Source organism: Xyrauchen texanus, chromosome 32 (assembly GCF_025860055.1).
Source record: "Xyrauchen texanus isolate HMW12.3.18 chromosome 32, RBS_HiC_50CHRs, whole genome shotgun sequence".
Lineage (NCBI taxonomy): Eukaryota > Metazoa > Chordata > Actinopteri > Cypriniformes > Catostomidae > Xyrauchen > Xyrauchen texanus.
Window position 1 is genome coordinate 38,846,227 of NC_068307.1, and position 72,089 is coordinate 38,918,315.

Genomic DNA, 72,089 nt, shown 5'->3' on the forward strand with positions numbered 1-72,089 from the left:
GCCACAAAATTGTGCCGCAGTATGCAGAATAGGGCAGCGAAGGACAGTGACAGCCCCCCAAATGTTTAAGCCAAATTTACTCCATTTTAATAAATGTTTTGTCATAAAGTAACATTTTCTTAGTTTTATACCATTAAGATTTACTTTTGAACAAAAATTTGCAAAATAAAAATTAAGTAAATCTTACTAGTAATTTTTTTTCAGTGTAGCCTCAATTTTGTTTGAGTTATTAACACTTAAAATCTTGAGTCTGTGGATCTTTAAGAAAGATGAATTCAAGGAACATAGATATTTAAATTTGCTTAATGTTTAACTAAGAGAAATTGTTTTTTCCATGAATGACAACTATAGGGTTTACAGTGTGCAGTGTGATTTTTAGATTTCGGAAATGCATACTGTATTCCAATATTTACTTATTTTATACTTAATTCTAGTCATTTTACATCTATTTACAGTGTGTCTACTGTTATTGTAGTACACCTGACTTCACCTTTTGAAATCAGTAGTGTTATTATTCTGGTCATATATGATCTGATTATGGATATTATTAACCCAAGATACAGTATCTCACAAAAGTGAGTACACCCCTCACATTTTTGTAAATATTTGATTATATCTTTTCAGATATAAATTACACTTTGCTACAATGTAAAGTAGTGAGTGTACAGCTTGTATAACAGTGTAAATTTGCTGTCCCCTCAAAATAACTCAACACACAGCCATTAATGTCTAAACCGCTGGCAACAAAAGTGAGTACACCCCTAAGTGAAAATGTCCAAATTGGTCCCAATTAGCCATTTACCCTCCCCGGTGTCATGTGACTCGTTAGTGTTACAAGGTCTCTGGTGTGAATGGGGAGCAGGTGTGTTAAATTTGGTGTCATCGCTCTCACGCTCCGTCAAACTGGTCACTGGAAGTTCAACATGGCACCTCATGGCAAAGAACTCTCTGAGGATCTGAAAAAATAATTGTTGCTCTACATAAAGATGGCCTAGGATATAAGAAGTTTGCCAAGCCCCTGACACTGAGCTGCAGCACGTTGGCCAAGATCATACAGCGGTTTAACAGGACAGGTTCCACTCAGAACAGGCCTCGCCATGGTCGACCAAAGAAGTTGAGTGCACGTGCTCAGCATCATATCCAGAGGTTGTCTTTGGGAAATAGACATATGAGTGCTGCCAGCATTGCTGCAGAGGTTGAAGGGGTGGGGGGTCAGCCTGTCAGTGCTGAGACCATACGCCGCACACTGCATCAAATTGGTCTGCATGGCTGTTGTCCCAGAAGGAAGCCTCTTCTAAAGATGATGCACAAGAAAGCCCACAAACAGTTTGCTGAAGACAAGCAGACTAAGGACATGGATTACTGAAACCATGTCCTGTGATCTGATGAGACCAAGATAAACTTATTTGGTTCAGATGATGTCAAGCATGTGTGGCGGAAACCAGGTGAGGAGTACAAAGACAAGTGTGTCTTGTCTACAGTCGAGCATGGTGGTGGGAGTGTCATGGTCTGGGGCTGCATGAGTGCTGCCGGCACTGGGGTGCTACAGTTCATTGAGGGAACCATGAATGCCAACATGTACTGTGACATACTGAAGCAGAGCATGATCCCCTCCCTTCAGAGACTGGGCCGCAGGGCAGTATTCCAGCATGATAACAACCCCAAACACACCACCAAGACGACCACTGCCTTGCTAAAGAAGCTGAGGGTGAAGGTGATGGACTGGCCAAGCATATTTCCAGACCTAAAACCTATTGAGCATCTGTGGGGCATTCTCAAATGGAAGGTGGAGCACAAGGTCTCTAACATCCACCAGCTCCATGGTGTCATCATGGAGGAGTGGAAGAGGACTCCAGTTGCAACCTGTGAAGCTCTGGTGAACTCCATGCCCAAGAGGGTTAAAGAAGTGCTGGAAAATAATGGTGGCCACACAAAATATTGACAATTTGGGCCCAATTTGGAGATTTTCACTTAGGGGTGTACTACCTTTTGTTGCCAGAGGTTTAGACATTAATGGCTGTGTGTTGATTTATTTTGAGGGGACAGCAAATTTACACTGTTATACAGGCTTTACACTCACTACTTTACATTGTAGCGAAGTGTCATTTCTTCAGTGTTGTCACGTGAAAAGATATAATCAAATATTTACAAAAATGTGAGGGGTGTAATCACTTTTGTGAGATACTGTATACTGGACGCAGAGTCTTTTTAAAAAAAAAATGTTTTTAAAGATAACCATTGATTCTCTTTCATTACTCATGATCAGTCATGATTTTGTCCAACTCTGTGCATAATACCCATAACCATAGCGATGCGTCATTATAGAGACTTTTTGCCTGTGCCACTAAAAATATCCTCCTTGGTCTGTTGCCTGCGTCACTTAAATGTTATCCTTTGTCCTTATTTTAAATGTCATTCTGAAGTGGTATTCAACTCATTTAAGATGATTTATATAATTTAGACAAGGCTGCATTTTAAAATGAAATTAATCTTTAAAATGATTTAAGCATTTACTCATTTTTAGATCTGTGTCCAAATGTCAGAGATAGTCAAAAATTTAGAAAAGAAGAATAAAAATAATCTATGCTATTTGTATTTCTTCCGAGGCGGTGTGATGGCTTAGGTGAGGAACAGTTCAAATGTAAAGGAATGTTCCAGGTTCAATACAAGTTAAGCTCAATCGACAGCATTTGTGGCATAATGTTGATTACCACAAAAATTAGTTTCAACTCATCCCTCCTTTTCTTTAAAAAAAAAAATGCAAAAATCTGGGTTTTCTGAGGTACTTACAATGGAATTGAATGGGGGTCAATGAAAGTTAATGTGGCCAATTCTTGGACGGTTTGAACACATAAATGTAAATCTTATTTTATAAAAGCACTTGCAGTAATGCTTCTGTTCAAACTTGTTTATTATTTGAATTGAAAAGTTGTTTAAATTGTAATTTTTACAGTCATGTTAGGGTTTTAGGCTTTCTTGACATTACATCATCATGTTAACAAAGTGGTAAAATTGGCAATAACTTTACACAGAAAAGGTAAGTGATTTTATCACACTAAAATAATTTTTGTAGCTATAGTTTAGAAATGGTGAGTATTTTAATGTAAAAAAATTGGTCCCGCTTTCACATCCATTATAAGTGCCTCACTGGAACAATGACCTTTTAAAGAAAAGGGGGGTTGAGTCAAAATACATTTTTGTGGTAATCAATATTATGCCACAAATGCTGTCAATTGAGTTTAACTTGTATTGAACACGGAACATTCCTTTTCAAGTCTTTACATAACGATCAGCGTTCACATCTACTGTAACGTTCAGATCCCCACCCGCACTCGTTGGTTATAACAGTGTCAGTGATAGGCCTATCACATGCCATTGGCTCTTGCGCTACCAGTTGCGGCATTCTACATTCAGGTACACCACTAAAACAACAACTCTGCTCAAAGAATTGTGTTTCTGCAAGTATAATTGGTAGCAATATATTTCCTTCTTTTACATTGTTTTGCACTTTACCATCATCATGCAGAAACACACTGACATAGTGAATGAAGTATGCCGCCATGAAATATGCCCCCTTTTACTCCTGGCATTAAAGGAATAATTAAACCAAAATTGTTAATTCTGTCATCAATTACTTGGTCTTCTGTGGAACACGAAGGTATTGAGATGGATGTATGTGTTTTTGTCCATACAATTTAAGTAAGTATGGTCCAAAACTTTCATACTCCAAAAAAGATATTAAGCCAGCAAAAAGTAATACATACAGTCAGGTCCATAAATATTGGGACATCGACACAATTCTAATCTTTTTGGCTCTAATCTTTTTGGCTCTAATCTGGGACAGATTAACAATCATAAATCAAACTTTCACTTTTTAATACTTGGTTGCAAATCCTTTGCAGTCAATTACAGCCTGAAGTCTGGAACGCATAGACATCACCAGACGCTGGGTTTCATCCCTGGTGATGCTCTGCCAGGCCTCTACTGCAACTGCCTTCAGTTCCTGCTTGTTCTTGGGGCATTTTCCCTTCAGTTTTGTCTTCAGCAAGTGAAATGCATGCTCAATCAGATTCAGGTCAGGTGATTGACTTAGCCATTGCATAACATTCCACTTCTTTCCCTTAAAAAACTCTTTGGTTGCTTTCGCAGTATGCTTCGGGTCATTGTCCATCTGTACTATGAAGCGCCGTCCAATGAGTTCTGAAGCATTTAGCTGAATATGAGCAGATAATATTGCCCGAAACACTTCAGAATTCATCCTGCTGCTTTTGTCAGCAGTCACATCATCAATAATTACAATTGTGTCGATGTCCCAATATTTATGGACCTGACTGTATGACTCGAGTGGTTTATTCAATGTCTTCTGAAATGATATGATGGCTGTGAGAAAAAAAAAAAAGAAGCCAAAAATCAGTACTTCACCAAAACACACTACATCTGCCAAGCTCTCCTATGCACACGCTCATTCAGGTTTTCTACTGGAATTTTCTCATGTGAACAAGCTTTTACATGAACATGCATAGGAGAGAGGAGCAGAAGAGGTGTTTTGGTGAATGACTGAATTTTTGTTTTGTTTTTCCACCCAAAGCTATCTTATCGCTTCAGAGGATGTGGAATTAAACCACTTGAGTCTGGAAGTATGGATAACTTTTATGCTAGCTTAATGTCCTTTTCAGATCTTAAAGTTTTGTACCCCCATTGACATACACTGTATTGAAAAAAACACTTGATACATCCTTCAGTAAAAATCGTTGTTTTCCACAGGATAAAAGAAAGACCCCGTTTCCACCTAGTATTACAATTCGTAATACCGGGTGATCTGATCACATGTGATCAAGCGAGACGCATTGCTGTTTACACCTGGTCACTTAAATGAATCTCTTGTGATCACTTGTTCGGATTTGGAGGAGTGGGCCACTGTTTCATGATGACATACAACAATCACTATGTCAGCGTGTTACTGCATGATAATAAAGCGCAACAAAGTTAGAAAAGACAACAAAAAAGATAGAAAAAAAGCGTGCTGTTTCTCCCAGATGCGGTTGAAATTTAGCACAAACACAACATGTCAAGCAGAATTATCCATTATTTTAGTGCATAACCTGAAATAATGGAGCTTCAAGTATTCGTGCTTGTCATCTGTGTTGATATCAGACACTACGGAAGATCAGGAGAAGCTCTCGCAATTGTGTATGTATCCGCTTTTTTACATTTTCAGATCAGACGGTTATTTCCTTTTAAAGCCATTAGTAAACGGCAAAGTTTAAACTCTTATTTTAGCGCGATGGTTGATTGACAGGTGAGGGGCAGCACTTAATTGCTGCTGGGACGCATACAGGACAGATTAGCGCAGAGGGGTTACCAGGATATCATGTTTGGGGGGGCATTTGGCTTGTTTGGGGCGGCAACATAAACAATTGAAAAAATCGGCGCAAAATTAAGCTATACTACACACAATCTGTTTTAGTGCATATCTTTTTCTAAGCCAGGAACCCAGAGATAGGCACAGGGCCCCTATTAGACTATAGGGCTATCACATAAAAGTTAGTTAAACCAGGTCAACATTAATAATATGATGATGATGATATTATTATTATTTATTATTATTATTGACAGATTCATATATCCGATCACGGTGATTGCCTGGTGATGAGTGACAGGTGTTTGCTTGTGAGAAGACGTGCTACACGAGTAGGCAACCGAGACGAGAGAGTTTTTTAAATGAATCTGAAGTCACGTTTGTACAGACAAGAGGTAAATTAATTTGTTTCTTCTTCTAAGCTGTTCCAGACTTAGGTGCTACTTTTAGGGCTAAAATACTTAGTCAATTACTCTTAGTAAAAGCTTATAAGTACACACTAGCATTAAATGAGAAAATAACAAAGTTGTGAGCAGTGAGCCTTGTAACACGAGCTGCCAACAGATTAAAAATATATATCGCCTGTGTGCAGATTGACTTGTCTATGACTGTGACTACTGCGCACTCCAGTAGTATCCAGCTGCAGACCCGCAGCACCACCAGTTTCAGAACCCCAGTTTCAGAACCCCAGCGCCAGAACCTGAAGTGAGGGGCGGAGCTTACGTTCTAAACCGAGTAGCGCCACCTAACGTTTTGGAGAGTACTTTGCTTTTATTACAAATGAAACATCATACTTTATACATATGTTATAATGATTCTTTATGGTACAGTACAATAAGCATTTTAAAAATTGATCTTGTGTAATATAATTGTATATAGTTATCCGTTTCATTGTATTATGAGAGTTACTTCCTGATCATGATGGTGAAAAAAAATGCTTGAAACTTGTGGGCATTTTATATAAAATATACTTTATTTCACAAGAACATGTGCAGCATGCATTTTTCTTTATGTAAAATAAAACATGTCAAAAAACTAAAAAAGAGAGAAAATTCAGCATAATTTTAAAAGAAACAAAAATATATACAACAAATGACCAATTCACCCCTAGGCCCATTTTATCATGACAATCCTGTATAAATTAAACTTAAAATGTATCAAATGAGGAATTCACTCTCAGGCCCATTTTGTCCTTACATTCTTGCTAAAATAACTCCATGTCATCCCTGAACACAAAATGAAATAGAAAGGGCTCTCTGGAAGCTTCTGACTGTTCCAGGAGATTGTTGCGGGCCTTTTCCTTGTGGTCTTCATTCATTCGAAATGTCTCTACAAGAGATGAAAGCACCACACAATAATCTCAACGTAAAAAAAAAAAAAAACTCAACTATAAGGTTACATTAACTCACAAACAATGCATATAACAGAGGAACGTGGAACAAACACTTCAACACCTTCACAAGATGTCTTCAAAACGTCACCGCAAGGCTCATTTACAACTTAATATATGCGATAATCTTTCACAAAATGATGTCAAAACTCACCATGCTCTCCGCCATGCTTGTCTCATTGTCAATAACTCCGCCCCTCACTTCAGGTTCTGGTGCTGGGGTTCTGAATCTGGTGGTGCTGCGGGTCTGCAGCTGGATATGTCTCGCGCACTCTGGTTGTTGTTAATGTGATCCGGCAGCAGACTGACACACACCCAATAACGGCCAATAGAAAAGCAATAGGCTACTTTTTTTTTTTTAATGAACGTTCTAGTTAGGACTGTTCGTTTTTTATTTAAGGGGCTACTGGAGGAGTTTTGAGATCTATAGTCAAAATAGACTTAGATAAATGGATTTAATTAAATACTACTATTTTTCACAGTCTCATTTTTACTTTAAGACCGGGGTAAAGCAAGGAAAACTAGAATTTACCTCAACAAGGCGGGATAATGAACGACTCTAGTCTCATTCGTGGAGGTGGAAAAACAAGTTCTTTGTGAAATGCAAGATTTATTGTATTAAAATTTAAATGCAAAAGAAAAGGTATGAGTCTGCTGTTTTTGTCAATTTTAAGTTTTAATTTAAAATGTTTGCGATTTTAATATAAATACATGGTTAAATATTTTTCCACTTAATTGCTCGAGCAAATTAATATATACATCTGTATAGAAGTAATGCACTGAATACGTTGATTAAATTGGGTTTTAACGTGAATACGTCTATTAAAGAGTGTATATGTGTACAAAGGGAATCGCAATGCTGACAAAACCTTTTTTTTTTTTAAATAAAAGTTGCTGATAACTTCTGGATTTGAAATAAAAAAAATAGTGAGTATACCTATGTGTTTCTGGTACAGTACAGCCGCGGATCAGTTAGCCTACAAAGTAACGCAGCATATGTGAAAGCATCTCGCGCTGCTCGTGCACCGCATACAGTGCAATGCACACTGCTTTCTCATCGCTGCACATTCTATCAGCTGCAGTTCTAGCGCCTCGATCAGTCCCCGAAAACTCAACGTACATTCAAATCGTATGTTAATGCAGCGGTAGAGTTACACTCACGGGACACTGCACTTATTCGCAATCACAAAATTTCATTGTTTGCTCCTGCTTTAAAGCTCTGCCTGGTAAACATTTCATTGGCATTCTGTTCTGACATAATGCACTTTTTCTGAGCGCGTACGCCGAGCTCGCGCACTGTGAAACAGCGCCAAAACTGGATTTTTGTTGTGTCAGACCTCACTCATCTGCTAGCGATGGAAAAATATGCACAAAACAATCCACTTTTAAATTGTAATTTATCATCAGATGGACAGATTATTTCTCAAATTCTCAGGGGAGGCATAGCAGAGCTTATCCTGCCTCCCCCCAGCCTCCCCCTAGACACGCCCCTGCGTTTACGCCACATGCGTTTTTTTTTTTACCACATTCGTATGTTTTTTGTGATCCGATCACAAAAATTTTTGACCCAGTTTAGAAATTTTAGGACTGACCACATGTGATCGGATCACCCAAAACACATCTTAATACCAGGTGGAAATGGGGTCAAAATCACGAGTTTAAGATGGCATGTGGGTTAATAAATTATGAGAGAAGTATTATTTTGGGGTGAACTATTCCTTTTCATTAGTTTTTATTAATCGGATTGCAATCAGACCGCACTTGACCACATTATGCCAGGTGTAACTGCACAATTGGAGGTGGTCGTGAACAGATTTTGACCACATTCAAAAGGTATAAATACAAACGCGCTTTCATTGGCCAAATACAGTTACATAAGTATTTAATTATCTAATGAGGTTGCGTTACAGACATCTGTTTTTAAGCGCTGTATTGCAAGTCCTTGGTTTATTCCATTGGAATACACTTATTTTGAGTACACAAATTTTCTAATCTAAAATTAGCTTTCCTGTGGAAATGTTTCTAAAAAGAGATATCTTTTTATTTAACTGTCAAAGTGATGGAAATTTGAATTACCCATCAATGTTTTTAAAACTCGTTAAATGACAAAATATTTAGCTACTGCAACCTCTGATGTAGTGTTTTCATCGGATCTCTATCCGTCAATATTTTTCAAGTTCGGTAAATGTACACTTGTACAGCATTGTAAATGTAAGCTTTCCCGAAATGCCCTGTGAGTCTGGGGCAAGGCAATTTTCCATAGTAGCACATAAGTTATTTAACGTTTAACCATACCTGCTACCTTCACCCAAAAAAGAAAATTCAGTCATAATTAACTCACCATCATGTTGTTTCGCATCCATATAAATCTTTAGTACTCTTCTGTGGAGCACAAAAGGAAAATGCGAGGCAGTACATTAAGGACTGACAGCCTTAATCTCAATTCACTTGGTTGTATGCAAACAAAATCAGAGTGAGTATAATTTGACAGAATATTCATTTTTAAATGAACTTAACCATTTACTATTGCCACCATACAGCATGTCACATGATAGGACAAACACATTTTCACTCGTAGATCTATACTCAAACAAGGGTTGCTTTTACTTTTGAAAATCAAGGCACACAAAACACACTCAAGATAATTTGTTATTTTTTACAATTTGCATGTATAACAAAAACATCTATATATATGTATATATATATATATAAAAAAAAAGATTAGTAAGATGTACAGTATTCTGCTGTGAACACCATTACATCCATCATTTCTTTCCAATGGGAGTTCCTGAGGCGGGACTGCTTATTGGTTGCTGCAAAACAGGGGGAGTGGTCATGAACTGGGAGGAACTGTCATGAGTCCAGGTTATGAGGAGAATGCTCAGCCTTGCATGTGGGAATGAAGGTAAAGGAGGATGAAAGAGAAGCTCAGTTGCTGTAGATCTGTCCCTCAGGCGGCTGAGGCAGTTTCATGTTCTCTTTGCACATCATTAGTCGTCTCAGCTCCTGCAGGACCACACGGATGCTGTAGGAATTCTGCCACTTGGCCAGTGAGGATACAGCTCGCATGTCAACCTGAATTAACCAAATACAATAACAGAATTCATAAGTCTATAAAAAAATATTTTACCTATTAATTTCACTGCACTTCAATAAGATTGTCTGAAAAAGTACATGTATTTATGTATATTTTATACATAGTCGACCAAATGTTAGTCTTGGTAAACAAGTTTTGATTGGTCGGTTGGTCGCAAAAAAAAAACTCCACATACAAACGACAAACATTGGTATTAGCGCTGGTTGGACGCTAGGTAATGGCGTAATTTTTGTTAAGCAAGGTTAGGATTAAGCCTAAATAGCCAATAAAGCAAGACAACTTGATTTCAAATTTAGAACTTTATTTTAACTAAAAATTAAAATGAAACGGGAAAAAAAACAAGTGCAATTAAAATGTTTTTTGCGTGAGCACAAGCTTTCTGAGTCATTCAGATTGAATCACAAAACAAATCAGACCGCTTTCCTATCACGTGTGATCAATTCATTGTAAAGAACCGACTTAAACGAGCGATTCACTTGTGAGCACAAATCTTTAGTTCTGATTCAAAACTGGCATTACAAGGCATGATTTAGCAGCTTTTGTCAACACTATGCAACTACCTTGTCAAAAATATAGCTTTGCTACTGAAAAGCTACTTGATTTAAAAACTAGCTAAGCTATTGTCTCGCTACTCAGAAATGTAGTTAAGCTAATAGCTGCAGGAGAAAAGGCAGAGGTGAATAAATTGTGCACATTGTCTTTGCGTGTATGGTCACTGTTTTTGCTGAATGGGTGAAAGTGATTTGAGAATGGGTCAGTCTTACACGCCCCCTTTACAATACCTTCGTGACTCCCCTACAGGGCACGCCCCACACTTTGAGAAACACTGCCATAATAGATGAAAAGACTTGGGACAAATTGAACATGCATTGGAGAGTTGTGGGGAAGTGAAGATTTTTGGTGAATAAGAACTGAATTTAAGCTTTGGTTCTCAGCCAAAGCTATCATATTGCTTCAGAAGACGCAAATGACTAAACCAGGGTTGTCCAAACTTTTCAGTCGGAGGCCAAAGACAGCATAGCTGTAATAATGAAAAAAAAAGGACTTGATGCTACTAGACTGCCACTATGCATAATCTTTATATTGTACAAGTAATATAATACGTTTTAAATCATAATTTGTGCTCTTCGGTATGCTTGTGTAAATAATTTACTACATCTACATTTAAATAAAGGATAGGCCATTTCACTCACCAAGAACAGTGGTGTGGAACATTATACTCATTCACATTTTTATCTTTTAATGTCCATTCAGTGTCACAGCAAAGCATATATAGAGCTGAAGTAGAGCAGTGTTAGATGCGTTTCATCACAATAATCAGAAGCATCAGATTACATTTTCCTGTCATGATGTGATGCACTTAATTACTCTTTATTTTTCAACTCTTGAATTACTGTTTCGGTTTCATTGTTACTAGGGTTAAAAATAAAAGTTTAATTTGATTTAAGTCATTGCGGTTCATTATATTTTGTAGACGATGCATGTGCAAGCAGAGCGCACGTAACATGCACAGATATTCAAGTGTTTTAAGTGCTCTCTACTACAGTATGTCCTCACACAAATGGCACTGGGAAACCGGTGAATACATTTTCTTGTTTCAACAAAATATCAGAATGAACCAATTAATAATTTCTCGTATACTCAGAGTATGCTCTGTGCACGCTCAAATTCCGTGCAGCAGCTCTACTCAGTTGTATGACGTGAGGTATCGGGACATTTTAACGAGCGCAAATACATGAGTGAAGTATATAACCTTACACCAATCCTTTAATAAATGCAACTGCATGGCACTTCAACCTTGGAAATAAGGAGAAGCTGGTGGCGGCAGCACAGAACCCACTAGTGGAGACGATGCACTGTGAATAGTGGCTGTACGTGACAGAGATATCCAGTGTCTAGAATATTAATTTAATATAAATTCACCATAGTGGGCCAATTTCTATTTTTAAAATCTCCCACTTCAGAGCAGTCGGAGGGCTGCAGATGGCTCTCAGGCCGAACTGTGGACACTCCTTAATTAAACCATTTGAGTCATAAGGATTACTTTCATGCTGCATTTGCATTGATTTTGGAGCTTGAAAGTTTTGGACCCCAATGACTTGCCTTGTATTGGCAAAAACACCTAATATTTCATTCAAAATATTCTTTATTTGTGTTCTGCAGAAGATAGTAAGTCTTGAGATGGTGGTGAGTAAATGATGAGGGAATTTTAAATTTTCAAAGCAGAAAAAAGTTTCAGAATCACTGTTGCAAAGCATTTATTGTGCCTGTTGATCAATGTTGTACATAAATGTAAAAAGGTACTTTGGCCTAAAACACTGATAATTTGGGTTCTCTTGAATAAAGTACAAGTTTCAGGTCATGTCAGATGAATTTCATAGGGTTCAATTGAGGATTTTTACTCGACGTACATTCATTCAGTCGTAGATTTACTACTTTGTATCAGCCCGGTTGTACTTACCACACCATTTGAGCTATGCACTCCATTCAAGTTAATCTTCGTCACAAATCGAACAAAAGGAGGTATATCTGGGTATCTTGGTCCACATTCCACTCGAAGGCTGTACATCCTGTTCTCATAGATGGTCTGCATATGTAAAACAAGGATATCATCAAACCTTAACTGCTGACTGATCACACCAGTGATTAAAAACAAAGTTTCACATGGTGAAAGTAATTATCAGTTTGTAAACTTCCATAGTAATTGCAAAGTGATGAACCCTAAGCATTAAGGCTGAAACAAATTGTTGACATCATCGGCAACATTGACAATGAAAAAAATGGTTGACAAGACATTTTGCAGTTGTCAAAAAGTCATTAGATCTCATTTAACATAAAATGAGATCATGTAAAACTGTAATAATGATGGGCGAGAGTAGTATCCAGCTGCTTAAGTGCCTGATAAAGGCGGGCAGAGAGGACACTGCTCAAGGCCGATTTATATTTCTGCGTCTAACCTACGCAATAAATACGGAGGTAATGGTGTAGCCTACGCTGTAAGCTGGAATGCAACTCTTTAAAAAATTTTTTTACTGCACATTGCATCAACGCAGACAGCTTTGATTGGTGCACTTTTTAACCAGAGATTGCCACCCATGATGATAACAACAATATCTGAGGTAGCATTGTATTTTACCTAGATTATTTTAATATCCATGCATCATATCACATTGTATTTGAACTCATGATCATTAAAGCAATTGTCTCAATTGGGAGCATCAGCTGTTTTTATGTTCCGTTTGTATTTCATGAAGTTACAAGTGAAATGTGACAAAAGACATCTGTTCATAGCTTATAAACTCAAAGTGTTTACTTGATATTAACTTGATTTGTAAGTCAAATAACATGTGTTGTATTCTACTCGTGGACTCCATGCACTACGATTTTACCATATGTTTGACAGTATTGTGCACAGTAAATAATCATATTTCATAAGTTATGAAAGTAGAACACTTCTTATTTGTCAGCAAATTAAAAAGCACACTATAAGAGTTGGTTATATTGCCTATATGCATTGTAAAGTCTTTAAAAAGACACCCATTTAGTGTTCACCAAGCAAAGTATAGTTATTCATTAATTGTATATATTTTTCAACATGGAAAGTCAAAAGTATGCCAGAATATTTATTTACTATTATTTAAGCGAGCATACATTATTTTTGTCATTTATTTCCTTCCTCCAACATGTATTATAAATAATGTAGACTACCTAAAGTTTAACATGTTCACATACTTTGAACTCGTTTTTAATGCTACAATAATTTAATAAATACTTTTGAATCCATGAATTACAATGCTTTTGTTCATTTATGAATGTAGAATTTGGCTGTGTAAATCACAGAAAGATGCAGAAGTCAATGCATAAATATAATGAATAAATAATTATAGCAATGCTATAAATGCAAACTTTATTAAAGTTCAAATAATAAGGATGTGGGAAGTCTAAATAAGCACAAACTCCGAAACAGGCATTTCTCTGTGTGGTCAGAAGTGCTTTTATGAGTCGTGAGAAGTGACGCAAACTGAGTGAGAAAGATTGAAAATGCTCCCGGCTGATGCACTCACAATATATGTGATGCAATGTGTATTGTGAAGATATTGGTAATAAGCAGCTTTATTAAGAGAGAGATAATATTTTTTGTTAAAGATGAATCGAAATCAAGTGAAGTCTTCGCCCATTATCCACTGCAACAAAACAAGCATTAAATTAGCCTTTTTTGGCATGTTTGCAGAATAAATATCGAAAACTAATTTACAACAAGGTACACTTACTTGAGGAGCTATACTGCAGAATATATAAATATTTATTTTTCAGAGAATGTTAATTGAATATAAGTGTATTTTGACTTACTGCACTGACAAGAGTATAAATTAATTTATAATTAATTAATTATAAAACAATTATATACAAAACGCACATATATTCAAGATATATTCTCTGAAAACAAGTAAATTGTATCTTGTTTTGATTTTATTTCTTTAGATATTTTTAATGAGAAAAAGACAATATAACTTGATAAGAATAGGAATGTTTTATACTGGATTAAGCTTAAAAATATATTTTTGGATTAAGCTTTTTAAGCTTAATCCAGTATAAAACATTCCTATTCTTATCAAGTTATATTGTCTTTCTCTCATTAAAAATATATATATATATATATATATATATATATATTGATGAAATAATTATCTTTAAATATATATAAAATATTCAGATAATTCAATATATAGATTGATGAAATAATTATACATAGTTATCTTAAAATATTCAGATAATTCAAATGCATTCCATTCTTTTGGCAGAAGAGTTAATCATTTATAAGACAATACAAAAAGCAGCTTTAGAATACAATGTATTGTTTACTACCATATTATTGAACATAAGCCAATCATTGGCATACTGTTCACAGCAATCCATTTCACAAGTGAATTTGTCAATCAGTTCGAGATTTGTTATGAGGGCTTGTTTAAGGACCTGTCAATGTACACCGGTGTCAGACATACTTATGTAGCGTCTTGGGTGCATTGTGTCATAAACATACATTACGTCACTGTGTCAAGTTAAATACAGTTTAATACTTAGAACACATCTTGAGATCTCCTAGATCGGATTTGCCCTCCATCAAGTGTTTTGAACACAAGAACGTAACGCATGTTTGTGTTGTGCTGCTAATGGATGTTTGTTTTCTTCACTGTATAAACTGCACGTTACCACAGAGCTGAAGTTTCACTTACTGCCCTCTGGATTAACAGGTGGTTCTACAAGCTTGCATTTCTCAGGAATCTTCCTTATTACAGTCCGGGGGCATTGCCATTAATTGCGTTAATTCTTTTAACGACAGCCTTAATTTTTAATTATTTTTTTTTTTTTAAATTAGCCCTACGGAGCATCCATAGATGGTTAAATTAAAAGATTTCCTTGAAGAGTATCTACAAGTCTTAAGAACAGCTGACCCTTGGTGGTCCGATGATCATTCCTCTCCAGCGTGTGAGGGTCATATCTTCATCGTCCTCCAGACCCCAGCTCACTGTCCCATCACCAACACCCTTCTGACCCTCCTCAAGCTCCTCCAGTAGCCGGAAGTTACGGGGGACTTTAATGCCTTTAAAACACAATAAACATGAACATGTAATGTTCATAGTGTCCTTAACAGTCTCAGACAGACAGATGTTTCACAGTGACTATGTATACATGGATACCAGAAATCGTTGAGACAGGCATTTATAGTTCTGCGTTTGTGCGTTCTGTAAGTAAACGGCTAAAATGCTAGTGCATTGAGAGAAAATGTCTTTACTTATGTTCATTTCAGAAATGATGTAATTTGGGGATTCATAAGAATATTATTTTATTGTAGCATTAAACAGAAGTTCATTTAAGTATGTTGTATTAAGGTACATATCATTTATTATACATGAAAATAAATTAGTCATATACTTTATACTTGCTCTATGTCGCTTAAATAATAATACATCTTTCTACATTCTTTGAGGTCTAGAGCAGAACTCAACAAATACTGTGTCACTCATATATGGTTTATCAAAAAAGCATAGAGTTTATAAGTTGTAAACAATTGTCTTTTTGTTGAATTTTCGCTTGTAACTTCGTGAAACATAAACAGAATACAAAAACAGCAGATGCTACCAAAAACAAAACTAATTCAATGCGACACAATCATTGATCAGTTGATACGATGCATAGATCTTAAAATAATCCTGAAGAAAATGCGCTGCTACCTCAGATATATATTTTTTTGTCATCCTGGGGGATGGTTTCTGATTGCAAGGTGGACCAAATCACAGGGTTTGTGGTCTGCATTCTGCATTTGTTAAAATTTGAGAGATGCACATCAGGCTACACCGTAGGCTATGCCTCAACTGTGAGAAAGAGGCATTCCTCTTCACCTGCACTGTATACAGCTGTTCAGGTTGTAGTCCACAAACCCAGAAGATAATTTGCCATGGGTCGTGGGATTTTTCAATTTATAAGTTAAATGATGTCTGTGGTGAATATTACTTGAAAATTAACGTTTGAGGCATGACCGTGTGTAATTTATGTTGTAGAACAAAATGTCCACATATCGCCAAGTAATGTTTACCACAGACCTCATTTAACTTATAAATTAAAAAATCCCATGATAAAAAAAAAACATAGGAAAATCCTGAGGGAACGCATGGCAAATTCGATTTCTGGGTTCGCCTACAAATTGACGTCACAGCTGAACAGCTCTATAAGCAGAGTGCTCTTCACTCCCGTATGTATGCGTCTCACCAGTAAGCAGATTTCACCACAGCAATGTAATTTCCCTGCAACACTTGTGTAAATAACAAACATAGCATCTGAGGAAGACATTGCTATTTTATTCTCTGTTGCTTAACTGTATTTTCAAATATTCCAGAGTTGTTTCTGTGTTTACTACCTTAACTTTCCATTGCGACCAAGTGGGGTTTCCCTCTTACGTAAAATTTCGGGATTACATGAGCACATATACGCAAACATAAGGATATTTTATATTGGTGTATTTGAATAGATATAATATAGGGCTGCATCAAATGATTATTTTGATAATCATTTAATCGAATGATAACTAGAACGATTATTCAATATTCTGCGATTATTGCAGTGATTAATCATTAGCTCTTAAACGCTTATTCTGCTTGTGTTCCAACTTAAAAAGGTTGTATTAAATGTGCTTACTAACAATAGAGGGAAAAAATAATCCTTTTAAAAATACCTCTAAATGACATTCACTGAATTAAAGGGGGGAAAATTATTTTAAACATTTTTCAGTAAAGAAATTTACTGCAAAAAAATCCTATTGTTATCAAGTGTTTTTGTCTTGTGTTCCATTTAAAAATGCCCCAAAATCATTCAAACAAGATACATTTAATTGAGAAGCAACATAAGATATTTAGACTTGCTTTAAGAGAATGTATCTTAAATGTACAGGAAGTATATTTTGTATATTAGTTTATTTTTTACTTGGTTATTCTTCTGCTAGTGCAGTAAAGACAAAGTATACTTATATTCAAGTGTGCCGCACAAGCCCTCAAAAGTGAAGCCAAAACGTCTCGATCGCCCCCCCCGGTGACTGTTCCTAGTATAGGTCATAAACCCCGCCTCCCCATGTTATTCAACGGGACATGAGACCAACTAAACAATTAAATTACACTTCACATATCTTTTTTCCAAAGATAGTTTGTGTCATTTACTGTAGTTTCTATCACGTTGATGTAATTTCAAGTGTTTGTTTTCAAAATAAGTTTGTTTTTAGTTAGTTATTTGATGCTATAAAAACGGTGCTGTGTCATCATGATTGACAGCTGTGATTGACAGGTTCTCTCAGCGAAGTAGTCACTGAAGCACCAACTGACTTTTTTTCAGGATCTTTGGAGGACTGAGGAGATTGGAGCTTTAAATGTAATATAAAAATTTCGATAATTAATTATTTCACACCGTCATAAGTCAAAAGTGCAGGGGCGTGTGCTTGCGATTGATTCAGCGAGAGTGAGGCCTTGATTTCGCAGCTTTACTTCCTGCTCACTACTGCGCAGGTCTGGTCCCAAGATGTCAGCGCCATATCGGGACACTGGCGGCTTCAGTTCTCACCAATGGAAAAGAGCGAAGGGGCATCGTCCATCTTTTTTTACAGTCTATGGTCTTAATTGTGATTCTTTTGTGTTGGCTTGGATGAATGTTGTCATTGATGCTGGTGTATTGAGCTGCATATGTGAGTATATGTTAAGTGTGCCTCTACAGAGAAACAGGTGCAGTAAATTAAAAAAAATGGATAATGAAAACACTAAAACAGAAGTTAGAAAAATCAATCCAAGAATAAGAAATGTTCCAAGATACTGGCTTTGTTGACTATTTGGGCATCAATCAGATTGTAGAAGTTGTGATCCAAATAAAGAAAAACAATTATTGATAAAAAAAAGTAGAAGACACCCATTTCCCTGTCTCTTCTCCATCTCTCTCCGTCTCTCTCTCTCTCTCTCTCTCATAAGCTGACAGGCTTGGCTGCGACTGGAAGGAGAGGGGTAGGGGAGAGTGTCAGAGGCCAGAGGCAGATATAATACCTATTAACTTAGTGCATATCCCATATCTGAGAAGTGAAATTCCTTACTACAGGAACACCTCAGAGAGGCCAGGGCAGAGAGGAGCAACAATCTTGAAGAATGTTGTCTTGAATGTCACTACAGATATACGACCAGTACATTGGGAAATCAAGGTGTTATTCTATAGAGATATTGAAGGAGATTTAATGGCAGTATAAACAGCAAATGGGACAGTAGGAACTTTAGAAGGGGAAATACGACACGTGCGGTGGACGTATATGAAAATTAAGGAAACAGCATGCCTGGTAAAGAAGCTCTTAGAAAACAAGAGAAGATTTAGCAAAGAAACTTCATAATGAATAAGCAAATGAAATAACAAAACTTTGTAATTTTAATAATGTATACAGCATACGAAGCAATATGACTGTAATCTTAAGCAATGTATAAATGCATGAAGTAATACAACTTTGTATTCCTAGAAATATACAAGCATATGTACAATACAATTTTGTAAACTTAGTGATGTATAAGCATGGGTGATAAACCAACTCAAATAAAGCAATGTATAAGCATTAAAAGAATTAAAACACTGTAAACAATAAAATTATATGTAATCAGTTAAACGCTCATAAAATAAAGGGGCAATAATGACATAATAAAAAGATAGTTAGTAACCAAACGTTAAACGGTATATGATATATAAACAGCAAACCCTCATAAATAATTAATGACTTGGACAAAAACAAGAGAGCGGTGGAGAGGAAGGGGTATTCTACACAAGGAAGAAAGAGAATTGCTAATTAGCTTCCTTAACCATTTTTTACTTGGCATACTGTGATAGAAGTTAATATATAAAAAAACTTTATGGAGGATGTCAAGTACAATTAACCCCATTTCTCACTTTAATGCACTGGGCAGGAATGTAATTGCCTCAGGCCGAGGGGTTGCCATAGAGGAGCTGTGGAGCATTGATATAATTACCCTAAGAAGAGACATTATCTGGATGCAGAATAACTTGTACAGACTAGGAACAGAGGAAGAGCCTACAATACCGCCAAGTAGAAAACAAATAAATGCTGTTCTAAAATATCTGAGAAAAAACAAATTTCCTTATGAAAATAGTAAAAGAGCTCAACCCAGCAAAATTCCAGGGGAAGTCAGGGGTCGGATACTTTTAGTGATCCTCATCTGGCCAGCCTGGTAAAGGTTAGATTAACAAAAAACTTGGGTTAAAGAGGTATAACCTAAATGCATACATTTTAGGAACAAGTAGCAATGGAAGCAACACTAGTAGAACAAATGTGCTCGGAGTTCCCAGTATGTAGGGACATAATAAGGCAAGTCTCTAAAAAAAAAAAAAAAAAAAAAGGGAGAAAAGAACAAAAGGGTTGAACACAAAATGGCCAGCAGAGGGGACATTTGATGGGAAAAACAAATGCCTCTCATAAGAGGAAAAATAGATATATCAGTTGAGGTGGAAATAGAAGATGATACAACAAGGAAAGAAGTAAGAAATCCCTCTGCATATAGAAACAGAAGAACAAAGTTATGAAGAATGCGACCTTCTCAGGAGGTATACCAAGCCCTAGCAGAATTAGAGTAGAGACAAAAAGAACATCATAAGACTGATGTAAGAAAGTAAGTTACAACCAAGAAAGATCTGGAAGCAAGGATAGTGGAGCTTGAACAAGAAAAAAAAAAAAAAACGAAGAGCAAATGACAAGGGAAAGAGATGCAGCAAAAAGACAATTAACAAAACAAGAACTTAGAGGAGATCATCAACACCTGAGGGCAAGAATTCTATCAAGCTGTCCAAGTTTCAGGCAGACTACTTCTTAAGGATGTGCCTGAAAGCAAGCCGCAGTGGCGAAGGGCCACGTCAGATTGATAAGAGATACAGAAGACGAGTGGGAATCTAATGAAGGGTTATCTGGGGAGGAAGAAAAGACTGGGAGGATGTGAAGCAACCCAAAGAAAGTCTGCCCCCATTCATTGGATATTCAGTGAGGAAAAAACTATTCTTAAAAAAAGGAAGACAAGAACAATATGCGCCATGGGCCAATCAGGACCTCGATGGATTGATAATTTGCCTTCCAGACATACATGAGGGAGCAGGGAAATGGATCAAAGTGTTAGAAGATCGAATAAATGGGAAATTTCTTATGATTGGTGACATCAAAGCATTATTAGCAAGATGTGTAGGAGGAGCCAAAATGAATGAGATTATTTATGCAGCAGGCCTGAAGACAGCAATAGATGGTACCGGGGTGGATGAGATTACAGTGGATAGGTGCCGCAACAGAATATGGACAGCCTTGAGAAAAGAATATCTGACGCCAATTTACTTATGTCATGTTTAGTCTGTTTTTGTTCATGTGTTGGGGCGTCGGGAGCCATCCCTTAGGAGGGTATATGTCATGTTTATTCTGTTGATATGATGATTCTGATGATTTTTTACATTTGTTCACTTCCTTGTCTAGTCATGTGATTATTCTGTTCCCACCATGTTAATGTGTTTTTTTTCCTCATTGGTACCTTTGTTTATTAGACTTGTCATTGGTTCATGTTTCATTGTCTTGTTATATTGTTTTCAGTCTTGTATTTTCATTCGTTGTCTTGTTAACTTGTTACCCATGTCAATGAATTTTAGCCCTCATGTTTGCCATTGTCCTTTGTTGAGTATTGTTAAATGTAACTTTGTTGTTTTGCTCAAGTCAAGTCAAGTCAAGCCAAGCCAAGATTTAGTCAAGTCATGTTTTGTTTGTGTCAAGTCTAGTTTAGTCATGTTCATGTTTCTAGTTAGGGTTTTTGGACCTCACTTTTGTTTAATAAACTGCACTTGTGTTCGTCTCTCCATAGTCATCGCCTTCGCCAGCAACGTTACACTATTGCCTACTTATTACTTATTTATTGGTTCTTGTAAATTGAAACAGGATTGTAAGTAACTTCATGATAAAAAGGAAATAAATTGATAACACAATTGCAACCATTTACTTAATGAAAATGTTTGCAACTTTTAATTTAAAATGGACATTTTCAAGATATTTTTAACTTGTGCATTATAATTTATTTTTTACACAGCAATAATAATAATAATAATAATAATACTGTCAGCAATAATAATAGTACCAATAATACTAGAATGGTAAAAGCAACATTTTGCCCCCCAAAATAAAACCCAACAAATTAGTTATTTTATAACCCAAAGTTTTGGGTAAAACTTGCTACCCAATGCATTGGGTTAAAATAACCTCACAATGGGTAGGTGCCATATCAACCACCACTGGGCTATGAGTTGGGTAATTTTTAACCCAACAACCAGAATCTAATGCGAAGCCACCAGCTCCGATGATAATCTACATGAAACCAGATCAACCAAATAAGAGAAATTGGAATTGACCACCTCGAGGATGAAGAGGACGACAGAATAATAGCCTGAAAAATTATGGCCCCAAGGAATATGTTGGGGGTGCAACCAACCAGGACACAACAAGAAAGATTGCCCTATAAATCAATGGTTGAATGAATTACCATCAAATACAAGTGTGGCAGCGGGGGCGTGGTCAAGCGCCCGTCCGGGAGAGAAAAGCGGTAAGGGCGCTCACACCTGAGCTAAATTATGTCTAACACCTGTGTCTAATTGCAGTAGCATGAGGAGAGCGTCATAAAGAGCAGCAGCAAGAGAGCCTCGAGAGAGAGAACCCGACACCAAGGCGAAAGAAGAGAAACACAGTGTAGTGACTGTCTATAAAAATTAAAGAAACTTCCCTTTGAAGCCGACGCTGTTTCCCGTGTCTTCTTTAGTGGAAAGCTTCACAACAAGCAACAACCAATGGCAACAAGGATATCAAGCTCAAGCACAAGGTCCCCTCAACACATGGCGGTGTCCACCACAGGGCTACTAGGGCTTCCCAGGTAATCCCATGGGGGGGTTCTTGATCATCTGATGCTGATCAAGAACCTATGCTGCAGGTTAAAATAGAGGGCAAAATAACACCAGTTGTGCTAGACACTAGGGCCAAATTCATGTGTATAAATCCAAATTATGACTAACATCCAAGTATGGAAAATATGTAAAAGACAGTAGGATTCTCGGGACTAACGCAGCTAATTCCATTGACGGCTCCAGTAAGCATAAAAGTAAAAGAAATAAGTGAAAATTCCTATTTTAATATCAGAACAGACACCGATAGGAAGAGATATGGAAGAAATATGGTGCTCTCCAGAGGGAATATACATAGACAATAAAGGAATTAAACAAATGACAGTCACAAAGCCTCAAGAACCCCGAGAGCCACACGCAAATGCATATTGGTTAGGGGATTTAGGGAAAGATGCAATGAGAACAACAAACAAATGGGGAAAATATACTGGAGGTACAACTGGGTAAGTCAAGCATGCTGAAAACTGAATTCCATTGTACCCTAATATATGATCAGAATAGGGATCCAGAGCTTGAAGAGAAATGGTTAAATGACACAAAGGAACAGAAAGTGCTATTAAATTCACAATACATATTGTAAGACCAGAGGGAGCTGCATTACAAATCGAGAAAAATAGTTGTTGAAAAATGGTTCCAAGTGCCCAACTCAATCCCACATATTACCTTATATGTAAGGCAAAAGATCTAGGACTAATGACGAGCAAGACAGAGAAGCAAAAATGGAAAGAAACAGGTAATCCTTTCATTTTTGAGTCGCCAGATAAAACATACCTGAAATACTGTGAGCTACAGCTATGGCAGGTGTTCCACGGGTCGTAATAACCACCAAAGGAAACGAAAAACTTGTCTCAAGAACAGCCTTGTACTTCTGAGAGAGACACAAGGTGAAACTGATAAAAATCTCATCACTAACAGTTGGGCTGCCACTGTGTTACCGGTTTTACTCGGTACAAGGGACAACACCGGTGTGAAATTTTATACCAGTTGAAACATTATGAATGGAACTTCCAACATCAATACAATAGCCAAATAGAATAGCCTTAAATAAAGAATAGTTGCCTAATGAATAGTTTGTGATCCATGATAAATTATACTAAATAACGCATTGAAAGACAGATGTTCTTTACCAACGTATCAAATTACACAGGCAGAAAAGTACACACTGACAGAAGACGTTTAATTGTAGGTAGTGAATACAATGTGCATGGTGGGTAACTGTAAGATGTCTTGGAATGGGAATGACACAAGAAATGGAGTTAGATACACAGACCTTCCGACGCATACTGGATGTTTTTCCCTTTTCACACCATTCTTTGTAAACCCTAGAAATGGTTGTGCATGAATATCCCAGTAACTGAGCAGATTGTGAAATACTCAGACCGGCCCGTCTGGCACCAACAACCATGCCACGCTCAAAATTGCTTAAATCACCTTTCTTTCCCATTCTGACATTCAGTTTGGAGTTCAGGAGATTGTCTTGACCAGGACCACACCCCTAAATGCATTGAAGCAACTGCCATGTGATTAATGCAATTATCTAATCAACCAATGAGAAATTGAACAGGTGTTCCTAATAATCCTTTAGGTGAGTGTAATATATATATATATATATATATATATATATATATATATATATATATATATATATATATATATTACACACATACTAGGGCTGCACGATTTGGGGAAAATTTCATATTGCGATTGAGGCTAATATTGCGATATGCGATATAATAAACAAATAGTAACATGAGTCAACTTGCTTGGTTATCAAGGAAAATGCACAAATAGATCACCGATAATGCTGAAATGTGTATTTCTCAACTCAAAACATACAAACTAGCAACAACAACAACAACTATAAATGCACAGTGTTTTCAAATTAAAATATTTTTACAATTAAATAATAACATCTTTGCATTACGACAAACTTGTTATTTTCTCAATATTACACCTAAATAAAATGGAACAATAAATAAGACTACAAATTTTCATGAAAATAAGATTGTCCAAACAAACAGGGACATTTTATCAGGATGTAACATGTACTTTCTATAAACTCTTTTGAAAAAGGAAACTGAAGATAAAAGTGTGATTCACTCAAACTGTTGTGTTGGTTTTTTTATTTTACCAACTGGTATTTCCAAATCCTCTAAAAAGTTCTACTTATCGCTGGTACCTATTGTCCAGTGTGTGGATCATTTTCTGAAATCCCACTTTGCTAACAGTGCATCATGTCTCTTTGTATCACTGTGAAGACTTGTCATATGGCGTGACACTTGCAAACACATCTGTAATTGTGCTTGGTTTACTGGGCTTTTTAATGCCGTTTTAGTCAATGAAAACTGTTGACATTTTAGTCATATTTTAGTAACATTTAGTCATATTGATATTTTAGCCACTGAATACTGTAAGCATTTTAGCCATAAGAGTATTATTGCTAAGCATGTCAATCTTGTCTTTCCAAAACCAATGAAAAAAAATATATATATATATATATATATATATATATATATATATATATATATATATATATATATATATATATATATATATATAAATAAACACACACACACACTTTATTGTTGTTGTCATTTTAGTGTTATTTTTCACATAAGATTGATCTTATCATGATGATCTCTTCAATGATGCTACACATTGCAAGTTGTAGACAGCTGAGGTGAGAGACGAGCGTCTCAGTGTTAGATTGCATATCACCCGGCAGAACTTTATATCTCTCCCGGTCTGGACTCCCGCTCAGATTGTGTCTCTTCCGTGACTGGTTGAAGCGGGAATGACCGCACCGAGAATGACAGTTTTGGAGTTTGTGTTTATTTACATGGCATGCTCCCGTATTATATGAACTTTAAGGATGAAATTGATATCGCCAAGCTATGATCTGTGTTATTTTTTCTGGCCACCAGTTCAGTGTCGGTCTGCTTGGCATCCGGAAACTCACATGACATGACCACACGTGCCACTCCCTAAACTGAGACTGACTGGTCATCTTTATTAGCGGTGTAGAAAATGGGCAAACAGCTCTCAGAGAGAATGGGCTGTCACGTCCACACATGCACTTATTTTATATAATCGCAGCATTTTGCCGTCATATAATCGCACAGGCTGACATCGCGATATGATTAACTGTGCAGCACTAGGGTTGCAGCGGTATACCGGTTTCACGGTATATACCACGGTTTGAAAATTTACAGTTATCATACCATGTACATTTGCTTATCTACAAGTATTGAGAAAAAAAAAATGCAACTGGACGGAGAATCTCATATGCGCACCTCCTTTCCTCCTTTTCTGCCTGTCAGACTCGTCAACTTGCGACACACACAAACACACACGCACAGCGGAGAAAATTTCTGAGAGAAGCGAGGCGAGGGGGTCTGACAAGAGTGTGTGTGTGAGTTAAAGCAGTGTTTCTCAACTGGTCTATTCGGACTGGGTCGCGGACAGCAGGGAAAGTGCAATGCCATTGTTCTCCCATTGCAGATATTTCGGCGGCCGCCCAAGGTAGGACTGCCAACGTAGATTTAATGATAATCTCGCAAACAGCTAAAGCAGACATGGGCAACATACGGCCCGCGGGCTGGATTAGGCTCATTTAGCGTAAAAGCGTCTTTATTTTTCATTGACATGCGAGCAAAAGCAAGCCAGAGACGAATATGTAAATGTATTTTTTATTTGTGTTAATTAAACTCGCCCGCTTAGCGACAAACATTAAAAGTTCTATACATTTCTTTTTTTTATTATTATTAAAACTGAATAATAAATTAACAGGGAAGTAGAGATGGCAAAATAAATTTATAATCTCTGCCTTTATTCAGTTTTTTAATGCCTGATAGAAAAGTATCTATCTTTGTAGAGCAATAAAATACTTTAGGCAATTGCAGAATAGTCACAGATACACTTCAGAAAATTGAGTACACAACTATTTCTGGGCTTAAAAGATACAGAAACCAAATCACACCATCACCTTTAAAAATTTGTTTCAGGATTTTACATGAGTAAAAGAAACTTGTTATATTTTGACAAAATGTTTCAGTTTCATTTGAAATAATCTAAAGGGAGAATCTATTAGACCTCATTTTATATCAACACTGGCAGTTGTAGTTAAAGTTTCAAGATGTGTTTCAGCTAGTATTTATTTTTCATAAATACATTTATTATTATTATTACTATTAAAGACTAGCACACTGACCATGGTAATGAGCCTTTCCTTCGGTGTAATATGTGTATAAATATGTAATATTAGGTAACAAATGGGATAATAATGGGCTCATACAAGTAAATATGCTCTTCAATTTTTAAAAGGGGGGAGAGAAAAATTCCTGTACATTTTGTTGTTGACATCAACAACAAAAATGTCACTTGATGCATGTCCTTGTACTGGAAATCCATGAACAAAATTATGCAACATAAAAGGAAATGCGACCCAGGATACTTTAAATATAGGTTATGTTTAATCTATAGCAGGTCGACACTTGATGTTCAATGTAAAATTTGTCCTTAAGTAAAACCAGTTGAGAAGCACCGAGTTAAAAGTACAGACAGGAGCAATATATGTTAACTGTTAATAATCATAGGACATTACTTTAAAAGCTCACACAGCTGATGTTATTTTTCATTTAGTAGTTTGTGGCAGCGTGGGTGCGGTCAAGCGCCCGTCCGGGAGAGGAAAGCGGTAAGGGCGCTTACACCTGAGCTAAATTATTCCTAACACCTGTCTCTAATTCCAGTGAGCACGAGAAGAGCGGCATAAAAACAGACACAATGAGCCTCCAAAAAAAAGCCTCCAATGAGGGAGAGCCCCGACAAGCCAACTCAGTGCGCTTGTATTTTATTGTAGTGTATTGTTATAAGAAAGACGGCAATTAAAGCCTTACCTTTGGTTGAAGACTCGTTTCATGTCCTCCTTCCCGTAAGGGTCGTTACACTGGTGCCGAAACCCGGGAATTAAAAAAAAAAAAAAAAATCCAAGCATGGAGAAAGGTCGCTCCATAGAGTCCTCCCAGCTGGTGGAGGTCCTCCAGTCCCTCGCGACGCTACATCAAAGCCACCAGCAATCCCTGCTTGAGCTCCGGCAGGACCAAGATCGCCGGTTTTTTGAAGTCATGCGGGCTCAGGCAGAGGACCGGCACGCCATCCGGAGCCTCCTCAGCCAGGAGACCGCGTCGGCCACAACCGCAACCCCGGACACCCGCGCTACGCTGCCCCCGCCCACGTTACAGAAGATGGGGGCAGCAGATGATCCTGAGGCCTTCCTCGATTTGTTCGAGCGCACGGCAGAAATCTGGGGCTGGCCGCTCGAACAGTGGGCAGCCCGCCTAATCCCCCTCCTGTCCGGGGAAGCTCAACTTGCGGCACAACAACTGCCGGCGACGAACCTCCTGGCCTATCCAGATCTGAAGAAAGCCATTCGGCAACGGGTCGGTCGGAGCCCGGAAGAGAATCGCCAGCTCTTCCGCGGCATGAAGATAGAAATGTCCGATCGCCCGTTTGCGTTTGCGCAACGGCTCCGGGACACCTGTCGGAGGTGGCTGCTCGCGGGGGACCGCGACATCGAGGGAGTGATCGACCAGGTGGTACTGGAGCAATTCGTCCAACGGCTGCCCCGGAAGACGGCGGAGTGGGTCCAGTGCCACCGCCCGGCGTCGCTGGAGGAGGCTGTTCGTCTGGCGGAGGACCATTTGGCAGTGATCCTGAGGGCGGACGAGCCCTCTTCTTCTCTCTCCCCTTCCCCTGTGTCTGCATCCCCCTCCTCCCCCTCCCCTGTGTTCTCTCGCTCCATTCTCTCCCCAGGGCCCGTTCCTGCCCCGTGCAGGTGTGGAGTGTATGTGCGACCAGCTTCCCGGCCTTGGGAGAATGTTCCTTCCCCGTCCTTCAGCCGCTCTCCTCCTCAGGTGGGGGTGTCCGCCAGCACAAGTGCGGGCGTAACGCCTGGGCCGGCCTGTTGGAGGTGCGGGGACCCAGACCACTTCCGGGATCAATGTCCGCTGATGGAGGTGGGGACGGTGGTGCGGGTCTCCGACGTCCCGCAGGCTGCCCCCGATCAGGCTGGAGCATACCGGATTCCGGTAAGGATCAGGGGGGTATTTACCAAGCTTTGCTGGATACCGGCTGCAATCAGACCACCAACGCTTGGTTCAGCCCGGGGCTTTGGGTTTAGCTAAACTGGTGAGGGTGCGGTGTGTGCATGGGGATGTTCACAAGTATCCCATGGTGACTTTGGCGATTAAATTCAGGGGAAGAAACCATAGTGTGGAGGCAGCGGTTAGTTCCCGCCTCACTCATCCGCTAATCTTGGGTACTGATTGGCCTAATTTTAGAGACATTTTGGAGCGGTGTGCGATGCTTTGGCAGGGGAGGCGGAGCCGGGGCCGTCCTCGGCTGCTCTGAATGACGAGGGAAGGGGTGAGGTGGCCACCCCTCTCAGGGAATTCCCTGGGGGGGACTTCCCTCTAGAGCAGTCGCGGGACGAAACCCTTAAACATGCTCTTGACCATGTGAGTGTAATCGATGGTCAACAGCTCCGGCCGGGCATCGCCATTTCATACCCGTATTTTTCCATGATTAAAGATCGGCTATATAGAGTGACGCAGGACGCTCAAACAAAGGAGGAGGTGACACAATTATTGATTCCACGGAGCCGCCGGGAAATGGTTTTCCAGGAGGCTCACTATAATCCTATGGCCGGTCACCTAGGGGAACGAAAAACACTTCATCTAATAGCCCGTTTCTATTGGCCGGGCATTGGCGGTGACGTCCGCAGGTGGTGTGCGGCGTGCCGTGAATGTCAGCTGGTAAACCCACCGGCCACCCCAAAAGTGCCATTGTGCCCTCTACCATTGATCGAGGTCCCCTTCGAAAGAATTGGTATGGACCTCGTCGGGCCATTAGAACAGTCAGCACGCGGACATCGCTTCGTGTTAGTCCTAGTGGATTACGCGACGCGATATCCTGAAGCAGTGCCTCTGAGCAACATCTCCGCACGTAGTGTTGCAGGGGCACTCTTCAAGATAATCTCCCGGGTGGGGATTCCGAAAGAAATCCTCACCAATCAAGGCACGACTTTCATATCACGAACACTCCGCGAACTTTACGAGCTCTTGGGCATTAAGTCGATTCGCACTAGCGTTTACCATCCCCAGACAGATGGCCTAGTGGAACGATTTAATAAAACGCTCAAGAACATGATTCGTAAATTCGTACACGATGACGCTAGAAATTGGGATAAGTGGTTAGACCCCCTGTTGTTCGCAGTACGGGAGGTCCCGCAAGCCTCCAGAGGTTCTCCCCGTTTGAGCTGCTGTACGGGCGACGCCCATGCGGGGTCCTTGACGTCATCTGCGAAGCTTGGGAGGAGGGACCTTCTAATAGCAAAAATTAAATTCAGTTCGTTCTCGATCTTAGCGCAAAACTCCACACACTGGGTGACTAACACAGGAGAATTTGCTCCAGGCTCAAGAACGCCAACGCCAGCTGTATGACAGGGGTGCTCGGCTACGGGAATCTGCACTGGGAGATAAGGTACTCGTATTACTCCCAACATCGAGCTCTAAATTACTCGCCAAGTGGCAAGGGCCCTTTGAGGTCACACGACGAGTAGGGGATCTCGATTATGAAGTTAAACGTACCGATAGAGGGGGCACACGCCAAATATATCACCTCAACCTCCTGAAATTGTGGAGAGAAGAGGCGGCCTCTGTGATGTTGGCCACGGTAGTTCCGGAGAGGGCGGAGCTCGGACCGGAGGTAAACAAAGCCCGCAATCTCAATACCCCGGTTGCTTGTGGAGACCACCTCTCACCACGTCAACTCACAGAGGTTTCCGATTTACAAAAGGAATTTGCAGACGTGTTTTCCCCTCTACCGGGCCGTACAAACATCATACAGCACCACATCGAGACCGAGCCAGGCCTGGTGGTGCTTTGCCGCCCCTATCGTTTACCCGAACATAAAAAGAAAATAGTTCGGGAGGAATTAGATGCGATGCTTGATATGGGCGTAATAGAGGAATCCCACAGTGATTGGTCCAGCCCGGTTGTTCTTGTTCCTAAGAGTGATTGGTCTGTTCGATTCTGTGTGGATTACAGAAAAGTCAACGCGGTGTCTAAATTTGATGCGTACCCAATTCCCCGTGTTGATGAACTGCTTGATCGGTTAGGTACTGCTCGATTTTATTCGACCTTGGATCTAACAACGGGTTATTGGCAGATCCCCTTGACACCAATGTCCCGTGAGAAAACAGCCTTCATGACGCCGTTTGGATTACACCAATTTGTGACGCTTCCTTTCGGTTTGTTCGGGGCACCAGCCACGTTTCAGCGACTCATGGATCGGATCCTCAGACCTCACACCGCTTACGCCGCTGCCTATTTAGATGATATTATCATTTATAGCAATAACTGGCAGCGGCACATGCAACATCTGAGGGCCGACCTGAGATCGCTGCGGCGGGCGGGGCTCACAGCAAACCCTAAGAAGTGCGCGATTGGGCGTGTGGAGGTACGGTATCTGGGGTTCCACTTGGGTCATGGCCAGGTGCGTCCCCAAATTGATAAGACCGCGGCGGTTGCGACTTGCCCTAGACCTAAGACCAAAAAGGGGGTGAGGCAGTTCCTGGGGCTGGCTGGCTATTATAGAAGGTTTGTGCCTAATTATTCAGATGTCACCAACCCGCTGACTGACCTCACTAAAAAGGGGGCTCCAGATCCGGTTCAATGGTCGGAGCAGTGCCAATAGGCGTTTATGCAGATTAAAGCCGCACTTTGTGGGGGGCCGCTTCTTCATGCACCGCTCCACCGCATGAAAGATACTAACGCCCGGATCACCCGTTGGTACCTGGCTCTCCAGCCCTTTAAGTTCAAGGTGGTCCACAGACCGGGGTGCAGATGGCTGTCGCCGACTTTCTCTCCAGAAATGGGGGGGGAGTGGTAGACAGGCCGGATGGCGCCCCAGCCTGAGTTGAGCGGTGGGGGTATGTGGCAGCAGGGGCGTGGTCAAGCGCCCGTCCGGGAGAGGAAAGCGGTAAGGGCGCTTACACCTGAGCTAAATTATGCCTAACACCTGTCTCTAATTCCAGTGAGCACGAGGAGAGCGGCATAAAAACAGACACAGAGCCTCCAGTGAGGGAGAGCCCCGACAAGCCAACTCAGTGCGCTTGTATTGTATTGTGTTGTAGTGTATTGTTATAAGAAAGACGGCAATTAAAGCCTTACCTTTGGTTGAAGACTCGTTTCATGTCCTCCTTCCTGTAAGGGTCTTTACATAGTTCATCTAGCATGCCATACTAACATGCTTTAGTTATATAACATGTTATAGTTACATGATATTTTTTATCATGTTTATAATTCTGTTAGATTTCTTATTTTTCTATTTATTTTATTCTCAAAAGGGAGACTTTTTTTTTTTTTACACATACTTCAATAAAAAACAAAAATGGTTTCAGGTTTCAATTATAATAAAGTGTTTGCTCAAAAATAAATAAATAAAATAACCCTTCTGCTTTCACTGATAATAGTTATTGTGTAATACCGTATACCGTGATATTTTCTGAGACGTTATCATACCATGAAAATCTCATACCGTTGCAACCCTAGCTGCAACCCTACATACAGGGCACACAAAACCAAACCTTGAAAAGAAAATTCTTCAGACATTTTCTTTATTTGCCCAAAATGGCAGACTGCAGGAACAGAACACCTCTTGCTTAACATCAAGTCAATTTTGTTAATATAGCCCAATATCACTAATCACAATCCAAAGAACATCCATATATTACACTTCAAATTAGCAGGACAAATCTGTGGGTAAACATCACTTAATAAAAGCACTCTTTTATTTGCGAACCAGCAAACTCACCCAAACTGTGACACTCCTCTACTGGACTCACACTGTCAACAGTTGCATCATTGCTTTAGTGCATTGTGTGTGTGTCACAGATCTAGCATGTCTGCTGGCCAATCTTTCCTATTTGGTCTCCTGGTGTGGAAGTGCTGTGTTTTTTTATGTTATCCCATTTGAAAATGCGGTTACACATTACATAAGGATAGTCTACTCAACTTTTCTGGAGCCTCCATGTACCAACAACAGAACAAGAGCTGCTGTTTAGCATCAAATGTTAACCAAGGATATAACGCAGAGTGGAAAAAGGAATATCTATAAATTTTCCCTTTTGTTTCTCCCTTAATTTAATTTGGCAATGTTGCTTCTTTCGTTTCTTCCTCATGGGCTCATTTGGAGTTTTGGTTGAGCACTTAAAAATACAGCTTCATTTTCCTGTCATCATCTAACTTGCTCGAATAGCTGAGGAAATGGCATACTGCATTGGAATTATGGAGGGACCGGCATAGGAATTATGGAATTGTTCCCTAGGAATTGAGGGAATTGGTGTTGGATGTATAGACTCTACGCAACCGGGACATGCTTTTTAATCACACAATAGACTACAACTACCAAGAAAAATAGTGATCCGCCATTGATTAACCTCACACACAACAAACTCGTGGCTCTGTCTCACATACATGCAAAACTGTGTAGCAGTAATTTATCGCTTAGACCGATATTTTCGTAGCATGTGCGACATATGTCTCACTGTACGGCCCTGCAAAAAGTCAGAGAATTGTATAATAAAATCTTGCTTTACTTAAGAGGTCTGTACATAACCACACACAGCTTATAGTTCTGTAAGTCAAGCATCATTAATGATGTCCTTTGTGTCTTGTGGTTATACATTTGAAACGGAGTACTTTAATGTTCAAAAATTGGACCTCATTTACTTCTATTATAAGTGCCTCACTGAAACGAAGATGTTTTTCGCATTTTTTTAAAGAAAAAGGAGGGAGGAGTCAAAATAAATTTTTGTGGTAATCAATATTATGGCACACATGCTGTAATTGAGCTAAACTTTTATTGAACATGGAACATTCCATTAAGTAATTCACTAAACTAGAGCAAGATGGTATCCTATACAGCAGTGGCAAAGTTTTCTGCTTCAGTTGTTGTGATGTTGATTCACATTGTTTCTAGATTAATGTGCAAAGTAATCAGATGCATTTTTAATAATTGCAAAAAGCTTCATTGGCCAAAAAATGAACTTGACTTTTGGACAATGGCCTGGTGTCAAGAAGGGCAGCAAAGAAGCCACTTCTCTCCAAAAAAAACATCAAGGACAGACTGAAGTAAAAGGATTGGACAGCAAAAGACTGGAGCAAAGTTATTTTCTCTGATGATGCCCCCTTCCGACTTTTTGGGGCATCTGGAAAATCGATAGTCCGGAGAAGAAAAGGTAAACATTACCATGAGTCCTGTGTCGAGCCAACAGTGAAGCATCCTGAGACCATCCATGTGTGGGGTTGTTTTTCATCCAAGGGAGTGGGCTCTCTCACAATTCTGCCCAAAAATACTGCTATGAATAAAGAATGGTATCAAAACGTCCTGCAAGAGCAACTTCTCCCAACGACCCAGGAGCAATTTGGTGATGGTGATTTTCGTGCATTTTCCAGCATGATGGAGCACCATGTCACAATGCAAGAGTAATAATGAAGTGGCTTGGAGATCATTACATTGAAATTTAGGATCCGTGGCCAGGCAACTCCCGGATCTTAATCCCATAGAGAACCTGTTGTCAATCCTCAAAAGGCAAGTGGACAAACAGAAGCCCACAAATTGTGATCAACTCAGAGCACTAATAAATCAAGAATGGATCGCCATCAGTCAGGATTTGGCCCAGAAGCTTATTTCCAGCATACCAGAGAGAATTGCAGAGGTTATGGCGAACAAGGGCCAACATTGTAAATATTGACACTCTGCATATATTGAGGGTTTTTGCCAATAAAAGCCTTTAAAACTTATGAAACACTTATCATTGTTTTCCAGTATATCATAGAAAATAATCTACAAATACTGAAGCACCAAACTTTGCAAAACACAAAATTTATGTCACTGCCAATACTTTTGGCCACGGCTGTATCTCTCAGTGCATTCAGTCCAAACTTCCAATCAAAAGTTCAGTTTCAGGATGCAGATGATGTTTGGACCACATGTTTCGACAATGGTAATCAATACTTCATGCAAGATTATATTTTAACAAGGTTGGCAGTGATTGTATGATGGTGGCCATTACTTTGAATAAGAATTATTTATGCTAATTTCTGATTTAATGCCTGTAATGTCTCAAAAACACGAATAACCAAAACTTCTGGATACATAAACAACTTGATAAAAAAATAAAAATAATTATCTGACATTCTTAAAATTTCACAACTTAGTCCCACTGTCCACATACACCTATCAGCCACAACATTAATACCACCTGCCTAATATTGTGTAGATCCCCCTCGTGCCACCAAAACAGCAACAACCTGCATCTCAGAATAGCATTCTGAGATGCTATTCTTCTCACCATAATTGTACGGTGCGGTTATCTGAGTTAACATAGACTTTGTCAGTTCAAACCAGTCTGGCCATTCTTTGTTGACCTCTCTCAACAACCAGTCATTTTCATCAACAGAATTGCAGTAAATGCTAAATCTTGTGCATTATTTGAGCTGTAAAGTTATTAAAAGTTTTAGGGATTGTTGACATTACATCGTCATGGTAACAAAGTTATAAAATTGGCTATAACTTTCACAGAAAAGGTTAGTAAGTAATTTTCACTTCTAAAGACATAGATTTAACCACTGGAGTCTTTTGGATATATATATATATATATATATATATATACACACACACACACACACACACACACACACACACACGTATATATAGTAGAGATGCACCGATCGACCGGCCAGGGACCGGAATTAGCCGGTTTTTCGCATGCTCGGCCGCATCGGTGACCGGCCGGTCAGCCTCACGTCTTTCCGATTCCAAACCGGTCCGTTTTGTTGCCAGCGGTGCAGGCAATAACGTCACAGCCGCACGTAAACATGTCATTGGCGATGAAGATCTTCACTGTGAGTGAAGAATATATAAAGTTCGAAATGTGTAATAATTGTAAGGCCAAAGTAAACCGTGGGGGAAACACCACAATAACTTTCGGAACAACAAACCTAATTAGACATTTAAAACACCATCACCCAGCTGAAAATGGCCATTTTAAAAAAGAAGCTAAAAAGTGAAAGCGGCTAAAGCTAGCCAGAGCTCAGAGCCAGTCACGAGTCAGCAGCCTCTCCTATCATCCCTTGGAATGAGCAGCGAAAAGACCAAAGCAATTACGAGGAAAATTATGGAATTCATGGCCCTGGATGACCAGCTGTTGTCCATAGTTGAGGACAGAGGGTTCAGAAATCTGATACATTTCCTCGATAGAGAGTAGGTGGTTATTTTCCGACGTCACGTTGCCAGAGTTGTTTAATCTCGTGTCATGTCACACACGCAGCCTGTTATCTGTCAACATTTGGGTACACAAATCCGGAAGAGGGGAAGTGGGGTGCTGGATGGCAGAGGCAGGCTAAATACTATAGATATTGTGCCGTTGTGATTTAATGTGCTGAGTAACGTAATTTTTCCCACCGTGTCCGATATTAAAATCAGTGCGACACACATTGCAAAAGGCGTGAGCATTGTCGATATGGCTTCGGGATATGAAATTAAATTCTTCCATCCAGCTGTTGTTAAATGTACATGTATATTTAGTTTTTTTTCACTGGAGCACCAGCTGAGTCTTCTCCTCTCATATACCAGTGATGCTTGATTTAACATCCCGCGTCTACTGCCTGCGCAGATATCAACGGCGCAAATGGGTTGTAGGTTGCCAGGTTGAGGTCATAAACCTAAATAATTGTTTTGTTAGACGAGTAATAAAGAGAAAAAGGTCCATTTATAAAATAGTGTAAACTGACATTTGTTATATAAAGCATATCATTATATCATTTGCATTGTTATATCATTTGCAGTTATATCTACCTCTTTCCAGTCACAGAGCACTTTATTTTGAGAGCTGTTTAAGTGAGAGAAGATCCTGTAACTTAGTGCAGTTTGGGGGAAATTGTAATGTTTAATAATTTATTTTATTATGAAAATAAAATGTTGCATTGACGAAAGGTAGATTTTGTTTGTATATGCGGTCAATAATAGTTCTTAGAAAGAAAATCGATAAAAAAATTGGTATCGGCAGGTCACACTTGCAAAAAATCGGAATCGGCCAAGAAAATTGCAATCGGTGCATCTCTAATATATATGGCAAATTATATTAATATGTACATAAGGCTAAATATACACACCGACCACTTTGTTAGGAACACTTGTACACCTACTTATTCATGCAATTATCTAATGAGACAATCATATGGCAGCAGTTCAATGCCTAAAATCATGCAGATATGCGTCAGGCGCTTCAGTTATGTTCACATAAACCATCAGAATGAGCTGGGGGGTTGGTGGGGTGATCTCAGTGATTTCGACCGTGGCATGATTGTTGGTGCCAGACAGGCTGGTTTGAGTATTTCTGTAACTGCTGATCTCCTGGGATTTGAACACACAACAGTCTCTAATGTACTTAGAATGTACTCCAGAGAGCAGCAATTCTGCAGACGGAAATGCCATTTTGATGAGAGAAGAATAGCATCTCAGAATGCACAACACATCAAACCTTGAGGCGGATAGGCTATATATATATATATATATATATCTCAGTATACTGTATATATTTGGTGGAGGCAAGGACAGATACTATGTGGCAGGTGCAATTTACACCTAGTGCAAATAGTCACTCTGCATAAATATAATTTATATTTAGCCTTTGGTACACATCTTTGGTTTTGTAAACCAAATAAAAAGGTACTTTATCCCTGTCTTGTGATAATGTTGGGGTACTTAAACCAAAATAAAGTTGTGGAAAACTGAACTAGAGCACTGAAGTCTGAGGCCGTTTCAAACCCCAAGGAGATGCCTGTGCATACCATACCAAGACAGCATTTTGGGGCTTCACATCCACAAATTTAATGAGCAGCAAATATAGACAACATTTCTGGGCCAAAGCCAAGTAAACTGCCAACTAGACAGAAGTTATGGCCACCATAGCCATAGTACACTGTCTTACTAAACAGCATGTTTAGCCATGATAGTCACAAAACCTGCTTTCCTAGACAACGTTTTGGCCACTCCAGGAGTTCATGTGACTCGGAAGGAAGGTATACACAGAAAAGCAGTAGGGAGCAACTCACTTAGTTTAGTCAGTCGATGTGTCGTTTCTCTATCATGACGCTGCAGTTGAATAAGCTACATGGCTAACCAACAAAATTGACTTTAAATGGAATTTTAAGTTTCACTTCCATTATATATATAAAACAGTCAATATATTTGGTGAGTTATTTAAAACACACTAAAAACATAAACTGAATCGAATTTAGAGGGATAATGCTGCGCAAACACATCCGCGTTTATAATGAGACCATAAACACACAGACATGATTGTACACTTTAGTGAAAGTATACTTCTAAAGTTTTTTTTTATCATATCACTCGTTTTACACCAAAGACAAATGTAATTGAACACAAAAATAGTTTGTTATTGTTGATTTGATTAATTCACCTGATCCGGCGGAGACCGCCATCTTTTTGCACAGCAGCAGGGACGCAAACGTTCCAGTACACTAGCACGCGCCAGTAGAGACTTAGGCGTTCGATTAAGAGTCATACTCTAGGGGCGTGGTTTAGCGTTGGGGAAAGCCAATGCCGTAGAGATGGGTGTGGCGTTGAATGTTGGACAAAACAGAGCAATCGCATAAACACAGCGCGCAAGTGAATTACAACAGCGTGAGCACCATGACACAGTAAAATGTAAACCTGCAGAATTTGCAAATCCCAAACTCGAGCACCAAAAAAAAAATATGATTGTGCACACAAATTAACAAATCGCGAGCAGAAATAACAAAACCGAGTCATGATAGGTCTCCTAGGGTTGCCACCCGTCCCTTAAAATACGGACTCGTCCCGTATTTGAGAATAAAATAGCGCGTCCCGTTTTGATCCCGTATTTTCGGAGTTGTCTTCAATGCAGCATCTCATGCAAATCATCCCACCGGCATTCTGTGAAGACTCGTCCTATTCTGCCCCTGATTGGGTAATACTCGCTGCCATCGTTGGATTGATTGGTTTGTTTCAGGTTCACGGCCAATCAGAGTCAGAGGAGGGCGGGTCTCTTGGCAGAGAGTCGATTTGAAAGAATGGCGGAGGCTGCTTCAAATACCCACCCCCGCGTCCAGCGCTGAAACGAAAGCGGATGCAAAAGTACCGACAAGAGTGGGAGGAATCAAATACTTGGCTGGAAAGTGTCAGCGGAAATGAGTATCAAGCCAATTGCACAATTTGTCGGCGAGTGTTCTGTTGCGCACGGTGACTTGTCAGATGTGCGACAGCATGTCTCGGGAGAACAACATTCCCGCAATGCTAGAGGTCACAGAAATCAAAGCACCGTCTCACAGTTCTTCATACCTCAATCATCTCCTGAGGCATATAGTGTAATGACAGTTTTTTAATCACCTCAATAATTTTCTGATTGATTACATTAGATTTCATAGGCTGCCTATTTGTTAAGAAATAATGTTAAAAATGTTAATGAATCATGTTATGGTATGATTTGTTGGTAACACTTTACAATAAGGTTCATTTATTAAACATTAGTTAATGTATTAATAACGAACAATGAGTAAGTAATACATTTGTTACAGTATTAATTAATCTTTATTAATGTTAGTTAATAGAAATAAAGCTGTTCATTGTTTGTTCATGTTAGTTCACAGTGCATTAACTAATATTAACACGATTTTAATAAAGTAGGCTATTATTAAATGTGGAAATTAACATGAACAAAGATGAACAATTGCTGTATAAGTGCAGTTCATTATTAGTTAATGTTAATTAATGTAGTTAACTAATGAACCTTATTGTAAAGTGTTACCGATTTGTTTATTACGGTTAAGGCATACAGTCAGACACATAAGCATTATTTTAATAACAGATAAGAGAGATATATTTAATAATAAAAATATATGTGAAGCCTATGTGAAGCAAATAAACAACTTAACTAATTTAAATGATTGCATTCTTCAATAGGCTACTGTAGAATTAACAATAGACTATATAAAATAGATTAACTTACCAATAATAATAAAAAAATTGTGTTTTACATGAATTTAGAAATGTTTGTAGATCGGTTATTTATTATGTGGTTTCACTGTTTGGATGGTGTTACTGTCTGCAAACAATGACAAATATTTTATCCAAAATCTGTGTTCACGCCACCTTATACAATTACTAAAGTTCAATAGCAATCTGTTCACACTGATTTCAATAGCAGATATCTTTTTATAATGCCCATGTATCAATCTTAATATTTTTAAAAATAAGGCGTCCCTTATTTTTCTATATTGAAGGTGGCAACCCTAGGTCTCACACACCCGAGTTATTATCAGCACACGCGTTTCTTTATCTTTATGCACACAAGTCGGTTTTGACACTCAGGGGCAGGGTCCAATCCTTACTCTTTTACAAATGCTATAGGCTGCTGACCAAAACCTGTATTGATTGGCTGCATCTCTTCAAATCTCTCGTGATTGGCTGTTGTTGGACGAGGACAGCCAGAAAGCGGGACGATTGGGAAGCGGATGATGGCAGACAGTAAAGAGGTTATGGTTTCTTTCTAAATTCCCTCTTAATTTCTTGTAGCTGTAAGTTGTTTTGTGCGTGTGTATATATATATATATATATATATATACAGGGATGTAGTGGAGGCTAAACGCACGAAACGCCATTTACGCACCTCCCAAAATTCGGAAATAGCGTTTACCCACCTCCAAAGTGGGTTTATCCAGCTCTAAATTGCGTTTATCCACCTCTAAATAGATAGTTCCTAAGCCATTTTAAATTAAGCTTATGTCGTTTTAGTTTCATATTGTTCATTATTAGTTTCATAGGTTGTTAAACCTAAGACGAAGTCTTTCATAATGCGCTGCTGCCAGTGTTTCCCATGCGCGTGCATCGATATTGACTACTACCAGCTATATACAGCGTGCTGACCTCAAAAATCCAGCTGTATTCTAACAATAACTTAGCTCTCCTTATTAGCTAGGCTCCTTGTATGCTGGCTAATAAGTAATAACTGACAGTGCTGTGTTGGACAGATTTATTGTTTACTGTTGTTTATTGTTCCATGACGGAGAGAGAGCGCGAGAGGTACGGGTGAGACAGAGAGAGAGAGAGCGAGAGAGAGAGAGAGAGGGACGAGCGAGAGGTAGCCTAGTGCTGCGCGAATGCGCTACGGCTCTCTGCAATCAAATACGATTTTAAATAGGCTTAGTAAAAAATAAATCGAAAATCAATGTGTGGCGGTCAGCGTTGATATTGTGGCGGGCCGCCACAAATAAATGAACGTATGGGAAACCCTGGCTGCATTACTGTCAGTGTTGACCAATCAGCAGGAAGCAGCAGACTGCATCAAGATTCATCCGTCACTCACTAGCCCAAACGATTAAAATTAAAATATGTGGCACCAGATTCATTCTTCTGTCGTTAATCTGCACTATTTTACTATCTAAACTATTTTGATAATCAATTAGTCGGGTTGAGTCATTTTTTAAGACAAAAGTAAAAACTTCTTTGATTCCAGCTTGTTAAATGTGAATATGTTCTAGTGTCTTCTCTCCTCTGTGACAGTAAACTGAATATCTTTGAGTTGTGGACAAAACGAGACATTTGAGGACGTCATCCTCCTGGGCTTTTGGGAAACACTGATCCACATTGTTCTGACATATTATAGACCAAACAACTAATTGATTAATCAAGAAAATATTCAACAGATTAATCGACTATGAAAATAATCCCAAATCCCTAATCATTATGTACAAGTGCATTGCATTGGAAGCCCTGGATATAAGCCTCCCTCTCTATCTCTCTTAAATATTTTTGTTCTCTCTGTTTTGTCATTTAGTAAACTTTATAGATTTCAACCATATTATTCCTTCTTGGGTCTCTTTAACAAGAACTTAGATTAATGTATGAATTGAATAGTGATTGTGTGACCTATGATGAGGGAACAACCAGTGATACCCTTGGTAGTACCATCAAATGATAGCCTATATAATAGCGATGTCATCAGGATACACATACACCGGTAGGCAGTGGCCCACCTTACCGGAATTTATAGTTTACCCACCTCTTTTTTTACCACTACACCTCTGTATATATATATATATATATATATATATATGAGAGGCAAGATGACACTAGCTGCGTTTGAATAAAACGAGAGCGCATCCATCCGAAGTGTGATAAGAGACATGAAAGTAGGGCCTGTCATTATAAAGCCTTGCTACTGACGACAATCATTATCGGTCATATATGATTTGCGACTGACAAATCAGAATCAAACATTTCAGAGAGCTGTGTAATAAGAATCTTAATGTACACTTGATTTCCTAACCTGGCCATATTCTGCTGCACCTGCTGTGCTTTCCCAGCCCCAAGGGTCCCAGGGCCTGACTGGCTTCCTCTCTGAGCCTGCATTTCATCTACATTAATGTAGAGGCTGATGAGTAGTGGATGGCCCTTGTAGTACCACACTAACAAGCTGGGAACAATCAGACATCTAGCTAACTACACTTACCATTTTTTGAAACACTAACGTTCCCTTTAACATTAACGTTAGATGGACCTGCGTTCAGGGTACCTCTCAACAGGTTCACAAAACGCCTTGCTGCGTTCTGTATTTCCACCTATTTTCAGTTATTATAAAAAACAGAAAACACACATATATACAAAAGCACAAAACATCTTAAAGCTACAAGAAATTAAGGAGAAATTTAGAATGAAACCATAACCTCTTTACTGTCTGCCATCATCCGATTCCAAATCTTCCCAGTTCCCTCCTTTGGAAAAATGAAACCCATTATATTAGGAAATCACAGTTAGTGAAAGAATTTGATAGAGGTGGTATCAACATCTTGGACTTTGATGTTTGGGGCAATTAAGAGTAAATTATTGAAATCATATTTATCACAACTTAATGTGGTTTCACATACCTAGATCTCTATTTAATAAAATAGGCTGGCTTGAATTTCTTTTAAAATGTGATTTTGAGGTAAAAAAAGATTCCTATTAAATTAGCAAACTTCCACAAACAACATCTCCAATAATGTAAAATTATATTTACCCACAACTTTTCTCCACATGGATCCACCCTATGGAATAACAGGTTCATTACAATTAATAGGAAATCATTGTTTAAAAGTGATTGTATGAGTTGATTGTTTTTAAGTTGTTAATAAAAACGACTGGCTTTGTGTTGATATTGTAACTAGACAGTACCTCTTCAGAATAAATCCAGAAGAACCAAATATAAAAATGTAGTATAGTGTATACACACACACAAGTTCATATGCAGTATGTTTGAGTATATATATATATATATATATATATATATATATATATATATATATATATATATATATATATATATATATATATATATACGTTAATTTACCTTTACTTAATGGAATTATCCATTTGCATTCATTTCTGGAATATGTACATACTAGCTTGTGAGCATTTAGTTATTTCAACAATCCTCTGATCTTTTAAATCATAATCAGAAATCAGTTTATTGACATATGCACACTCAAGGAAATCATACATATTTATTTGTTCAATAACAAAAGCTTCCAAGTACACACAAAAATGTACTTAAACTGAACAATACAATACATATTTGCAGATATGTGGGGACAAATCTTTTAATGGATTTAACTACAATCCCACATAAGTCAGCTTTCAAAAGAATGGTAGCAAGACATGCCATCAAAGCTAGTGGCAACTGTTCTCCACCAGACAGTGACATGGGAGGCAACATCTTCTGATATGCTGGCATTGCAGGCAGTGACGTTCAGACTGAAACAGAGAAACATCACAGCACAGTAACTTCACTGTTGTGACGTCATGAGCAATCCAGTTATATATAGATCAGTGGCTATACCACTTATTTTCGTTTCGTATACCAAGTACTTTTAGGCCAATATCGCCTATATCAATACCAATACTGATACTGCTATTACATAACATTTTTACGAATTCTTTGGATATAATTAGTAACTTTATTATTACTTAATTTTATATGTATATACAGTCAGGTCCATAAATATTGGGACATCGACACAATTCTAATCTTTTTGGCTATATACACACCACCACAATGGATTTGAAATGAAACGAACAAGATGTGCTTTAACTGCAGACTTTCGGCTTTAATTTGAGGGTATTTACATCCAAATCAGGTGAACGGTGTAGAAATTACAACAGTTTGTATATGTGCCTCCCACTTTTTAAGGGACCAAAAGTAATGGGACAGATTAACGATCATAAATCAAACTTTCACTTTTTAATACTTGGTTGCAAATCAAGTCAATACAGCCTAAAGTCTGGAACGCATAGACATCACCAGACGTTGGGTTTCATCCCTGGTGATGCTCTGCCAGGCCTCTACTGCAACTGTCTTCAGTTCCTGCTTGTTCTTGGGGCATTTTCCCTTCAGTTTTGTCTTCAGCAAGTGAAATGCATGCTCAATCGGATTCAGGTCAGGTGATTGACTTGGCCATTGCATAACATTCCACTTCTTTCCCTTAAAAAACTCTTTGGTTGCTTTCGCAGTATGCTTCGGGTCATTGTCCATCTGTACTGTGAAGCGCCGTCCAATGAGTTCTGAAGCATTTGGCTGAATATGAGCAGATAATATTGCCCGAAACACTTCAGAATTCATCCTGCTGCTTTTGTCAGCAGTCACATCATCAATAAATACAAGAGAACCAGTTCCATTGGCAGCCATACATGCCCACGCCATGACACTACCACCACCATGCTTCACTGATGAGGTGGTATGCTTTGGATCATGAGCAGTTCCTTTCCTTCTCCATACTCTTCTCTTCACATCACTCTGGTACAAGTTGATCTTTGTCTCATCGGTCCATAGGATGTTGTTCCAGAACTGTGAAGGCTTTTTTAGATGTTGTTTGGCAAACTCTAATCTGGCCTTCCTGTTTTTGAGGCTCACCAATGGTTTAAATCTTGTGGTGAACCCTCTGTATTCACTCTGGTTAAATCTTCTCTTGATTGTTGACTTTGACACACATACACATACACCTACCTCCTGGAGAGTGTTCTTGATCTGGCCAACTGTTGTGAAGGGTGTTTTCTTCACCAGGGAAAGAATTCTTCGGTCATCCACCACAGTTGTTTTCCGTGGTCTTCCGGGTCTTTTGGTGTTGCTGAGCTCACCGGTGCGTTCTTTCTTTTTAAGAATGTTCCAAACAGTTGATTTAGCCACACCTAATGTTTTTGCTATCTCTCTGATGGGTTTGTTTTGATTTTTCAGACTAATGATGGCTTGCTTCACTGATAGTGACAGCTCTTTGGATCTCATATTGAGAGTTGACAGCAACAGATTCCAAATGCAAATAGCACACTTGAAATGAACTCTGGACCTTTTATCTGCTCCTTGTAAATGGGATAATGAGGGAATAACACACACCTGGCCATGGAACAGCTGAGCAGCCAATTGTCCCATTACTTTTGGTCCCTTAAAAAGTGGGAGGCACATATACAAACTGTTGTAATTCCTACAACGTTCATCTGATTTGGATGTAAATACCCTCAAATTAAAGCTCAAAGTCTGCAGTTAAAGCACATCTTGTTCGTTTCATTTCAAATCCATTGTGGTGGTGTATAGAGCCAAACAGATTAGAATTGTGTCGATGTCTATGGACCTGACTGTATATATATATATATATATATATATATATATATATATATATATATATATATATATATATATATATATGTATACATATATGGGCCTACACAGAAAATTATTAGGCTGCTTTGTTTACCCTTTAATGATTAGTTAGTATAAGCCATATATAAAACCTCAAAATAATCAATTTATATTATTATATGGTTACTATTACTAAAAACAAGTTACCATATGGATACTACAGTAATTGTATCAAAACCTTGGTTACTGCCAAAAAAAACAAAAAACAACAGTCATGGTTACTAATACAATATTACTAGAGTAAAGCCATGGTAAGTTTTCATCAGGGTTTCATTTATTAACGAGGATTACAGATAATTATCAATATTTTAACAACTCTGAATTTAAATAAACCAGTAAAAATGGTCAAACAAGCCCATTATAATACGTCACATCTAGGTTTTCATTACTTAGTGTGAATAACTCCAGATGCTGTTTTTCTGTCATTACCTCTGGACTTCTCCCTTTTTGAACAAGCGCTATGACTGAAAGGGTGAGTGCTGCTTGACTTTTTTATTTTTTATTTTATTAATGCTACAAAACTTATACAACAATCGCCAGGAGGTATATTAAAAACAACAACAACAAAAAAAATACAAAAAGAAAAAGGAAAAAAATAAGAGTAATATATAAACAGTTTAAATTGAAATATCAAATTGTTTACATATTTCAATACATTTTACAGCTTTCTTGTTTCTCAAATTGGAAATTGTTCTAAAAATTGTTGTTTATAACCACCTTTGCCAACAAAAGCAGCAAATTAATCAAATAATATTCCTTATGAAGAGACATGTCATAACAAAAAAAAATATTTTCAAAACAAAGTTGAAAGCTGTGAATCATATGATCTCTAAGTCGAGTTGGGACAACTCTAAAATAAATGACAAAAAATTTCTGCCTGCAGACCACTGAATGTACAAAATATATCAACATCACAATTAAATCTCTAATTAGTGGGGTAGTACTTATAAAAAAGTTTGAAACAAGTTCCTTTGATTTTATTCGTGATTAAATATTTATGGGGTAATTTCCAAAATCTCAGTCCAGCCACACAGCTATTCCAAAAAGTTCTAGTCAGAGAACTAGAAACAAAATCCCTTTGAAAGAGAGCCCGGACATGAAGATTATTATTCTTAACAAGAGAAGAAAAGAAAATCCGACCAACTAAATTGTCAGCAGGATCCAGAGACTGCAAAGGTGTAATGGTTACCCTGTCTTGTCTCACTGTTGCCCTTTGTTTGTAATTTTGTCACTTTTGTTATTCCTTAGTTTTCACTTTTGTCACCCTTGTACCTCCATAGTCTTGTTTTCCCTCGTGTTCACTGTTCATTGTTTTCACCTGCCCTTGTTAATTTGCCTTTGGTTTCTGTTAATCACCTTGTCACCTAGTTTGTGTTCTGTTTGTTCATTGGCCCCTTTTTCCCATGTTTTTGTATTTATATCCTGGTTTTTGGTTTAGTCCTTGTCTGTCGTTGAATGTTGTTGCACGTGAATGTTATGGTTGTTTCTCCTGCCTGTGGATGTTTTTCCATGTTCATGTTGTTTTCCCCTCGTGGATATTTCTTTGTTCCTGTTTGTTTGCCCTCACTTTGATTTATAATAAAGAACCTGCTTTTGGATCCGCACCTCCTCGTCTGCCTTCACTCCTGCATTCGTTACAGAACGACAGACCACACTATGGATCCAGCGGTTCAGCAAGCGAACTACCAGCTGCTTTGCCTAAAGCAAGAGGACCGACCGATGGAGGACCACATCCGTGACTTCCTTGAGCTGGCAAACATCTCCGACTTCCCGGACTCGGCCTTGGTGGTTTTCTTCTGGGGTAACCTGAACCCCTCACTGAAGGAGCGGTTGCCACCGGCGACACGCTGCTGGACGCTCTGTGATTTTGTGGCGGAGACACTGCTGGTATGCGGCTCGCCACTTACTGTGGATGTTGTGGATGAGGATCCTGCCTCCCCTCCCACGGCGGTGACTCTCCAGTCGTCCCTAGCTCTCCCTGTCACGCCAGCCCCTACGGTCAGTGTGCAAACCCCCACGCCTGTTGCCGTCATCGTGCCTGCACGGTCCACTTCGTCTGCCCGGAGGAGGGAGAGAAGACGGGCTTCCGCCTCCCGGCCTGCGCCAGCCCCGGTCTGCGAGCCAGAGCCCACGCATGTCACGGTGAGCGAGCTAAAGCCCACGCATGTCACTGTGAGCGAGCCTGAGTCCTCGTCAGCCACGGTGAGCGAGCTAGAGCCCACGCATGTCACTGTGAGCGCGCCTGAGTCCTCGTCAGCCACGGTGAGCGAGCTAGAGCCCTCGCATGTCACTGTGAGCGAGCCTGAGCCCTCGACCGTCCCCGAGCCAGTGCGTGTAGCCTCAGACGTCAGTGAGCCAGTGCCGTTAGCCTCGACCGTCCCTGAGCCAGCGCCTGTAGCCTCGACCGTCCCTGAGCCAGCGCCTGTAGCCTCGACCGTCCCTGAGCCAGCGCCTGTAGCCTCGACCGTCCCTGAGCCAGCGCCTGTAGCCTCAACCGTCCCTGAGCCAGCGCCTGAAGCCCCGACCGTCCAAGAGCCAGCGCCAGTAGCCATGACCGTCCAAGAGCCAGCGCCAGTGGTCGTGCCCATCCTAGAGCCAGCACCTCTCGAGCCTTCCAGGGCTCCTCCCGAGTCTTCCAGGGCTCCGCCTCCCAAGTCTCTCAAGTCTCGAGTCTTCTAGGGCTCCTCCTCCCGAGCTTTCCAGAGCTCCGCCTTCCGAGTTTCCCGAGCTTTCCAGAGCTCCGCCTTCCGAGTTTCCCGAGCTTTCCAGAGCTCCGCCTTCCGAGTTTCCCGAGCTTTCCAGAGCTCCGCCTTCCGAGTTTCCCGAGCTTTCCAGAGCTCCGCCTTCCGAGTTTCCCGAGCTTTCCAGAGCTCCGCCTTCTGAGCTTTCCAGAGCTCCATCTTCTGAGCTTTTCAGAGCTCCTCCTCCTGGGCTTTCCAGAGCCCCCCTTCTGAGCTTCCTGAGCTTTCCAGAGCTCCGCCTCCCGGGCTTTCCAGAGCTCTGCCCTCCGAGCTTCCCAGGGCTCCGCCCCTCAAGCCTCTCGAGCCTACCAGGGCTCCGCCCCTCAAGCCTCTCGAGCCTACCAGGGCTCCGCCCCTCAAGCCTCTCGAGCCTACCAGGGCTCCGCCCCTCAAGCCTCTCGAGTCTTCCAGGGCTCCGTCTCTCAAGCCTCCTGAGCTTTCCAGAGCTCTGCCCTCCGAGCTTCCCAGAGCTCCGCCTCTCAAGCCTTCCAGGGCTTCACCTCTCGAGCCTACCAGGGCTCCGCCCCTCAAGCCTCTCGAGCCTTCCAGGGCTCCGCCCCTCAAGCCTCTCGAGCCTTCCAGGGCTCCGCCCCTCAAGCCTCTCGAGCCTTCCAGGGCTCCGCCCCTCAAGCCTCTCGAGCCTTCCAGGGCCCCACCTCTCGAGCCTTCCAGGGCTCCGCCCCTCAAGCCTCTTGAGCCCACCATGGCTCCGCCCCTCAAGCCTCTCGAGCCTTCCAGGGCACCGCCCCTCAAGCCTCTCGGGCCTTCCAGGACTCCGCCTCTCGGGCCTTCCAGGGCTCCGCCTCCAGAGCCTCCTACGGCTCCGCCTCTTGAGCCACCCGAGCCTTCGACGGCTCCGCCCTCAGAGCTTCCCGAGCCTCCTGCGGCTCCGTCTCCAGAGCCTTCCTCGGCTCCGTCTCCTGAGCCTTCCTCAGCTCCGTCCCTGGAGCCTTCCAGGCCTCCGCCTCTAGAACTGCCTACGGCGCCACCGCCCTCGGCTCCACCTCCTGAGCCATCCTCGGCTCCACCTCCTAGGCCTTCCTCTGCTCCGTCTCCTGAGCCCCGCCTCCTGAGCCTCCCTCAGCCCCGCCTCCTGAGCCTCCCTCAGCCCCGCCTCCTGAGCCTCCCTCAGCTCCACCTCCTGAGCCCCCATAGCCTCCCTCAGCTCCGCCTCCTGAGCTCCCAGAGCCTCCTCCTGCTCCTCCAGAGCTTTCCATGGGTCCGCCTCCCTTGGCTCCGCCTCCTGGGCCTCCAGAACCTCCCACAGCTTCGTCTCCAGAGCCCCTCTCAGCTCCGCCTCCGGGACCTGCCCCTGTCCTGAGGTTGCCTCCCAGGCCTCCTGGACCTGTTTCTGTCCGATGGCCCCCTCCCAGGCCCCGCGAACCGGCCCCTGCTCTGCGGCCATCTCCCAGTCCACCTAAACCCGCCCCTACCTGGTGGAAGCTTCCCAGGCCACCCGACCTGGTTCCCAGCACACACCCCCAGAGACTGCTAATCTGCCCTCTCGCCCTCCTTTGTCTGTCTCCGTGTCCCTTGTGCCCCCCTTGGCCTGCCTGCCTGCCCCTCGTTGCTCCCTGGACTGCCTGCCTGCCCCTCGTCGCCCCCCCGGACTGCTGGTCTGCCTCTCGTTGCCCCCTGGACTGCCTGCCTGCCCCTCGTCGCCCCCCCCGGACTGCTGGTCTGCCTCTCGTTGCCCCCTGGACTGCCTGTCTGCCCTTTGTGCCCCCTGTCATTTGTCAGTTGTTCTTCCTGTTTTTTGTTTTGTTGATCGTCTGGTATCCGATCCTTGGGGGGGGGCTATGTAACGGTTACCCTGTCTTGTCTCACTGTTGCCCTTTGTTTGTAATTTTGTCACTTTTGTTATTCCTTAGTTTTCACTTTTTGTCACCCTTGTACCTCCATAGTCTTGTTTTCCCTCGTGTTCACTGTTCATTGTTTTCACCTGCCCTTGTTAATTTGCCTTTGGTTTCTGTTAATCACCTTGTCACCTAGTTTGTGTTCTGTTTGTTCATTGGCCCTTTTTTCCCATGTTTTTGTATTTATATCCTGGTTTTTGGTTTAGTCCTTGTCTGTCGTTGAATGTTGTTGCATGTGAATGTTATGGTTGTTTCTCCTGCCTGTGGATGTTGTTCATGTTCATGCTGTTTTCCCCTCGTGGATATTTCTTTGTTCCTGTTTGTTTGCCCTCACTTTGATTTATAATAAAGAACCTGCTTTTGGATCCGCACCTCCTCGTCTGCCTTCACTCCTGCATTCGTTACAAAAGGAGACTTAGGACAGTTAGTTTTAAAGAGCATTCTTCTCCCAGAGGTGACAGAATCCATAACTACAGCATAATCTTTAGGAAGAATTGGAATTTTAGTCAACAAAAATGCAGCTTGGTTAAAAAGTTGGCTCACCAAAATTATATTATTCGAAAACCATTGCTCACAACATAATGACTTAGATTTATACAAAATATGCTTATTATTCCAGATATAACATCTATTAGGTGATAAATTATATTTATAAATCAGATTCCAAGAAAGAAGCATCTGTTTGTGAAAATTAGATTATTTAATCGGAAGTTTGGTAATGCTGTAGAAACAGAGTAAAAGAAAATGAAGACCACCAAACTGTGAAAAAATAAAATTAGGTATTATATTCCAAATACTTGTTGGCTTTTTTAAAAATAGCTTGATCCAGTGAAGAGTGGTAAAATCCAGAAAGTTCAGACCTCCATTTTCAGTTGTGTTCATCACCACAGATTTCCTTATGTAATGGGTATTATTTTTCCATAAGTAATTGAAAAGCATTTTATCAATATTTTTCAAATATTATTATTGACTGCCAGGGAGAAAGCTGCATATGTAAGTCTTGAGATACCCTCTGCCTTTGTAATCAGTACTCTCCCCTTAAGAGATATGTTTATCATTAACCATTGATTAAGTTTTTTCTTTGTTTTATCAATAATTGGGGAAAAGTTGAGCTCACACCTATTAGCTTAATATTTATAATCGTTATGCCTAAACAAGTGATTTAATCTTTTATAGTAATATCACAGATGGATGATTATTCACATTGCTTAAGGGACATTAACAACACACTTATTAATATTCAGGAAAAGCTCTGAAGCTTTGGAAAATGCATGGATAAAATTAATAGCTATAGGTATTTGTTCTGCATTTTTTTAAAAGAGAGTGGTGTCATCTGCTAATTGGCTAATGATAATTTCACTACCTGCAACTGTAATACCTGCAATGGAATTTGTTTAATAGAGTCTACAAGTAGTTGTGAACAGATAAAAAATAGATATGGAGAAATAGGACATCCTTGTCTACTACCACGATTAAGAATAAATCTGGGTGAGGTGCCAGAACGCAACTTGATCGAACAGTTGCCATTGGAATATAGAGTTTTAATAGTATTATCAAAACAATTACCAACAATTTTGTCAAATATATAAATTGATGTTCAATTGTATCAAAGACCTTATGAAAGTCTAGAAATAGGATGAAGCTCTCATCTGAATACAGGTGAGAGTAATCAATAAGCTCTAATACCAAATTAATATTATTTGAAATATGTATATTACTCAAAGGGGATTTGTTTAATTTAAGCTCCCCAATTGCACATAGGGCTTCCTCTAAATATATAGTCATTTTTTGTCTTCACTTACACATTTGGTATTAGTGAGACTATTCAAGAAATCTAACGTATCCCTTTCAACAAATTTTCACTCATAGAGAGAGATCTATAAAAAGATGAACAGTAATCTGCGACAGTCTTTGGGTCATGCGATTATAATTCATCTTTAAATGTGAGATTTTGTTCTTCTCATGAAATATTTCTAAACTAAAAAAAATATGCAGAGTTTTGTTCGCCCTTCTCTAGCCACCTCTGTCTAGATCTAATGCAAGCCCCCTCTGCTTTCCTTTAATAGATTTTATTAAGTTGGTTTTGAAGGGTAATATGCTCCATTTTCATTGTCTGAAAAATTGAGTGAGAGCTGAAATTCTTGAAACTAAGCTATTTTCTTAAATTTTTCTAGCATTAGACAATAAACGTCAATATTTTCTTAAGAATTTGCTTACTTCAAAAAGTTGTTCCCAATTATTATAATAATAATGATTCATCTGAGATATATTCCAATATTATGTAATCAAGCTGCGAATGGTCACCTTTATAATGGATGTGGAAAAGGAAGATTGCAAAGCATGTCAATGGTGTGGGAAGAATACTGACAAAAACATTTTCCTTCTGTAAGCTACAAGAGGTTAATCTTGGATAAAAAGTAATCAATATGAGACATGACGGTACATGCCTTATTATTCCAAGTGAAGGATTTCAAACCAGGGAATTTTTCTCTCCAAATGTCTATTACTCCAAAATTCTGCATAAAGGGCTTCAGTGTGGTATTGGAAGAAGATAAAGCATGAGGAGGCCATCTGTCAAGAGCATTATCCAAAGTGATATTTAAATCTGAGTGAATTTGGGAATTTGGAAAAACTGTGTGTTAATTGACTCTCTAACCTCTGAAACAGAACATAATTTTTCACTTTTAAAGTTGTACCCATAACAGTTAACAATACGTATAGTCAAAAGATGAAATTATGAAACCAAAAAAAAAAAAAACATAGTAGCCAGTGGGGTCTGCCTCTGAATACAAAATATCCACAGAAAATATATGTTTTTAAATTGCTAACCTGACCTGTTAACTTCTTCATGTTGACTGTTCCGGGTCCCTCCTCAGGTCCTCCTAATTCACAGATTCCCGGTTGGGCACTGGCGCTGTGTGTTCAGCTCCTCCAGTGCTTTTACCGTTCACCTTGAATCAGTAAGGCCCTCCTCTGGAGCAAGCTTCACGCGGCTTGCGTGGATCCACTGTGGTTGAAGGTCAGTTAGCACCCCCGTTCTGGTCACCGGCAGTACAGTTGGGCCCACTTTGGTTCACCTAACTTTGTTTGTTTCAGACATTTCACCAGAACCTGCTGATTCGGAACAAATGAGTAGGGCTTTCTGCAGGCAGAGGGAGAGAGATATCATCATTTATGCCATTTAATATTTAATGAGGGAATCCACATATTCTGCAATCACCACCTCCTTGTCACCTGTGGAGAGAAAGCTAGCGCGGCCTTTGACCCCAACGGGTCGGGAAAGGCTTACCCATTAGTATTTCAAATGGAGAGATTAACAACAGAGGATGGTGACATTCTGAGCTCAGTCAGCCGAATCTATGTATTATTTATTTTGCCAAATTTTCACCATTTTATAATTTCACCTCACACACAGGAAAGCTTCTGTCCGTTTAGAATGGCAGTTCCAAGTGTGGTAATGAGTTGTGCTTCTTGGGCTTGTGTCTGTTGTTCTGTGTGCATATTAGACATAAGACATATTTTACTGCATTTTGTACCCCATTTATGCAATAAGTTTGATTTCACTTAATTTGAGGCCCAATGTTGTCAGATTCAGATGGATTTACCTGTAACAATTGTCATTGTCTTTTACCAGTGTTGATTGTATCATGGAAAACGTCTCTTCAGCTTGATTCAGCTCTGGGCTTACCATAACTTCCCTTGCAGCCCACTTTGCTACCTCATCAACATACTTCGAGTCTGTGTATATATTGATTGATTTACCTTTAGCCAATTGGCATGCTCTGATCAACGCAAACAACTCAGCAGCTTGTGCAGATTTATATGGGTGAATAAGCTTCAATAATTAGATTCGGAAGTTCCATTACAGCATAACCAAACAGGACCCATCAACGTACCAATGGTTCCCCTCCTCCAGGGCAGATGATGAAACATCCAGCCTGCATAAAGTACATGTTTTTAGGCGATTGAAGCAATCGTTTTTGTCGTTAGAAAATTCACCTTGAGTTAGTAATTTGTACTGATAAAGTCGTGGCGTGTACATCGGAGGTTGGTTTAATGGTCTGATTAACAGTAGCCAATAATATAACTTCATACCCCGATCAATGTTGTGCTGTCATGGGGTAATGTTGTGCATGATAGTTCATACCTGGTGGTTGGTGTGCACAACTAATGGATGTGAGAGAACAATACATTCTGCATGTTGTACCATCAACGCCACAGCAGTCACTGCTCACAAACATGCAGGGAGGCCTTTGGCGACTGCCTCTAAAAATGTTTTGACAAGTACGCCACTGGTCTATATGTTCCGCCATGGGACTGAGCAAGGATCGCTGCTGCTGTGCCTGTCGCCTCGTGCACGTACAGATGAAAGGGTTCATCATGATTTGGTAGCAATGTCATTTCAGCAGTCCACTTGATAGGTTCCTCAGCCCTTGTGTTGCTTCTCTCAGGATTTTGTCATATAACGAGCAGTTTGGCACCCATGCTCGACAAAATTTCACTAAACCCAATAAGCTTTGCATTTGAGCCTTTGTTTTAGGGTGTTGGAAGGTATTAATCTTCTTCACTCTGTCTGTGGAGAGACGTACTGTTCCTTTTTGTAGTTTATGACCCAGATTGATAGTTCAGTTTCACCCATTGCATTTTATCTTTTGACGTCTTGAAGCCAGCCTTAACTAATGCATTGCACACAATAGTTGAAGCGGTTGTGCATGACTTGATGTCCGGGCCGGAAAGCAGAATGTCGTCAGCATATTGCAATAGATAGGTGGCAGCTTGGTGTCCTTCAATGTAGCGTGCACTACAGCAGAGAACACAGCAGGCGAGTCTCTAAATTCTGTTACTATTGGCCTCCATTTGTGAATGTGAACAGCGGCTGTGTAATTGGCATAACTGACACTGTATTAACACAAATTAATAATAGTAAAATGAGTGTGGTCTGCTGGAATTAATTAATAGTAGTGCACACATCCGGCACCACTGTCATTCATTTTCAAATCTTGTGTTAATTTCCATGTATTATTAGCTTTCTTCATAGGATTAATTGGTGATTTATATGATGAGTGAATGTGTTTCAAAATACCTCGTTACAGGCATTGCTGTATTTTTGGGCCAATGCCCTTTTCTTGTACTGGTAAGTTAAAGCAGAGTTTGACAACATATGGTCTTACGTCAATAAGGCCCGCCTCATCTTTGTGGGCGGCCCATAGTGCTGGGTCGACATTGAGCATTTCCTGTTTCGCAGCAGAAGTGCGGACAGACGTTGAGCTGCAAACTTCTCCGTAATGTCCTGTATACACCGACTGAAAATATACTGAGGGAAACAGTAATTGTAATGAGTTAGAATCAAAAGTTTTTTATTTTAAATTTTATGCATCGGATTACAGACGAGTCAGGCAAAATCATGTATTTTAAACAAGTTTGTGTTATCTGGAGATGTTACGGGTAATTTTGGTGTCATATGACACTTAATAGGAATGCCATTCATTCCCACAGAGTTCAGAGTGCGTCCCGTAATAGAGCCCTCATAGCAATGCGCTGTTAATGAACTTTTAGATACGCCAGTTTCGATGATAAAGGTAAGCGGTTTTTATATAGTCATTCTTTGCATATAGCCAGTGTCTCTGACTATGTTATTGAAACGATTTTATATCCGTTTGGAAACTTGATAAAAGGAAATGCAGATGTATTATTTTCGCTCGTTTTTTCTTTTAATCTGAATCGAGTACATCCGCGGCTGCAGCGAATGAGTTACCCATTAAATTGTGTTAAATCGGGATACAACAGTGCGCATGGTGTCTTTGGGGACCTAGGGGTTAAAGCTTTGTTCACGACAATATCATATTTAGGCGGCTTGTTTTGAAACAGAGACTGCTGCGTGCATTTGATTAGTCTCTTTTTGTTCAGGACCTATGTCCCAGAATAGTTTTATTTTCTTCTACACATCGCATGACTCTTTTATATATTTATAATCTCACTAAGGGTCCTTGCACCCTTTTTAACCATAGATTTTGATTTACTCATGAATTGATCTAATTCAGTTTTTCTTTCTTTTTCTTCCTTTTTCCTTTCTCCTTTCTCTGACCACCCAGCCAAATTGCTGATATACGGCTCAGTATTATAATCGTATTTATTGCAAAACATCCATTATTTTGGATTTTCCTTCGATAACGGGTGACTTATTTCCTGTCCCATAATGTCACCCTTTTAATAATAATAATAATACAAACAATTTCCCGATCGACACGGTTCATGCAGAACAATAATGCAGATCAAATTCTCTCCGTCTTTTCTTTTCTACCGTCCTCTTCCTATTCATACCAGAATAAGGATATCCTTAAAACTACTGCGTTCATGGGGTTTTCCCTATATTATAATAGAGCAAAACCCTCCTTCCTATTTCATAATAGGGCAACGTCATCCCTGAGAAGGGGCCCCCGAGCAGAGTTATTAACGGAGTTAATATCGAGCCAAATTAAACGAAGTTTTATTCAATCTCTCATCAGACAGGAATACCTGATACTTAAATTAGTCTTACCTGTCTGGAGAAATCCCGGACGAGCCCCCAAACTGTTAGATAATTTTGTCATCCAATGCATTTAATTTATATGTTGATCTGCAATCCCCTGCATTGAAATAGTTATTTACCTTATATGGGGGTGACATACATGTTTCAGCTATGTGTGAAACGTGAGAGAGAAAAAAACACATTCCTTAGAACATCTTCAGAACACATCCTTTGAACAAGGAGAAGCTTTGCTTTGTGATGACACAGCAAGCTACATCACCCAGAGAAGTTGTTTAGAAGCCTTAATTATTCCACACTGACCTTACACTCAGACCCATGAGCAAACCAAATATCGTTACTCCATTGTGGTTTCCAGAAATTAACGTCTGTAACAAGGAGGTTGGTTGGGATCCATAGCAGTCTTTTTTCAGAGACAAGGTTCAGATCAAAACAGGCAAGGTTCAGTTTTTGAGCAGACAGGAATGTAATGGGCAACAGAGTTCGTGGTCAGACAAGCAGAGGATCGAGGCTGGCAGCACATATCGTAGACAGGTTAGACAGGCGTTAAAGGTAACAATGGGCAGGTGGCAGGTTATCGTGGTGGTAGAACAGGCAAGGTTAATACACTGGAGATCAAGTAGAAGGTTGATTTAGACCACTCAGAAATGCAGCCGAGGCAAACAAGACTTCGTAATGATGGCACAGACATGCGTGATTTAAATAGAGTGGAGGTGATAGGGAACAGCTGCGGGGTAATCGGGCCAGGTATGTGGGGTTATGGGAAATGTGATTCAAGGTTAAAACTCGGGTGAGTTAGATCTCCGGTGGCCGGTTGAGGAGGCACCTTCACTGGCGTTCGTGACAGAGTCGTTGGGAGTTGAATGAACTTCTTGAAAGAAACAGAAGTCAGATTTCTGCTTCTTAGCAAACAAAAACAAAGCTTTACGTTTAACATTTAACCTTAAACCTCAGGCATTAAGAGAAACTAATGAAAACTACATACATATATATTATGTAGTATATATATATATATATATATATATATATATATATATATATATATATATATATAAGAAGAAACAGGAACAATTGGGGGAAACCATTCCCTTCACAATAAAGTAAATAATATACCTATTAGCTCAGTCATTAAACTATAGAAATTATATTAAACATTACACAGTTATTTCTGCATCTGTCAAAAGGGCTACAAACTTACAAGAGTGGCACATTCGGTAGGTCAAATACAAATGTTCATAATTTGCAACCCCTCATTTTCACGGTGGTGAATCCACAGCCTGCCCATCAACAAATGCACACACACCGACAAAGAATGCCCTTTTCCCTTCCTTTCTGGTAGCTTCCACCAACGGCCACAATTTCATCCTCAGCAATTTTTCCGCTTGTGTCAGGTCTTTGGAGAATCTGATTATGATTTCTGAGGTATTCGGACTCTTTCACCTGCTGCCACATCAGATACCGTGTAGATCTCTTGACGAAATGAATGATCACTGGTCTTGGGCTGTTGTTCTGCTCTGGGATCTTTCCCGGTCGATGCACAACATCTATGTCATCTTGGATTGTCACATTGTTATCAGGAATAACAGCAGCACAAACGCCTATGACTTTCTGCCTAATGTTTTCCTCTGAATGTTCGTGGATTCCGTACAGATGGAGGTTCCATCTACGCTGATAACATTCTGTTTCGCTCAGCCTTTGCTCAAGCTAAGGGGTTGTTGCCTTCCTATCTCTGTTGTTTTATGCAGCAGAAAATTATCAAGAATTATTCTCTTCGTTCGCAAAAGTTCTATACTCTTTCTGTTCCTTTTACTCGAACTGAGTTAGGTAAGAAGTCTTTTATGTATGCAGCGCCGTTTGATTGGAATCTTTTCCAATCTAAATTAAAATTAGAAAATCTGCTGACTCTAGACCGTTTTAAATCAGTTATCCGGCGAATAGAAGCTGATCTAACATTATGCAATTGCTTTTAAGTGTTTTTAGTCTGTCTGTGTGATGTTTATCTGTAATGGAACTGATTGTACTGCTGCACATTTTGGCCAGGACACTCCTGTGAAAGAGATTTTTAATCTCAGAGAGCTCTTCTGGTTAAATAAAGGTTAAATAAAAAATAATAATAAAAAAAAGCTCAAGAATTTTGGTGCTGTGTAGGTTCACTGTGGTTTTGCGATTTTTCATGTCTGTTTTCAATGTGTTAACCTCTTCACACACAAAATCAATAGATTCCTTAAGGCCCTCAATGCTCACCGTGTTACTGGTTATCAGTTTGCTTAGGTCAACTGCACTTTCCTTTATTTTAGATGTTAAATACAAGATGATATTATCTTGCAAGTCCATCAGTGAAAGTTCTCCTCGCGGTTTCGTTTGTTGAGGTTTCACAGGCATATCTACGTCTGGTTCACACATGACCTCGAGGACTGGGCTCTCACTCAGGAGTGAACGAAGCTTTGTTGGCCATATTGATGATCTACATTGATATGCGAGGCAGAATCATTCCCCGTAGCAATGGGATCTTCAAATTCCATCTCTTCCACAAGTACCTTTGGTGTAAAGCTACATTTTCATTTCATATTGCTATCCGAAGTGTCCATGTGCGGTGGGGGATTTATAACTAATCCATAAATAACTGTTATATGTCAACCTAGTTCACTTTTATGGAGAAATTAGGGAATGGAAAACATAAGTGCTTCAGCTACGTAGAATTGCAACCACACCGGCTGCCATTTGGAACAGCCTTGCTTTGTGAGAGTGCTGTCTGACTGCTAGTGTATTTTAGCATTTCTGCACATCAAGATGTTCCGGTGCCATGCAACTATTCAGTAATATAATTTTTTTTTCCATTTCGAATCTTATGAGATGCATTAATATTCATGTAATCTAAATAATAAGATAACTTATAAATTAAATAAATAAAAATAAAAAACTCAGAATCAATATTTTTATGTGAAGATTGATTTTCTTGATACCATATCAGTATCGGAAGTATCGATATTTTAGTATCGATCCGCCCATCCCTACAAGGCAGAGCCCTTCTACTAACGGAGCCTTCAATTTTAGCAACAAAATGCTAACCTAAAATGCTAATGTGGCAGTTCTAGAACAATTATATGGGCGATAAAGTAGTAAGGAGACAACGGGGTATTTGATTTTTTCTGAAATAGTTTTGCGTCTGTGGCAGTGGGGGGCGTGGTCAAGCACCTGTCTGGAGAGAGAATGTGGTAAGGGCGCTTGCACCTGAGCTAAATTATGTCTCACACCTGTCTCTAATTTCAGTGAGCATGGGGAAAGCGGCATATAAACGGCCACAGTACCACCAGACGGGGAAGATGTTATGTTGACTTTGTTACTTGTGAAGCTGAAAGTGCTGACGTGACTAATTAAAATTCTAATTCTAAGTCTAAAACCCTCGCCAGCCTGCACCAGAACCATCAACAAACCTTGCTTGAGCTCCGCCAGGACCAGGATCACAGGTTCTTTGAGATCCTGCGGGCTCAAGCAGAGGACCGGCATGCAATCCGGAACCTCCTTGGCCAGGAGAAAGCCCCGGCTGCGACCTCGGATAGCCACAGTTCCCTGCCCCCACCCACACTCCTGAAGATGGGGCAGATGATGATGTTGAGGCTTTCCTTGATCTCTTCGAGAAAACCGTGGAGATCTGGTGCTGGCCGCATGACCAGTGGGTGGCCAGGCTCCTTCCGCTGCTGTCTGGCGAAGCCCAGCTCGCTGCCCAACAACTGCCGGTGGCTAATCTCCTGGCCTATGAGGATTTGAAGAAGTCCATCTTGCAGCGGGTGGGTCGGACTCCAGAACAGCACCACCAGCTTTTCCGGACCTTGAAGATGGGGACGACCGACTGCCTGTTTGCGTACGCTCAACGGCTCCGGGACACATGCCGAAAATGGCTGCTGGCAGGGGCCCGCGACATCGAGGGAGTGTTAGATCATGTGGTGCTGGAGCAGCTGGTCCATCGTCTACCCAGAGGTACCACGGAGTGGGTCCAGTGCCACCGCCCGGCTTCGATGGAGGGGGCCCTGCAGCTTGCGGAGGACCATATGGCAGCACACACAAGGGCGTAAGAGCCCTCTTCTTCTCTCTCGCTACTCCCTTCCCCTGTGTGTGTGTGTGTCCCTCACTCTGCTCTCTCCCCAGAACCCGTTCCTGCCCTGCGGAGGCACAAAACTCCGCCACTGCGGCCCCTTCCCCGTGCGAGGGGGTGGACATACCCCCCGCCTCTACAGTGCCCTGCCGCTCTCCCCCTCAGGTGGAAGTGCCTGCCGACGCAGGTGCGGGCGTGGCTTCTGGGCCGGCCTGCTGGAGTTGTGGGGATCCGGACACTTCCGGGATCAATGCCCTGTGATGGAGCTGGGGATGGTGGACCAGATCCCCGATGCCCCGCAGGCTGCCCCCGACCGAGAATCAAGGGGGGTACTCACCAAGCATTGGTGGATGCCGGTTGTAATCAAACCACTATCCACCAACGCTTGGTTCAACACGGGGCATTGGATACAGGTAAAACGGTTAGGGTGAAGTGTGTGCATGGTGATATTCACAAATACCCTGAGGTGACCCTTGCAATTAAATTTCGGGGAACAAAATATAGAGTGGAGGCCGCGGTCAGTTCCCGCCTCACCCATCCGCTGATTTTGGGAACTAATTGGCCTGAATTCAAGAATGTATTAAGGGGAATATGCGTGGATGGGTCCTGCATAAAAGTGAGGAGATGTGATATGTGCGATGCTCTGGCAGGGGAGGCGGAGTAGGGGCTCTTCCCTCTGGAGCAGTCGCGAGACGAAACCCTCAAGCACGCCTTTGACCAAGTGAGAGTGATTGATGGTCAACAACACCAGCCGAATATCGCACTTTCATATCCTTATTTTGCAATTATAAACGAGCGGTTGTACAGAGTGATGCAGGACACTCATACAAAAGAAGATGCAACCCAGCTCTTAATACTGCAGAGCCACCGGAAAATGGTTTTCCAAGCGGCTCACTATAATCCGATGGCAGGTCACCTAGGGGAAAGATAGCCCATTTTTATTGGCGAGGTATTGGCGGCGATGTCCGTAAGTGGTGTGCAACATGCCGTGAATGTCAGTTGGTGAATCTGCCGGCCACCCCAAAAGCCCTCTTCTGCTAATCGAGATCCCCTTCTAGAGAATTGGAATGGACCTCGTCGGGCCATTAGAGCGGACAGCATGCGGACATCGCTTTGTATTAGTCCTAGTGGATTATGCAACGCGATATCTGGAAGCAGTGCCTCTGAGCAACATCTCAGCACGTAGTGTTGCAGAGGCACTCATCGAAATAAAATAATCTCCCGGGTAGGGATTCCGAAAGGTCACAAACAGGGCACAAACTTTGTCACGTACACTATGCGAGCTTTATGAACTATTGGGTATTAAATCGATTCGCACCAGCATTTACCATCCGCAGACAGATGGCCTGGTGGAGCGATTTAATGAAACCCTTAAGAATATGTGTGGAGCGGAGGGGGGCGGGGCCGGTCGGAATATCGCGCGCCCGGTCCCCAATCAGCCTGATGAGGCGCGCGAGGGATAAAGGCGGCCGGTGACGATTGTTCGAGAGAGAGAGAATTACGGACATGTCCGTCATGTGTGTTTGTTTATGTGGTTTTGAGTTTCTCATTAAAATATAATTTATGTTGACAAGCGGTTCTCGCCTCCTCCTTGCCCATCCTTCAACTATTTTACATTGGTGCGAAACCGGGAAGGAGGAGGGATGCCCGTCGCAGAGTCCTCGACACTGCCGTCCACCCAGGGAGCGCCGCTGCCATCTGCCGGGTGACGGAGTAGCCCGACCGCCCGGATCGCGGGTACGGCCGTCGTCCAGCGAGGCAAGTGGGGACTGGATACCCGACCGCCTGGGCGAGGAGCCGCTGCCGGGGCGGAGGAGTGCCCTGCCGTCCCCAGAGACGCGGAGGGGTCGAGGGAAGACCGCCCGTCGCGAGGGGAGGAGGGAAGAAACTCTCCGACCGCCCGGGCGGTAGAGCCGCTGCCAGGGGCGGAGGAGTGTCCCCATTTGCCGCCAGAAAAGCGGAGCGCGTTCTACCCGCTGGGGTCGGCGGTTTCACTCCGGTTCGCCCGGTGTTGGAGCGGCTGTCGTCCGCCTGAGTGTGGAGGAGTGTTCGAGGACCACGCGACGGTACATCAGAGAACCGGTGAGTGAGCTTTTCTCTCTCTCTCTCTCTCTCCCTGTCGCACCGTGTTGGCCTTTTCCTCGCCTATTTTTTTTTTTTTTTTTTTTTGTTGTTGTTGTTGTCTTCCCTCCTGTCTCCTCCCAGGGCGAGGAAGGCGGGATGACCACGCTGAGCGTAAGATACACCCCGCCCCAGGGATGGGGGGTATCGTCATGCCGGTGGCACCCGGCCTGAGATAACGCCGGGAGGAGTGTGGAGCGAGGGGCGGGGCGGTCGGAATATCAGCGCCCGGTCCCCAATCAGCCTGATGAGGCTACGAGGATAAAGGCGGCGGTGACGATTGTTCGAGAGAGAGAATTACGGACATGTCCGTCATGTGTGTTTGTTTATGTGGTTTTGAGTTTCTCATTAAAATATAATTTATGTTGACAAGCCGGTTCTCGCCTCCTCCTTGCCCATCCTTCAACTATTTTACAATATGATTCATAAGTTTGTGCACTATGATGCTAGAAATTGGGATAAGTGGCTATAAGTGGGGGTTGGTTATTTTGCCATGGATTATTAGGGCATTTTTTTCTGTTGTGTCCTGGCTGATTGCATCCCCAAACATATTCCTGGTGGGCCATTATTTCTAGGGCCACTGTTCTGTCTAACTCTTTCTCTTCCTCCTTGTTGTGGTTTGTTCCAGTTTCTGTTGTTTGGTTGTTCTGGTTTTACATAGATTACAATTGGTGCTGTTGGCTGTGATGCATTTCCAGCTGGTGACATTGTATTCTGGACAACAGGTACAGGTGGTACCAATACAGACTGGGTTGCAGGTGCAGGCACATTTACAGGAGCCAATACAATTGATTGTTCTTCTTTCTCTTTTACTGAATCTTGAATATTCTTATTTTTTCCACTCTCCAGTAGTTCTCATTCTTGGTGTTTCAATCTTGACTCATTGTTCCTGTGTTGTTCCACAGCATGAGTCACGTGTTCACAGAACTCCCTGTGTGATTTGGAGTTCAGTCCAACTACATATTCCAGTTTTTCCTTCACTGGGGGTGGCATAGCATCCACTATGGTTGTTCTGAATAACATAGTCATCACTGGGTATTTGTCTAGGTTTCTCTCCAACTCTTGTTTACATCTTCTCAGTTGTCTTTGAATGTAAGTAGTGTCGTAGACAATCACGATGAATCTCTCTAAGCTGTAAGAAAACTCTCGGAGTCTTGAGTTCCAGATGCCAAAGTTGTAGTTTATTGAACACCAACAAACATGAGACCGGTCAGCTGTCCGTTCTGACTCATTTTCCTAAGTTCTCAGTTATATACCTTTTTGTTATCTTGTTACCCACTGTCTCTGACCCACAAGGTCACTGTCTTTTCTCTTTTCCACCAATATGTTCTACGTCCTTTGTTAATTAAATATTGGTGGGAGATCCCTCGCCTATCTATTAAAAAGAAAAAGAAACATGTATCTTTGGTAGCCTCTCATATCTTGACCTCGTGTTACAGTTCATGGACAGAGTACATCAACTCCTAAAAACATTTGTGTAAGAGACAAACAGCCATGTCCTCATCACATACTTTTTACAATGAGGCGGCCTTGTTTGCTCATACACATTATCATTTGACTAATGAAAGAAAACACCAGCTGCAAAGATATCATACATTCAGCTTATTAGAACAAGACACCTTTCATACGTGCCAGCACAAAGGAAACACATCAAGGACTCTCATCAGAATACTATTGATTAACAGAAACACATTTTGTTTTTGAAGAAATACATATTTTGTTTTTGACGAAATACACCTGTTTTTCAAGGTTATATACAATATATCCCCCCTTATAAAGTCTCACACTCTATTTCCCTTAAACCAGAGTACAGTCACACAAGCCAGCCTGTCCCATTATATCATGCAGCCAAAGTAGGCCACTCAGTCCACTATCCAATGCCATCTTTATGGCGGCTGCACTCTGCAGAACTTGGGACCAAACATCTCCCTCCACACTTGGCTAGGAAGGAGTAAAAGATCCCAGTCCTCTAGCTATCACTGTTCCTGGGGGTGGGTGACAAAAATCAACTCATTTGTAATAAGCATGTGCATGCAAATTTAAAGCCTTGCGTGATGTAGAGTACAATTGATTATCCATTAAGTACAAGATATATATATATGCTTAACAAAACACTAGTAAAAGTAACATAGTAATATGCATCCTTCGTTGGCAGAGGAACTCACCAACAGTAGCCTGGAGCGCTATCTGGTGGTGTGTTGGAGCAGACAGCAGGTTTTCAAACCACCAGTTGAGTCTATTTGCTCTTGCAGCCAAGCACTGAGGTGCTCGTCGCTCCTTTCTTCACATATGTTCCTCACATGTCTTCTCTTGGCAATTGTTTCACATCCATATTTTGCTTAAACATAATCATCAGCAACACTACTTCTACTTGATTAGGTACATTGTAATAAAGATATACTTCATTATTCATTATAAGTAATTGGTTACATTGAGAGTAATAGGGGAATATGTCAAAAATAACAAACAAAACACCCTCTAACTCCTTTCTTGAGTTGCTATCTATTCTGTTATGTAAAATGAAAGTACAATAGTCATGCTATCTCCCTTACTATCAAAAACATGAGAAAAGTGTTCAAAAATAAAATTACCCTTAAATTCCACTGTTATTTCTGGATTGCTTCTCAGTAAATCTCACCAAGTTCATCCAATCCTGGCCCAATGGTACAGTATCTAGTTTCTAGCCCTGTCCCCGGTGGTTGCATTGAAACAGTTGAAACAGTTATCATTTGTTTAGCCATGGTTCTAGCTACGGTTCTATTCATTATTGATCTCAGAATGGGTATAATACAACAAAAAAATAATGCAAATAGGGTCAGTCCTATAACTATTATTATACTTATTTTCATTAGCTCCATCTTCCATGAACCAAAAAGATCATCAAACCATGTCCCAACAAGCTGATCTCTACCTGCATTAGATTTAACTTCCTTTCTCAGGTCATGCAGTTTCTTCATTGCCTGGGTAAAAGCTCCTTCTGGAGATGTATTATTTGCTATGTATGTACAGCAATCTGCTCTGAACATAACACATACTCCTCCTTTATCTGCTAATAACCAATTCAGTGCTTGACGATTTTGCCATGGCATTTTACTAGTGGCTGCTAATTGGTCTCCTAATGCCTCCAGTGCCTCGTCAGAATAGTTTATAAATCTCTGTTGGTTATAGAAAATATAATTAATCCATTCTAAATTTTTGTTGGGTGTTACCCATATGAACACTGACTCAAAGCCTGATTTAATCTCATCTCTAGCTTTAAACTTTTGAGGTATTCCTCTTGGTTGGCCAATTGCATCCAAGTAGACATCATGATCTGGGGTGTACGCTCTTTTCATCCTTGCTTTGTTGTGTACTAAAGGTTTTGGTGCAGTGTGGATTTCAGAGGGGTCCCATTCTACCATAGTTACTTCTTGTATTAGCTTTACTCTAGCGCACAGTCCTTTCCAGCCTTTATGTAGTGCGGGTTTCAATTGACCTCTCCCACGTAACCAAAATAGTCAGCTATAGTTTCCGTTTGTTCCTCATGGATTTTTATCACAGGCGATACTAGAGTCTTATTTTCACATCCTGTAAGGCAATGACCGACAACTACACCTAGACATCCTGGAGTTATGTTCGCAGTAATATTTTGTCCTAATGTCGCTTTTCCATATTGCGATCCACTAAACCTAATCACATTATTATAAAAAAAAACATTTCATCATCTAAATGCCATATTACTGCGCAATTGCCCTTAAATTGTCCTACATTCGTTTTTCCTTTAGTTTTGTTAAAACATTCATACTCCAGTTGTCGATTTATTGGATATGATAATGGGCTTTCTTTTTTTCTCATTATCCACATGTACGTCTAATTTTCTTCTTTCATCTCCCCACCCTATCATCTTATAATATGTATCATATTCCGGATGACCCAAGAATGCCAAACATTCTGCTGGGCAGAACAATGTTCTCCCTGTTTTACCAAAATTGTTTGGCATAATAGTCATCACAATGCTTATAATCATACTGATTCGGGACTACTATCAATTTTTTCAATGGAGAGGGTGAGCACATTACACAGTTTGTCATTTTTGCTTGCTTAGCTGTATATCTGGCCCATTTATACCAGTCATTTTGATTTGCGTGTTCTAATAATTCCTCTGTTCCTGCTGACTCTATGGGTTCCATATCATTTTCAAAATGTATTGGCTTTTTCAGTCTTTGGGTGATTATTTAGTCAGGTGTCTTTTTAGGCGGATTATTCGGTTTGTTCTGCTTAGCCAAATTGCTTATCCAGATTCTTTGCTTTCCGGGTTCACCTTTGTTTAGTGATCCAGGTGTTTGCTTCTTTCTGATTTCTCGTGCTATGTTATCTAGTCTCTGCTCATTGGGGGGAATAATATTGAAGGTCTGAGATGTCAAGTGTAAGAAATTCATCATACCATGGTCGTTGTGACGGTCCTTCGCCTGGGGAGTCTGGGCCTTCCTGGATCTCCTCTCCGGTAGGCCCTGTATGTGAGGCAATACCTGTCCCAAATATGTTAGTAACAGCATCATCCACACTAATACCTCCTTGAGCTTCCATCTTTCCTCCATGTCCCACAACGCTTCATCGAACGACTGTGCTTGTTGGCCTGTTTCTTTTCCTTCAGTTGCTTCTGTATCTGTTTCAGCAGGACGATCACTTTCTTCTTGTCTTTCTCCTTCTTCACCTTCTTGGTCCTGTTCTTCTGTGACATGTACTTCCGTCTCACTTTCTATGCTTTCCTGCTCTACTGCGGCACTTACTTCAATCCCTCTTTCTGCCACAGCGTGCTCTTCCCCTACTTTCGCTTGTCCCTCTTCTACTTCCTCTTCTCTTTCTTCAGATTCTGTAGCCGGTTCCTGCTGATCAGCTTCTTCCTCGGGTTCTTGGTTTTGTGCTTGCTGCTCTTCTTTGTCTGAATCTTGCCTCGTATTCATCGTTGGGAAGTCCATATTCATAGTTTCTTCAATATAGTCTGTCAAGTGCTCTATACTTTCTGAATTCACTTTCTGGAGTATTTAGTTTTAGGTCAGCTTCATTGGAAAGGCCAACCAAGATCCCCAAGGCTGATTGTAGGGAACCCACTCTGCAGTATGCTTTCTTAGAATTGTTCATCTGGGGATCCTGGTCCTTCTTGGGACGTTTCTCCAGTAGGCCCTGTATTGGGGGCAACACTTGTCCCAAGTATGTCAGTAATAACATCCATATTAATATGTCTTTCTTATTCATTGTTATTGTAGGCGCAATTGTTTTCCACCTTCTCTCCTTCAGTGGGTCATCCTGTCCTAACTTGCTTCAATGATGGCAACAGCATGACCATTTCATTTTATATTCATAAAGAACACTGTAATCACCTCATATGGTTACATGTTTTATATTAACTAACAATCATTACTTTCTGCATTCATTTGGTTAGTATATTAAATGATTTCCCTTATTACAGTCATTTGCTACACACACACTTCTTGCATTTCATTTCTAGCACTAAATAACACATGGGTCCTCTGCCTCCTCCAGGTGTTCCTTATCTTAAAACTCCCTACTCATTCACTTATCACATACATTTCATTTCCTCCTGTTTCCCAAGGTCTCTCAATGTCTGTATCACATTAATTAATTTTCCCTGCAAGCTAAGCTGTTTTTCATAGTTTCAGACAACATCAGAGTAATTCAGAGTATTAAATCAATAAAAGAATGATCAAATATATAACATATCATTGGAGTAATCAATTTCCTCCCAGTTTGGTCTTTCTGTTGCATTGGACCATTTACATTAATCAGTACTTCATCTGGTTTTTTATTTAATCAATGGTAACACACAATATAATATTATTCCCCTCACAAAAATGGCTGTTTCTATCATTATACCAATTGTAGCAACCCTGCACCCTATTTCTTAATTAATTCCATTTATATTGTTACAAACAAACAAGTAATCTTAATCTTTAGTCACCACCATGTTTCTTTTCCATTCTTCATTACTTTTACAATGTACATGAGTTCAATTAAAGCATAAGTACAAGTAATAAATCATCTTCCAGTCTAAATTCATTATCATACAAACATTCCCATGTTTGTTTAATACTTCTATAAATAGTCAAGCACTCCTTTGTCTGCAACGGTTCTCAAAACTTTACCCCCAAAACCAATCTATAAATATAGCTGCAAGCAGCAATGCGGATTCCTCCTCAAAATGGCAAATCATTTAAAATTGATCAGTAGAGGGTTGGGGTTAAACCCTCTCAATGGATGAATCCAAAAACCACGTATTTCTGTCTGAATCCTAAACGAAACATTTTCAGTGTACAGAAAAATCCATCAATACAGACCTTATGGATCCTTGAGGCTTTTTTGTTCCCAATGAGAAATGAGGCATCCCAGATAGCAAACACAGTAGGGCCGATTCCGGCTGAAAGTTGGCACTGTCGGCTGAGGTCCGTGTTGGCTGAAACACTGCGTCTCTTGAATGGGCCGACTCCGACATAATGTACTCAGTTTGAGTACATTGCATTTTACTTGGCCCGATTACGGTCAAATGTGTCACTGCGCAAAAGAGTTGTAATGTGGCAGACGGATGTAATGTAATGTCTGGCCCGATACTAATGCATGACATAAATCTTTTCGCCGGGGTCAAAATAGACAAACGGGACATGATACAGTACACGGCCCGACTCTGTAACGCGACTGTCGGCACGGCCCAGAAAGTAGTGGCTCGCCCAATGTTTCATATTTTTTCGAGGCAAAAATGTAAAAAAAAAAAATGATGATGCAAAGATGGACATGATAGGCTACGGCACAATCTATCGGCTCGCCCCAGAGAGCACGTCCTGGGCCGACTGCCATCAGAAGAATATAAATCAGCGCGCAAAAGCGGTCTCTTTTCTTTTGGACACTGTGGTAAGTAACTACTGTATTTGTTCTCTGTAAATCATAGAGTAAATATGTCTGAATTGTGCTTTGTGAAGCAAAACAATTAAGTGCGAGCGGACATGTACTTGTTTGCCAGTAGCTATTTAATTTTTTCTAGCGTATTGTCAGCCTCTGTATGGGCGTCGGGGAAATAAATGTGAGTGGTGGACTGACCGTTGACTGATGCTATAGCTAACTGTTGCTTAGCTGTTAAAAAAACATAGTGTAACTTTACTCTGTGACTGTACAGACTAAATTACATGATGCTTTTAAAAGCAACAGGCAAACAAATGCATCCACTCAAATACGAGTTTGTTTAGTGAAAGTATGTGAACACACGGTCAGCCAATCGCCTCGCTTTACTCGCGCAAGTTTGACCGCTGGACATTTTGAGTTTGCACACACACAACGCGCGAATAAGCCCGCGAATAGTTACAGTACAGCGAGCTAACGTTATATGAACCCAAAGTAAACCATTTGCTGTGATTTAATTGCAATAAAAGGAATAAACAGAACAAACTGATGCCGAGATAACTACAATATGATGCCGTTTAGACATATGAATTCATGCTTTGTCAGGTCTGTCAGCAAGTCAGCACGACAATAAATATTAAAATGTTTGTTTTTTGAATGGAGTTCGGATCTGGGCTATGCTACGCTAACCTGTTCAAAGTAAAGTACAAAGATAGCTGGAATAAAGTTACAGACACACATTTTCTGAACTCACGGGTAGTTCAACTTAGCTCTTTTCTCCAAGTAATGTCCAGTTTTGTCCGTTTTTTATAAATATGAAATCAAGCTGTAATCCCAAAAACTAAAGTAAAAAGCTAATTTAATAAAAAGCAGTTAACTCCGAGCTCCTCCAGCTGAACGGCGTAGTTGTCAGAGCATAATCCAGATCGACTGTGTTTATTTGGCTGAAAGCGGCAGCGCTGCTCCCGATACACTTCTGAGAGATGCTGCCAATTTCAAATTGAGCAGAAAATATCACATAAATGTAAAACTATCACAGTAGTTTGTACAGGTGAAACTTCGAAAAATTAGAATATCGTGCAAAATTCATGTATTTCAGTAATTCAAATTAAAAGGTGAAACTATATTTATTATATATAACTATATACATATGCATGATTATACTTTTCTTAGGGCTGACATTTCTGTATTTAAAATCCTTTTTTAAAATTGATTTAATGTAATATTCTAATTTTCTGAGATTTTGAATTTGGGGTTTTCTTAAGTGGTAAGCCATAATCATCAAAATTATAACTTTTGCACGATATTCTAATTTTTCGAGTTTCACCTGTAATCAGTAGCTTATAATCTTTTTTGCATATTTGATAAGACTTGAGGGGTAGCATGTTTCAATAGACATGTATCCCACTATCAAACAATGCTCCCACTACAGAATCATTTTTCACTCCATGTGCACTGGAAGAAAATGGGGATCATATTTTAATACTCTAAAGTTACTATAAAGTTTTGTTCAATCAGCCACATTCTCGACGGCATGGGCATAGCTAGGTTGCACAGATTTATGGGCGTGGAAAGAGACCAATTATGTGAGTCATGTGCATGCTTCGCATGTGCAGAACCACAAAGTGGCACATCTCGATAGATAGCAGAAATCGACAGTACACTGTACAAACCAAACAGATGCGCTAATTAAAGATTGTAAAGGGAGTGGGTCCAAAATCATTGGTCTTAAAAGTATTTTCCCACCCACATATAATGGTTCCAACGCCCATGACAAGTGCAATGCTGTTTTAACGGGAGGGTGGAATGAACCAGATGTTGTCACTAAGTACAATAATTTGTATTGTATTATTCATTATTTATTTATTTTTTGTTTAGGGAGTGGGAGGTGATGCAGTTTACTAAAATATTTATGCTGACTTGCTAGTAAAATTATAACCCTTGCTATTTAGGTGCCTATTGTAAATTGTGTTATAATTGTTAAAAGTGTGTTAGTGATGTATTTGTGTGATTTCTTTTGTATGATGATGTTAATTTCTAATTTGACAGTTTCCTTAGACTGAAGAAAGAGACTCAGGTGAGATACACACTTAACACATCATGGATAGGCGTAGCCTTAGAAAGAGAGCAGTGAAAAGGGTAAGTTCTATACTTGCTTCCTATCACAATGAAGATGACTTGCATAGTGGTCCTGATATTTCTGCAGCAAATCTCTCTAAGCCAGTAGGAAACTGTGATCCAGTGGATCAAGGACAAATATCTGACAGCGATGATGAGTCCCAGAATGATGATGACATAGGAAATGTCAGCACATCTCTTACTGAGTCTTTGTGTGATTGGGCACTTCATTTCAGGGTGTCTTTGGTAGCTTTGACTGCCCTTCTTGCCATCTTGAGGGTGCATCATCCTTTTCTACCAAAAGATGCCAGGACTCTCCTGAAAACCACAACCTCATACAGCATCCACATTCTTGCTGGTGGTACTTACCACTACTTTGGCATTTTGAAAGCTTTTGCAAAAAGCATGGAACAAATCTGGTCTCACATTCCAAACAGGCACGTGTTCAAGTTGCAGCTGAATATAGATGGATTGCCTTTGTTCAAGAGTTCATTGGTACAGTTTTGGCCAGTTCTTGGCTTGCTAAAGGGTGTTGTGAAGAAGCCTGTTGTCATTGCTCTGTTTTGTG

The 72,089-nt window shown here is 40.4% G+C and overlaps 1 protein-coding gene across 1 annotated transcript; it reads right to left on the minus strand.

Moving 5' to 3' along the window:
* Positions 1-6,362: 6,362 nt before the first annotated feature.
* On the minus strand, positions 6,363-37,979 carry LOC127626058 (ubiquitin-conjugating enzyme E2 variant 1-like). Its single transcript, XM_052101593.1, has 5 exons — positions 37,892-37,979; positions 15,300-15,448; positions 12,308-12,433; positions 6,904-9,824; positions 6,363-6,688 (listed from the first exon to the last, which is right to left on the minus strand). The coding sequence occupies exons 1-4, from the start codon at positions 37,911-37,913 to the stop codon at positions 9,678-9,680; spliced, it is 444 nt and encodes a 147-aa protein (XP_051957553.1). The 5' UTR covers positions 37,914-37,979; the 3' UTR covers positions 6,363-6,688; positions 6,904-9,677.
* Positions 37,980-72,089: the final 34,110 nt, after the last annotated feature.

Coding starts and splice junctions, on each gene's coding strand:
- LOC127626058 (XM_052101593.1), bottom strand. CDS start 37,913: ATGGCGGTCTCCGCCGGATCAG. Junction 15,449..37,891: donor GGCGGTCTCCGCCGGATCAG/GTGAATTAATCA, acceptor TGTGTTTTAAAG/GCATTAAAGTCCCCCGTAAC. Junction 9,825..12,307: donor TGCATAGCTCAAATGGTGTG/GTAAGTACAACC, acceptor TGGTTAATTCAG/GTTGACATGCGAGCTGTATC.